Raw genomic sequence first — 72,089 nt, 5'->3', positions numbered from 1 at the left:
ACCCCTTATCATGAAAATTTCCAGTATAGGTAAACTTGAAAGGACTTTACATGGACAAAACAAACTCTAAGTTACCAGCATCTTTGTCAATGGGCACAGGCATAAAAATCGGCCCAAGATATGAGCAGCCTGGGGATTTACAAGTACCTCTTCCATTCTTGATATTTGCACATGCCAAGGGGACTTAGCAGAAAGCACCTGATTTAGTATGCAGCCATTTTCCCCATCCTTCCTAGGGTTATGGAAGATCCCTGTTACAGACAATCTGAAGTCTTTATACAAACACAGTTTCTGTGACAAATGTCTATGGTACATTCATCTTGGAGAAAAATAGAAGAATCCAGTAAAAAGTGACTTCTAGATCCTTTTATTGAAGAGTACTGAGAAGCACAGGACCACAGTTAAAGCAAATATGCAATATTACAGTTTATTCACTTGCAACAACTTTGCCTTAGAGATGCTTCTTACACAAGAAGTGTCCCTTAGCAGCAAAGCCTCTCTAAGATGTCCCTGCTCATTCCCCCACCTCTGTACTGGAATTTGTTACCCCCTCACCAGTGCTGATGCAGCTGTTTGCAGAACATCCTATAAAGCAGATCACTGGAATAATCTCAGTTAAAATAAAAACAACACCAGTTCTCTCTGAAAGGATATTTTTAACCTGCAACCCTAGAAGCAGTTGCATCAGCAAACAGGAGAGAGCAGGCACTGCAATGTGAGGAGAGTAACAAGCAGTTTGGAAATGACGGGAGAAGATCAGCAGGAACCACTCAAACTGGCTCCCTTGCCAAAAACATTCCATGCAACCAGACACCGATCTCCTCCTGGCTCACACTTAGTGGAATTCTTCAGACGAGTGAGAAATAGCCAACAGCCACATTCAGCACTTTCTGTGTATAACTTCAAGCAAACAGAAGGTGAAGAGAGACTGCACATAAGGGAAATATTGCACAGTGAAATCAAGGACCTTTTCTTTTAAGCCCAATGTATTTTTACATAAATTCTAACGAATTCTAAAAGTAATATCTTTAGAAACACAGAACTCTTTTATCAAGTCCAAGGAACAGAACGGCAACTTACATTTCCCATACTGATGTTTATACCTAATGAAATTTTGGTTTCTTTAAAGTCAGAAATATGTTTCACTTGTCCTCTAGAGGTAGGGGGCTGATCTGGAAAATCCAAAAGGCTCTTACAAGATCTTGCCCCTGATGCACCAACTGGCTCTGCAGCCTTTCCTCCTGGCCTTCCTAAGGCTTTAGTGGCAGGTACCCAGCAGCAGCTCTAAGGCAGTGCAGCTGTAACCTGGGATCAGGCTGCTAGAGAAGATTTTTGGAAGGCAGAGCTGGGAGACGCCTCAGCAGGGATCAGACGTGGTGTTCATGCTCAGTCCCTCGCCCCGGGTTCCTGCCGGAGCCATGCTGTGGGTACAGCTGTGCCCAGCCTGGCGCCTCACTGCTCCTGCCCTGCTGCCCCAGCTGCTGCCCCAGCCTTGGCCAGGTCACCTCAGTGCAGCCTCAGCAGGAATCGGGGCTCTGGGCTGCTCCAGGCTCCTCCAGCACCAGCGCAGCAGGACACCACCCTGCAGGCAGGGAATGAGGGAATGCCGGCCGCTGCCTCCGGCTCAGCTTCCCTCCCCAGCAGCCCATCCATCCCTGCAACCCCCGGCACTGTCATGTGCTGGGCTGTCCAGCAAGCACTGATCAAAGGTGACTCCCACCAGATAGAGATTTTAAAAAACTCTGGTGTTTTGCAATTGCCAGACGGAATCCATAAGGCAGCAAACACACCAGCACACTGCACAAGCTGAGGCACAGCCTTTCGCTGGGTGCAGCAGTTTCCAGAGGCACCTCTCAGGTCATGTTTCAAAGAATAGGACATTGGCTACCAACCTTGCAAGAATACACTGTGCATGAAAGAAACAGTTGTTCTGTTCAGAGCACGTTTAGTTAAGGATCCTCTGCCGTAAGAGATGCTGTTAAGGGACCTGTGGTTACCCCCTCTGCTTCACAAAACTTTTAATTTTCTTCTTTTCCAGAAAGGCATTTGCAACAGGTGGGTGAAAATGATCTTGGTTCAATATCTCCTCCCAAAGGTTCTGCCTTTCACATCAGAACAAAGCTTGTAACTTCATCGAGGGTAGCATTTTCTGTATTCTCAACCATGACATAATGAAAGATCTGTCGCCTTTTGGCACCGAGGAGGCAGAGTGCTCAACCCATGTCTTCTCTACCATGGGTTGATCACTTCTTCTCCACTTCTTCAGAAGCTGAGTGATTTCCATCAGTCTTGCATGATAACAGGGTAAGGACAACTCCTCTGCTGTGACTGTGCTCTGCCTTGGCTCAGGATGGTGGTGGAGCAGGTGACACCATGCGAAGCTGCTTCCTTCTGACAATGGATTTGAGAGAGGCTGAGATCTCTCTGTATCGAAGCCCATACAGAAAAGGGAACAAAACTTTAGGAATAATCATCAGGACATTGCAGACTGTCAGGGAGACCAAGATTCCCGTCTGCAGTTTGATGAGAACATTAACACACAAGAATGATTCCACAAAAAGGGCCAAGAGTGGAAAGAAGTAAAAAAACAACACAGTGTTGTGCATTAAGAATGTTACACTGGCTCTGGAGCAGATGCTCTCCCATATACCCGAATGTTTGGTTTTAAAATACAAAATAGCATAGCAACAAAATATTACAGACAGGCAGAGAAAGACAACCATGGCAGAAAGCCAGAAACAGAGTTTCAGAGCATCAGTCCCGTTCAGAGTTAATATTAGTATTACTGGAACCGAGCACGTTTCCAGGACACAGGGCACAAAGGTGTGGGTGCTCCATAGCACCAAGAAAAAAATCCCAGGGAAAGCTCCAGAACACATCCATAGTAAAACTATGATTTTTTTAGTTCGTGAAGGAGGCAAAATAGTGATGTAGCGCAAAGGAAACAAAATAGCTACGTATGTGTCCAAGACTATGGCAACAGCTGTGAACAATCCTCCACAGTAAGCCACTGCCAGCAGAAATAACAGGAGGACACAAGCTTCCTTTGGGAGATCTAGGTGTGCTGCATTGAGAGCAGCCGACAGGGTGTAGAACAACAGGTAGATCAGATCAGAAAGCAGAGCATTTCCCAGCAGCATGTACCTTGTTTCCTGACGGATGTTAAACCGAGAGAAGATCACGAATAAGATGGTAGGAATGATGAGGACACCTGCCATGAGGCAGATGACTGGAGAGATTAAAAACATCTTCATGTTTGTGCCTGATGGGGTGAGAGACAATTCCTCCAGCAGAAAGTACAAAGTAGTATCATCCAAACCTGAGGAACTGTTGAACTCTATCTCCCTGAGGCGGCGCACAGTTGCATTTGATCTCCTTACTGAGGCACAGCCAGAGATGTCCATTTCCTTAGGATTTAGGGATGATTGCCTGACTTGAAGAAAGCAAGATAGATCTTCTACATTGAGTCCTTAGAAAGGCAAATGAAGCAGAGGTTTCGAAAAATCCATGGAAGCAACGTGATCTCTGTAGCCAATTCTACCAGCTCTTCTCAAGGACTGAAGGCTGAAAGTTGCAACTGAATTCTGTGGTGTCAAAAGATGGTTTTGCCTAAAGTGGAGATTTTATTTTCTTTCTGCAAAATCTAATGTTTAGAGAAGAGAATGAATCTCTGGGTGGTGTAAAAAGGACTAAATCCCTCAGCTAGCTCTTTGATCAGAAATGAATGGGTTGATCATTTTCAGTAATTTGAGTTTGTTCTCATCACATTATCACTCCAATGATGCAGGTGAAATATTGGCTTGATTAAACAAATATGCAACGATGCAGATCAACATTTCACATGTACTGATGTAGGAGAGCCATAAATGTCATTGGGTGGTTTTGCACCAATTTGTAAGCAACAACACAATTGATTTGAAGGTCAATAAAAAGGCTCTCAATCCTGTTGTAAAATTGTAGCACAATGGCTCTAGTGAATGAAATTACCTTTCTTGTAGATGAAAACCATTTTTGCTTCAGTGAATCCAAATCATGTTATTCATGCACGATAAGCCTTCCCCCTGCCTTTTTTCATGCATGGTACACAAATACTGAACTCTCATCTACTGCAGACTTACGGACAACCTGAGAATTGTCTGGGATGAGAGACACACACTGTAATGTACCAGCACACCCTACAGCAGACTTGGGGTTTTCAATGTCCATTTGGAGACCAATTCCTGGCTTGCTGGCCAGGACACTGCTGCTGCACTGTGCTGCCTTTAATATCAGATCTCAGGATCAGAGCTGGGGGTGCAACGAGAGAATTGTGAGGATTTGGATTGCAGAGAAGGAACTCTTCAATTTCTTCCAGGCATGGTCTGATCAGAAGAAAAGCTTTTTTTTTATTTTTATTTTATAATAGGCAGCTCCTCACTTAACCTGGCATTATTGTATTCATTATCTGCCCAGCGCTACCAGCACATGGCAATGCAGTATCTTTCCCTCCATGGGGGTCAGGGCACAGCTCACCACACAGAAAGCTGTGCTGTGCCATGGACATGCTGGCTCAGGGCATGCCAAGCAACAGAGCAGACAGCTCATGGAACTCAGCATCAGCCATCAAATCTTGGGCACATTTCATTTCCTTACACACTGATAGTTGGCATCCACAGAACTGGATGTTAAGATAGTTGACAGGCTGCACCATATGGAACAAAGGGACAGGAGGAAAAACCAATGATAATTTTAAGCACAGCATTTCAGTTGCTATGGTGCCTGGGGTAGGCAAAACAGAAGGTGTTTGTTTTTGCTCACTCAATCCTGCATCCACTGAGAAGTATGTGAGCAATATTGATGCAATTATGCTTCAGGACCATGCCTTGCATCTATCATTGATGATGATAACATAATACCTTAAGCAGACAGTAGAACTGTTGAATTATACTGTTATTACAAAATGGAAGGGAAATGATGAAAACTCAAGTATGCAGGTCACCTCCAATTAGAATTTCAGATCTCTGTTAATGGTGGAAGTGTTTTCTGCCTCCCAGCTCATGGCACTCCAAGGATGTCCTGTCAATGGGCAGGATTGTCTCATTTCTATTTAAATTACCACTGTATTTTCCACCATCTGGTTAGGATTCAATGTGAAAAAACAAGAGTTTGTTGTCATCTCAGCTGCACACTTTTGGCTGTTAGAAAAATAAATCATAGAATGGTTTGGGTGGGAAGGGACTTTAAAGTTCATCCCATTCTAGATGAGTGACTGCAGGTTCCCTCAGCTTTAACTGTGCTCGTCCTGAAAGGAACACAGGAAGGCCTTAGTTCGACAAAAATGGACAACAGCAAATAACTGGAAGACAATTCAACCCCAGCAGATCTGGGCAGGTCCAGTCAAAGCCACTCCCCTCAGATTTCCACAGGGGTTTATAACTGTTCAGTACAGTTCTGCTAGGTTTAAAAACGTGACAGGTTTGTGTCTTGGTACACTGAAATAAATCCAGAAATAGGTGGCTCTGAGAATATCTGATTGTTGTCTCTTTTCATTTTCTTGACCTTAGGAGGCATTTCCCCATCTGGACCATTTGCAAGGGGCTGGCAGCTCTGAAGACCACTCCTGAGGATTCTGAACTTAGACAGCTCCTTGCCATTGCATCTCAGTGTTCGATATTTTGTGGTGCCAACCTGAATGTTCTCCTGTAATTTCCTGTAAACCTGGCCTTAATGCTCTAGTTATTGATTTTTTTAAATGCTTCCTGGTAAATTTACGTGGACACACTTTTTACATATCTTGCTGATGCAGACATACAGTATTAGCAGCCCCTCTTCTGGCTCAATATTGTCGGTATTGATTTTCAAACTGAACCACACACTGTTAAGTACTTTACTCATTTCTGCTTCAATAAACATCCTACTGAAAGCTTAGTTATCTTATCTGATGAGTCTGGGAGATCTCAGAAAGAATGCATCCAGCCACACTGTAAATCCAGCAAAGACTGCACTACATTATATTCTGGTACTGACTACAAACAGGTATTGCCAAACTGAACAGAAAAGGTTAGAAATATTATTGTCTTACAGTACTTGGTGTGGACTTATCTGTGTCCACACAGAGGGGAGCTTCCTACTTCACAAAGAGTTTAGCCTGACCAACTGAACAAGTCAACAAGCACCATGCAAGAAAGGGAAGCAACCTAAGATTTCCCCAGCCCTCCATCCCAAGAGACTGTGTTAGAAGGGGATACCCAGAGGAAGTGTGTGACTGCACTGCACGCTCACCTTCGCCCCTGAGGCTCCTTGAACCATCACGTCTCTGTCTCAGTGTGACCATGGAGTCTTTGACGTGGCTGCCTCCCCAGATCCCAGCCTAGAAACTGCTCCTGTGCTGAGGGTCTGCCCCAGACCCTGGGCTGCCTGGCCAGGAGTCCAAGAGCTGGGTAAAAAGGCTTCCTTGGTCTCCGCCACAGCTCCTTGAACTGTGTTTTGGAGGAGACAGTTGGGTCCAATAAATTGACATTTCCACTGGAATTTTGTTTCGTGGGGATATTCCCAGGCATGTTTAGTAACAAAGCCTTGGCCTCAGGAGCCCTCGTGTGCTGCTACAGTTTCTTCAGCTTCCCACCATGAATGCCCCCCCTTCCAGGCTTATCCAGGTTCAGAAAGCACCTCCCTTGCTGGTGAAGCTCCCCAGGCCACGAATAGCCAAGTGCCCAGGAGCAGGCCAGCTCCTCCCAGCAGGGCAGATTTCCTGCCTGTATCCATCTTCTCACTCTGGGGAAATGAGCTGCTGCTGTCAGTGAAAAAAAGTAATTAGAGCAGTTTGACTCTGCTGTTTTTCTGGTTGAGCCTTCCCTTTTCCTTCTCCTTTACACACAAAGTCAATTAAAGACAACTTTTTTCTAAACCTGTAAGCCACAGGAGAGAGGTACAACTTGCCCATGCCTCAGCTATCTGTCCCCACCTGGGTTCAGAAGGATTGTTCAGCCCTTGCTTGTTATTTGCTGTAGATAAGAGACATAAACATTGCTCTTGTAACTGTACGAAGTTCACAAATCAGGCATAGCAATTACTGAAGTTAAGGAAGTAAAGAAATGGATGTGAAAACTAAGATCAGATTACAATGCTTATAAAGGTCAAAGGAAACCTGAAACAAAAGTAAACAAGGATTAGAGAGTGCTTGTTTGAAGACATTTTGATCAGGCTCCCAAACAAAAGAGAGGACATTGGGAGAGACTGGGAGGGCTTAGCATTAAATCCCTGCATCACTTTTTCTAATTCCAAATACCATCAAGCCACTGTGATGACAAAGCCAAGGTAAATTTTGTACCAAGTCTGCCTTCAAGGTGCAGTATTAAGAATTAAGGTAGGTGTCAGAGGAACGGAATTTTGGAATATTTGACTGTAAGTCCCAGACAACACCTGCTTTCCTGCAGGTCACTGTGTGTCTCTGACTGCTGTGAGCTGCAGCCAGCAGAACTCACCCATCTCCATTCCCTGAGCCTGGCAAGGCAAAGCAAGACATTTTTCCCTCCTCTGCCACAGTAATTCTTCCGAGCTGGAAGGACCTACGTGGTTGATCCAATAACATGTTTTCTGGTGACAAGCTGCAGATGTGACCAGGGATTTATAGCAAACAACTGCTTTTCATGGTCATTTATGGACAGACTCATGGGACACCAAGAGAAGCCATCCTAGACTGTTTCTCAGATTTAATGATCTCTCCTGCCTACCTACTTTTCATAATAATGCATTTGTGAAACAGGACCAACAGCCTACTAATTAAGGCCTATTTTTAAAATATTATCTTCTTTCCTGAAGCAGTTTAATTTGTAAGGAGAAACCTTGCTTAAATTTTGAACACTGCACAACACTGGTGCTAACAGGAGTTATCTGCAGAAATCTAAGGCCTTTAGATAAAGAACAATAACATATCACTCTCATCTGAAAATTTAGCATCTATCAGAAGAGATTAAACCCATATTTAATATCACATAGAGTCATGAGCAGAACTAGAAGTACACATCTGAATTGGTGGCTTTTTGACTCCTCCTTTAAGATAGGGAGAAAGCTCCTTCTCATGAGAGAAAGCTTCTCAAATGGAGGAGCTACACCCCCCCCCCCAACCCCTTAGAACACCATTCCATCTCAGATTCTCTGTCTTTCTGGTGGTTGCTGGCACCAAAAGCTCTGTGTCTCTGTTCTGTCTCACCTGCAGTGATCTCCAGCATCACCCAGGAAGGGCTGCTGCTGGCAGGCAAAAGCAGAAGCTACCTGGCCATGTGCCCATTTTAACATGTTTTGTCTCCTGTAAAAAGCCAGGCAGTACAGGGGAGGTTTAGCATGATACTTCCTTGAAGGATGATTTGATGAGAAGGCAGACAGATGGCTGGAGAGTGCAAAGTGCAAGTTAAAATGAAATACCAAAACAGAGATGGAAGAAAAAAAGGTAGAAGAGTCAGGTTGGCATATACAGGCAGACAGACAGCAGCTTTAATGGTGATGCAGCAGACAGGAGGACCCCAGTCACAGCTGGGCACTGTCACAGTTCCTTCCTGACAGCGGGGAAGGGATCGCCTGCCCTGTACAACCTGGGGCACAAAGATAATAGAGGAATCAAGATGGAAGGAAACACTCTAGATGCGGAGTCGAGACAGAAAAGGGAGGAAAAACACAGTGTGAAAGAAAATACACATTATCTCTTCCTATTCATGCCTCTTGATGACAGGCTGTGAATGAATGCATACAATCTGTACATGGCACGGAATAGCACAAGGCACAGCATCATCCTGGAGAGGAAGGAGCCTCACTGCCAAAGTTAAGATGCTCCTTCCCAGTTCCCAGTGCTGTACTTAGGGTGGGCAGTGGTTCTCGGGTGGCAAAGACCTGAAGCAACACTGTTTGTCTGCAATGACGCTGCCCACAGGGAGACACTGACCTTATCTCACACTGATGGAGCAGGTGCCAGGCAGAGCTGCCATATGGTACAGGGATTAACTGCCAGCATGTGCTGAATAAGAGTCACAATCTCCTATTAGCCAAGCAGGAACATGCTGTGGGCCTCTGATACAGTGCCATTCACCAGCTCTCGTCCCTCCCTGCCAGCTCCTTTGTTACTTATTCAGCACAGGTGTTTAAAAATTAGATTTTCTCCACAGGAGGCCTCACTCTGCCTCGTCCTAACAGCAGCTTTGTACACTCCCACTCATTTCCATACCAATTCCCTGTTCCTTCACACTGGAGATTCAGACTTCATGGCACAAAAACAGCATTAGGGCAGGAATATGAACACAAATGCTCTGAACTTGTAAAGAAAAGAGAGGGTTTTTTTGGGGGGACAAGATGTTACTTTACCACTGTTTGGGTTATGTAAGCCCACATCAGTCTTACTCTCCAGTGACCTCCACAGGCACAAGGCAGAGGGCACATCACCCCCTGGTATGTCCAGACCTTCTCACCAGACTGGCAGAGCTACAGCTCACAACAGGAAGAGATCGAGGCACGGAGAGAACATTGCTGAAGGCAGCCAGCAAGCTAAGTTAATTTTATTTGCCAAGTTAATTTTATTTCTAGTTTAATTATTTGTTTCTTTCTTCTCCAGTCCAAATTCCAGCTCATTAAAGGATGTGCATGAGAAGCACCAGAGCAAATACATCCTCTCCTTTCCTTTATTATTGTCCTCAGCAGCACCCAGAGCCAACAACAGCTCCAAAATACCTCTGGGTAGCTCAGAGATAGCTCAGCTATCCACAGGCAAATGCCTGTCCTGTAGGAGTTCATTATAGTTACAGCTATCAGGATGACTAGAAAAAAACCTATTTTTCTAACCTATTCTCAGCATTTTCTCAGGAATTTCTAGGTTCTTTTAATTGAGCTGCTTCTTCCTCCCATGAAGCAGCAGTGTCTTGCTCCAAAGAAAACATTTCAGTGCCCACCCAGCACAAGGGATAGCAACTAAGAGGAATATAAATATGCACAAAACTACTATAGATCACAAAAGCTTCAAGACAACATATACAGGAAGAAAACTTAAATGAATTATCAGACCCTTTAAATGAGCCATTTTAACAAGCTGTGAGATGAATGAGATCAGAACTGCCCTGACCTCTCACTGAAGTCCCGCAGCGATGCTCTGGGGCAGTTCAGGGGCACACCCTCCTGTGCAGTTCCCATTCCTGGAAGCACTGGGGATGTTCTGGTGTTCACCCCAATACCAGTTGCCCCATGACCCCTTCCCCTTTCAAACACCTGGTTTCCCTGGCAAGCCCGCAATATTCTGTTCATTTTGGATCTTGCCTGAGCTCTATTCAAACCAGTGCTGTTACAGCAGTGCCAGCTCCAGCTCTATCCCAGCAGCTGTGGAATTACGTGTGCCATCCCCCAGGACGCCACCTCGACCCCTGCCACTTGTGTCTCTTCGTTTGCTGCCAGTTCCTCCTGCATCCATTTCTGAGCCAGGACTGCTTATTTCTCTTATTTCTCTCTCCTGCCTGCTATTGGAGGTTTGAAGTGACGGTGAAAATGAGACGCACAGTGTCACTTTTCATCCCCAGCTATCTGTCCTAAAAGTCTCCAAGACTATTTGTGAACCTCTTCAGTAGCTGTCAACACCCCCTGTGACTCAGTTTCTAAAATGCACCACTAATCCTCACTTTTAGTCGAAACAAACACACATCTAAGGCTGTTTGTGCTGTTGGCAGCCTGAGAAGCCGAGGAGTCAGTGTAAGGGGAAGCCCTCCTGCTCCCACAGCCTCAAATGTGTACCACCAGTATCACAGAATCGAAGAATGGTTTGGGTTGTAAGGGATCTTAAAGACCATCTCGTTCCAACCCCCCTGCCGTGGGCAGGAACACCTTCCACTAGACCAGATCGCCCAGGGCCCTGTCCTGCATACCCTTGTCCAAAATCCATCTCTCTTGTAGCTCCTTTAGGCACTGAGTCTCTCTGGAGCCCCTCTTTCAGCCTGTGTTCACTGGAGGGAGTACAGGCTTGTCACATAAGCCAAACGTTCTTGACCCCCTGCTGTCTGCCTGGCCTGACACAGGAGCTGCCTGCACGTGGTCTACATTTGGTTTCACAGTCAGTGTCTCACCTTGACACTCTGCTAAAAACATTACAGAAGCAGTGACCTCAGCCCTGAAGGGTGAGGAACGGCACATAAGGACAGAGCAGAGGAAGGTAAGGATCCTTGAGGCTACACCCCAAGCTGTTCACTGGCAAGATTCCAGGCACACTCTTCCTGTTCCCAAAATAGAGAGAAGTCTGTCTCATGATTAGCCATCAGTAAACACCAGCTTGGGGACTTTTCCCCCCACCAAGCAAAGCCTTTCAGCCTGCTGGGGAACAGCTTGCAGTAGGTTAACTCCCTTTGTCAGACTCAAAATGGGGTCCTTGGAGCCTCACAGGGTGTCTGCAGCGATATAGAATTATAAAAAGGTATTTGTTTTTGTAAATGAACTGGAAGAGGGTCAGCTCCTCCTACTCACCCTTTGTGCTGTCCTTTCTGGTTTTAGCATGCTATAAATCACCAGCTTCTCTGATAATTTATGCATAATTGGATCTGCACTGATTTCAGCAAGTGGCCTGACAAAAGCTGCTCTGAACTACTAAGTAATTTACTGGTTTTGTTTTCAATTAGTACAGTAGCCTCAGGAACAAGCAGCCTGTGCTCCTTGTCTAGGCACCAGAAGATCTCTAACCTGATAGAGCCATCCAGAGGTTAGGCAGCATCTGGTCAGCTGAACAGTGAGAAGAAACATGTTCCTACACTCATGCACCTTATTTATTTTTCAGAGAACCCCTCCTAGTCTAGAAATTTTCCTCCATTTTAATCTCCTCTGGAATTTCCTTTTTTTGCCTCCAGACAATCCCTTTCCTCTTCTCAGGGAAATACCATACCTGCTCTGATCTTTTACTTGGTTGGGTGCTGGGTATTTTTTGGGTGGAGGGGATGGTGGAGGGATTGGTTTTCCTGTACAATCCTGCCCCAGGAGCTGACCGGCCCAGGCCTCCTGCATCTTCATGTAGTCCCAATGAAAACAGCAACAAATGCAAGACAGCTGTGTACCATGCCTTGGAATTTATGCAGGAATTAAGACAAACACGATGTGCAGAGAAGGAGAGATTATGGTCATCTAATTCAGTGTGCTCTGGGCTCTCAGGCCAGGCAGAGCATGCAAAACACCTGCATCTGATCTACTTACATTTCTGCACTATGATCTCTCATGGGGACTGCACAGGAGGGGGTTATGGCTGCTGTGAGCAGCACAGAAAAGCCACTGCCACCTCACTGCTTACCATGTGCATTTGTCCCCTCCCAGGCCAGAGCACACGGGTTCTTGCTGCTGGACCCCAGCAGAGCTGTGACTGGCACCTCCAAGGTTTGGCTCCCTTGATGTGCTGAGGTGCACTTGGAACCACATCTACCTTGAAACTCTGAAAAGGATGGGCCAGACTGGCTTGGACTGGGAACAGTTTGTCTCAGGATAACTTTTTGTCAATCAGATCTGACCTGGGCTTGGCACTGCTACAGTATGAGCAGGATTACATTTATTATGATCAGCCAAGACTGTGTACAGGCACCCTTTTTCACAGAATCAACTCCCATAATTACAAAAATGTCGGGTTAACCCAAAAGCTTGCCTTTTCCTTCGCAGTTTCACACCAGTAGTGGTGCTTAAAATTATTTTCTCTGCAATTCACATGCCCACGTCTCTTCTAAGCTTCCAGCCTTGAGATTGTCCAGATTGTCCCTTTGTCCTTTTAAGACCCTGCACTAACCACACTAATCCTCAGTAAGTAATCAAATCTCCCCATCTGTGCTTTTACTATTTCCCTTGGCACCATGGTATGACTTCTCTATTTTAATTAACTCGAGCTGGATGCCTTGTCAAGACTTAGTTGCTCTGATTTCTCATTATGTTATCATAATACCATTTAGCAACACCACCCTTTTCAGCAAGAAAAACTGATTCCAGCACCTTGAAGCAGCTCAGTGAAACAAAGAGCACTCACTAGGTCCCACAGCAATATTCAGTCATTCTTGTTAACCTGCTGCGTTTCCTTCCCAGTGAACCCAGCAGTTCTGCCTACTCACAAAAGCACACTTTAAGATATGTTTTCTTACTTTGTTTTTCGAAGTCATGATCACTTAATTTGAACTTTTAACCCCTCTGGGTAGTGCCTGATGAATGGTAGCTACATGTATCTTATTAGTGACCGTTTTAATTCACTTATTACCAGCCTCAGTTGTTAGTACCCTACACCACTGTTTGCCATTTTCCTGCCAAGCAACTTATTAATTCAAATTGCCCCAAACCTATTTAATATTTTACAGCTGCTTAAGACCCAAAGTCCATGGGTCACTTCACAAAATGAGAAGGAAGACTTTCGCTTTCATGTCTTCCCAAACCTGCAACACCTTGGTCTCCTCCTCAGGCCTGTTTTCATCTCTTAAATTGTTCTCTTGGTCCTGCAGGTGCTGTGAGTTCCATTTGTGCACAAAGCACCATGTCAGCATCAGGAACCTGTTTAGCATTAACTCCTGGTCACTCTTTGGTGAAACTCCCTTTGCGAGCACCTGCACAGCAGCAGAATTACACACAGTCCATGCTACACATCCCCTCCAGGCTCACTCACCCAGCTCTGCGGGGCCGTGTGCCCCTCCTGGGCTGTGAGTCGTCCTCTGGGAATAAGCAGCACCGAAAAAGTGGTGTGTGAGAGGAGTTCACCTCCATGGAGCTCGTGGCAGGAAGATGAGACTTGTGTCAAGCATCCGGCAATTTAATGCCAGGCAGCATCAGCAAAATGGAAGGAGTACAGGAAGGTGTAATTTGGACAAACAAGCAGTGGCTTGGGGGAACAAATGCAAGGAAGTATTCTGTGCCATACTCCAAGGAAGACACCTCCAAAAAGGGCCTCCTGTTGGCTCGTGATAGGCAGAATAATCAGAGGGGATCTCTCACAAAATTCCTTGACCAAGATCAAAGCTGAGGTTGACTAATGCAATTCTTTAAATGTTAATAATGACAGTTTACATCCTCCAAAAGTTTACTTCTGTGTTTTTCTCCCCTTAGGAAGCCCTGCCAGATGCAAATATTTTAAGAAGAACAGGTGCAACAAACCAGCTGACCAGGCTATAATATCACTGCTTTCTCCCCCGTTCATGGACATGCATGACAACCTCAGCCTTAAGTCCCAGGTTTCAATTTGTTATGTGTGGATAAAAAGCACATTTAACAGCGACTTGTATAGTTCCCATAGACGAGAAGGTAGAATTTTAAGCATATGTGTTGTGGGTACAGGTTGACAGTAAAAAAAGACAAGGTATTTTAATGTAGCAAGATATTGGGCTGCTCAGTTTCTGGACTGGAGAAGCCTAGAGCTCGGCCTATGCAAATCATGGAAAAGAGGGTTTGTTGACAAACAGTGAAATAAATTCAAAGCCAAGAAATTGTTTCCGTGTTTACGTGGACACACATCCAATGCTGGATGTGCAGGGCCATCTAGTGGGGAGCCTCTTTGTGTGCAACAAAAACGGGTAGTGTTTTACAACAGCTTGAACAAAGGCACCTTTGCCTGTTACATCTCTGAAATACATTTTGTGAATGCTTCCCCGCTGAGACACTACAGCATCCCCAGGAGAGCCTTTGGAGCAAGGAATCAAGCCTGTCTCGCTGCAGGTTCCTGTGCAACAAAATTGTGCATGCCCTAAAATTAATTTCATTTGACTAATTGACTTCAGAAAGCTTTTCTCGGTTTCTGCTCTCATTAATACAAGTTCAAAAAAGGCCCAGTGACCCTCGGAGCCAGCACAGTGTGATGGAGCAGAAAGGCATTAGTATATATGTGACACTCCATCTCTGATATTGGACTGAATTAATCAGATGGTTGTGCTGGCTGGTAATCAGTAATTTTTCACAGAAATATCGAGTGTTCTGAGTGAGAATCTCTGCTCAAATGACTGTGATAGTCCAGGAAATACTGGCATCCCTTCAGAGACGCTCAGATTAATTCACCCATCTGTGCAGTGAGGAGAGTGAGAAGGAGGTTTACAGCACTTGCAGGGTTATCTGTAAACCCCACTGTGGATCTGGAAAACAGCTAGGTTTCCAAAAGCACAAGAAAATCGGTCATATTTAAGTTCTTACCATTTTCTCATATTTTATTTACTTAACAGAGGGGTTCCCCCCCACTGATTCACATATCCAGTAATATTTCAAGCACTGTAACAAAGCCTGCTTTGCTGGGATCTTGTTGATCAACTGTTTTTGCTATCTAAGATGTTTACCTGCCTGCAATGCTGCTTTTCTGATTTCTAATGAAAGCAGAGTTCCTTTTCCAGACTTTTTCTCCCCTCTGGAGGCACTTACACAGCCTGTCTCTACCTAGTGTCATGAAACCTTTAAATAAAGGTAATGTTTTCTAAGAGCTCTCTCACTATCTCAAGTTAGTCTAACCTGGCTGTTAGGTGTAGAAGTTATTAAAAGGTAGGGACAAGCAGGCAGGTACAAAGAACAAGATTTCATAAGTCTTTATGATCTGAAAATTAAAATAAAAAGAAGCTACAATACTGTTATAAATTTTCCTGTTAAAAATTCTCTGAGATTTTGCAACTAATTACTCAATTCCATGAAAGCTGACTTTCACTATTCATTTTTTCTCTGTCATGAAACAAATTAAACCACAATTATATTAAATAAGAATATGCAGTGGCTGAGAGTGTAGTTTGGACTGCTCTCTAACCAACCAGCATCTCTCTTAAAAGCATAATAATTCATATATTAATACAAATTATGCCCAATTCAACCAGCAAATTGAAAAAGCCCAAAGAATTAATGGAAACAATAAATCCTCACATTTGCCTAAACATTTTTTTCTGTCTAGAAATATTTCAAATGCTTATTAACTAAGAGCTATTCTTCCTGGATCCTTTTAACTGCACTTCCCTCCTTTTCTTCTGTTGCTTGAGTGCGCTATACAAAGATTGCCCACAACCAGGGACAGGCCCAGAGAGCTCCCAGAGCTGCTCCAGGGCCTTCTGCAGCCCTTTTCCTGCAGCCCCGGCCCCAGGAGCTCCCACACCCCACAGAGGCCCCAGCTGTAGGTGCAGGAGCTGTACCCCCTTCCCCTGCCTCCCGCCCTGGGCCGTGCCCCCAGCTCTGAATGGGGCACACACACAATAACCCATTGCTGGGGTGCTGAAATGCAGTGTCATTATGCCTGTTTGCTTCAGCAGTGGCTCTGCTATCCCTCTGCTCACAGAAAGTGCTGATAGTTGCCACAGTCTGACAGGTGTGTCATCTCCACGGAAGGCTTTTGTCCTCCTGTGAACTGCCAGAGGAGAACTCTGAAATAGAGCACACATTGCTGATCTGCTCATCTCACACCCTTGGAGACTGAAGGGATGTGACAGGCCAGCACCTCAATAATCACAACTACATCAGATATTTCACATGGAAACAGCAGCACACATCAGGTAGATCAAGCAAAAAACTCACAACTTCAAATATCTGTTCAAGTGTTCAAGAAAGATCTTTATGGGACAGAGAAAACTATTATTACGAGAGAAGCCCTGACCAAGGGGCCTTGGGAGCACCGTGCCAGGCACACAGACTCACCTGGGAGGTGCTGCTGGGAAAGCAGGTGATTCCTGCCCACCTGGCTGCCCACTCCTCCCCTCACTGGCACGGGCTGCAGCATTTGTGGGAAGAGCATCACAGCAGGTCAGAGTCAGCCTCCTCCCTGACTCATCCTTCTCTGCATATTACCTTGGCTCTTCCACTACCTAGGTATGGCAGCACCTTGTTATTTTAGGTAATTTCTAATTACTAGGGCAATGCTTCCCAATCTGGAGCAGACTAGCCTGGGTTTTATCCATGCTGGCATTAGGAAAAACATCTATGACAGGAAAGAGCCAAAGGCAGGGAAATCTGTCTCCTCCAGCCCCAGCCAGCAGCACTGGCACTCCTGTGACTGATTTGCAGGGTGAATAGCACAGACCCCCTGCCCTGCGCTGTGTGAGGGGTTGCAGCAACACTTTGGTACAGAACTTCATGCCAAAGCAACAAAGGAAGAAATCAAGGTCCCCATCTCTCTGTCATCCTCATACCATTTCTGTGACAACACATGTACCTACGTGTGAATCCAGACTTCATTCTTGACTGGGCAACTCATTTAATGAGCTGAGGAAGAAGTTAACTCATTTTGTGGCTGGCTTCTGTCCACCTCTGTCAGCTCTGAAAGGACCAGGCTCTCTGAGGCACTGCCAAGCTCCAAAGGACTATGTAGCCAAGACCATGCAGTCAGCAGCACTCCCCACTTTCATACACCTTCCTCTCAAACTCTGCAAACTCAGCAGTCTCATGCTGCTTTTTTTCCTACAGTAAAATCCCAACATATCAAGGGCTTTGAAGCACCTTAAAGTGTCTGATTTTCCAGAGAAGACTCCCTGCAAGGTGTTTAAAGCCAGGTGCCTAGAAACAAAGTTATTGGAAATACGCTAGTCCTTTCCAAAGGTGCAGGTTGTAGAAGTGCGTTTGTATGGCAAGAAATTGCCATTCCCAAGGCCAGGTTGGATGGGGCTTTGAGCAACCTGGTCTAACAGAAGGTGTCCCTGGCCAAGGCAGGGGGTTGGAACAAGACGATTTTTAAGGTCCCTTCCAGGCCAAAGCATTCTGTGATCTCTGTATTAAAGCTGAAGAATAATTTCTGAATCTCTTTTCCCAGATTAAAGTGTCCTCTTTCACAGGCTTACCATCCTCCTCAACACACAGCAACAAAGAGCAGAGCATCCACCCCATCCTAACACATCCCCGCTCTCGTGGCCCCAGCCCAGCTCATCTCCCAGTTATCCTTGAACTGTCTCCCAGCCCTGTGCTGGTACTCAGCTACTGCTTTAAAATGGCTTTTGCACGTTTGTAGGAGAGATATGTAACAGTTTAATATGCTTGAGTACTGCCTGGGCACATCAGCTGGCTCAGAAATGTTAATAACCCCTCTGAAAAATCAAACTGCTGGGAGAGATTGTTTTGTTGCAGAGTGACGGCAACAGCTGAAGCTATGAAGGGACAAAGTCCAAGGAATAGTACTCAGCAAATCACTCCTCTCTAAATAGCTACAAGACCCATAAAATATCATATTTTAAAATCTTCTTGTGTAGCTGCAAACCAAATGATGACCTTGGCACTGTCAATACTCACGATACATTAATGGAGCACTTCGTCAGACGCCGAGTTCTTTCAGGTTTACTGCTTTATTTGCTGTGACTACAAAAATATATTACTGGTCACATTTCATTACCATAAGAGCCTTGCCTGTAATGCCATACTCCTACCATAAACAACACTTAATGACTTCAAGGAACACAGAGGTTTCCCCTCCCAGCTGTGATGGCAGCTCAGGCAGCAGCAGACACGAAGCTTCTGGAGTTGGCCACTGCCACCTGAGCACGTGGGAGGCAGGAGAACAAGAGCAACAAACATGGCCAAACACAATCTCTAGGTCTGGTAACAAACTGCATTTAGAACCGTGTGTTTTAGTCTTCTCTGAGATTTACGGCTTGCCACCTCATAACGAAATCTGGCTGTGACATTGCCACTAAGAACACAAATCAAACACACAGATTTATTTCCAAAATGCATGTTGCGCTGAGTAAATCAGGCAGAACCATTTTTAACCACATTGTTACCAACTGCACTGCTGGTGGTTTCAAAGGCTTAATTTCTCACCTGTCTTCCAAATGTCCTTTTGTTTGCCTGTGTTTAGATACTGACTGGCAGACCAGTGGGATTTTATGTACAGCAAGGTGCTACTTGTTGCAGTTACAAACTGGCTGTAGTGCTCTTTTTCCTCGAGGACTGACCAACTACCCTCAACCAAGAGGTTTCTTCCCTCAGAACAGGATTTATGATTTGTCTGTAGCCTCCATACCACCCATGAGGACTCCTTTGCAAGATACTGCAACAGGTATATCTTCTGCAAGCCAGCTTCTGTGCAACACACCATTTGTGTTTTCCACTGAGATCTGAAATAAAAGCACACAAGCAGTGACAGGCGGCAGTGGCAGCACCAGCCTGTCCTGCTCTCAGCTCGATATGCCCCTGTCCCTATGTTTAGACCTGAGCCTGCTGTGCTAGTGTGCTCACCCTCACCAACTCAACTGACTACTCACTTAGCTCCTATCTAAGTCTTTTTGGTTTTAGTCCTCCTTTGATCCCAGCTGTGCCATGAGAGCCACTGAAACAGTTTCTGCCTCACTGATGGCCTGTATCTATTATGTGAAGCTGTGTATCTATGGCTACTTACACCTATATATCTTTTTTTTCAGTTTCCTCACTGAGCCTTTAACAAAGCCTTCAGAGCACTTAATTGTATGTATTCGGGCAGGGAGCAATATAAAATTAAGCAGGGAAATCAAGTCACACAAAACAGTCATAAAAAATTTCCTATAGTCTGCCCTCAAGTCATCACAATAGCAACTTCCTCAGAAGAAGCTGAGGAAACTTTGCTTATAGGTTGCACTGGGATGCCTGTGGAATAGCACATTTTGCCATCCCCACACTTTATGCTGAATAATTACTTTGCCTTTGAGATGGCAGCAGCAGAGGTATTCTTGCCTCATCTGGACAGATGTCTATGACACACAGGCATATCTGGAATGGAAAAACTTCTGAAAACGTGACCTGTATTTAAACATTTCTGTAGTCAGGTCCCCGAGGTTTTGTGTCCTTCCCAGGTGTTGTGTCTGGTTTCCAGAGCCTGGGAGTTCTTCATAATGTCATGAAACAGTTCTTTTGATGTAGTTCTTCATAGCATTTAATGCAGCACATTTTTCCACATTGATTTTTAGACAGGTATTTATTATCCAAGAGCTTTTTGTTTAAAATAGAAAGTTTAAGGGCAGCCACTACTCCAACTAAGGCAGCTGGAAAAATGTCCTCACCACTTAATTTTTTTTCTCAAAAGCCCTTTTAATTCTTTGAGGCAACAAGCAGTTCACAATCAGCCATCCATAGTCCCTGGAACAGCAATACTGAAAATGTGATCAGTCCCATTCCTGAGGCACTCCGTGCTCCTCTCTGTCCCTGAGGGCATCACTATTGGGGTGGGGAGGCCTGGCTGGAAGGCAGGACAGCCAAGCTTTTTAATACCACATTTTACTTTTGTGACCCTACCTGCTCCACCTCATCTCCTTGGCAGCAAACCTTAACATCAACGCCCCACAGGGAAACAAGCGGGAGACAGTGAGGGAAATACACTCGCAGAAATCCGCGGATAAAAATCCTCCTATTTCCATCCTAAGTACTGATGTTATTAACAGCAACTCACAATCCTAAAATTTGCAGCATAAACTAGCTCACCAAGCAACTGAGAAGAGAGTAGCAATTAACTTAATGAAAGCCCTGGGAAGCTGTCAGATAAGTCGCAAAGATTGCTCCCTTCAACCCAGGGCAGTCTTCCGGAAGCAGTCTGGAGAAAAAGCTCCATATCCATTACCAGTTCTCTTCGACATGCAAACCCAAGAAACAGTGATAAGAATCCATGAATAATTAAGTTTAACCTGATGTTAGCAGAAAGCTAAGCTGGACTGGGGATGTTAGACTCTTCATTAGTTCACTGACAGGAAACAGCTTGGGTCAAATTCATTCTGTAAGCAATTCCTTGGAAACAAATAGAGTTATCTCAGCTCTTTCTTCTGAGTTTCAGGGTAAAGAATCTGCTACATTCTTCCATGGCAGAAAATTAAAAAATAGAACAGCTTGGGTTTTTTTGTGAGTTGCTCATGCTAATAGTTGTTTGTTGCATCACTGCATGCAAACATTTTCTGCCATGGGGAGGCACAGGCTTCCAGGGTCTGGGAGGCTGGGCTGCTGCATCTAAAATCTCCCTCCCTGTGTTTCCACGCTGCCCTTTATGTGGATTTTCCTCCTCCTTTCCCCGGTCCTCCTCATACCAAAGATCTCTGCTGTCCTACTCTTCCCTCTCCAGGGACTGTACATTCCTTAGTCCTGCTTCCCTCAAGGGCCCTCTTCTTACTCCCCATGCCAAGGGCTGTGTGCATCTGCTAAACAGATGGCAGCTGTGCCATGTGCCCCTCATTTACAGGGTTTGATTTCCCTTCCCTTTTATGCCCACTGATGCCCAAAACAATTCTGGACAGACTGAATTAATCAGAATTAATCAGAGAGGATGATTAGGTTCTCCAATGGCCAACATTTTGAGCCAAGCTGATCATCAGCCACAGTGAAATAGCCTGAAACAAAGTGATAGCAGAGAAAGATGGTTCAGGGAATGACAAGTTGAGAACTGTTTAGGAAAAACACGCTGTATTGTAATGCATAAAGGCTACCATGGGTCAGCTGCTGTTCAACATACTGTGCATTTGCCATTGCATGCAACGAGACTGGTATTTAGGTCAATGTAGGCTATGGCTACGGATTGATATGGCCAAGCATAACTATAGATATCTATGGCTATAGATGGCCAATGGATTTAGGCCACTTCCCTGATGAAGCAAAATAACAGGCTCTAAAGATGGAGTTGCCTGTCCATACAAGCATCCTGAGGTAAACATCCTAAAACCTCAAGTTCTCTCATCACAGAAGCTGCTTTTGGTGAAGAATGTTATTTGGTGAAGAAATTTTTCCTAATATTTAATTTAAACCTCCCCTGGCACAACTTGAGGCCATTTCCAATACTGTCACTTGTTCCTTGGGAGAACAGCCCAACCCTCCCACCCCACTACAATCTTCTGTCAGATAGTTGTAGAGTGATAAGGTATCCCCTGAGCTTCCTTTTCTCCAGACTAAACACTCCCAGCTCCCTCAGCTGCTCTTCATCAGATTTGTGCTCCAGACCCTTCACCATCTCAGCTGTCCTTCTCTGGACCTGCTCCAGCACCTCAATGTCTTTTCTGCAGTGAGGGACCCAAAACTGAACCCAGCACTCGAGGTGTGGCCTCACCAGTGCTGAGTACAAGGGGACAGTCACTGCCCTGGTCCTGCTGGCCACACTACTGCTGATACAGGCCAGGTGCCATTGGCTTTCTTGGCCACCTGGGGCACAGGTGACAACAGTGACTCTCATGTTCATCACCATTTCTAACAAGCCTTGATTTTATTTTGAACAAAGAAGGACTGCAATGTTTTATAGGCTCCCTCATTCCAAAACAGAGTGCACAAAGTGGGGGCTCTCAAAAGCGCCATCCCTGCAGAGCAAGGATGTACTACCTGAAAACTTGGTGCCTTCACAAACCCACCATGAAGAAAGGCTTTCTCCTATATTAATACAAATATCTCATGCAGAACAAAAAACATCAAATCTATTTCTAATTAATGTATTTCCTCTCATGATTGTTTTTAATCTACTTGCCAGAGCTAGTAGGATTCACTCACAGCTTGTTCTTTCCTCCCACCAGTCTTTTGGTGAAGTCACACATGGGCTTTCTACTTGTTGCAGGTTGGACTGAACCCAGGAGTGTTTGTCCAATATGCAATTTTCCAGTTTCTACCATCGGGGCACCTGAGTGGCTTACTGGCTGACACTCAGAGCAGGAGCACCCTGTTCTGCCTGCTTTTAAGTTAACAAACTGATTTTTCAGCTTCAGAAGCTTAGACAGCACAAAAGTTCAAGCTCCTTCCCTCCCCCGTCTCCAAGGTTCAGTTCAAGCACACGGTGAAAAGGAAGAGAACAGGTAGCAGGTTAAGGTTTTTGTCTCTTTCTGCTGTGATGTGGGGACAGAAGAGATATATATACAAAGATATAACAAAGAATGATGTAATATCAGATTGTAATATCAGATGTTCCCTTCACTGCACACTGAAGAGGAAGCTGGGCTGACCTTAAGGAGAATTTGATAAATGGGGTTTGTGGTAGGCAGTATGAGGCTCACACCAGGCACTCCAGCTTTGGGCAGTAGAAATATTCACTCTTTCCCTTTACACCACTTTGCTCCCACACAAAATCCCCTCCAGCTTCAGCATTAACACAAACCATACAAAGGGTGGCACAGTCCAATAATCTGCACACCCTGCAAGTGAAGCTTCTCACTAAACTAAGACACATTAGGTTCACTTTTCCTGAATCCAGAAACAAAACAGCACATGAGAAATGAAATTAATCTGGATGTGTTTCTCCCTGTTTAATAAGCAGTCATACCGAGGGGAACCAAAATGCTGGCTCAGGACTCCAGAGCTTACCTTCTGGGCTTTTATTCCTAAAGCAGTGGAGGCATTTCCCTTATTCCAGCAGACAGCTGAAATAAGCATCTTTCCTATATCAAGCTACATGTGGAAGCTTAGAATCTATATAAGGTACAAAAAAGCTACAAGCAAGAGGAATGAGGGGGTGGGGATGAAGGAAGAAGGAGGAGGAAAAGACAGGGGGTGGAGAGTAACACTGGAGAGCAGCAGTGGTCCAGCCCCTCAGAATCTGAAAAGCATCACAGGAGCCTCTGGATAAAGACCAGCCTCAGAAGCAAGGAGACAGAGGATTTCTGTTCAGTGATAAAACATGGTGAGTAGGAATTTCGTGATCTCTCTTATTATTAGCTCTGGTGCAATGGCATTTTCTTTGCTCTGACACTCACAGCCACTCTGAGGGACTGTGATTTTGGGATGACTGCTTGTTTTTGAAGCATTGCTTTTTACTTCTTTTTCTATACGTTTGACAAGTGCGTGCCTGTGTTTATATGAATGCGCATCCTATGTCCTTTTAAAGCAATAAATTATAGAGGACAGCTAAAGCTGTCAGCATTAACACTTTGCTGTCTGGTACCAACAGGCTGCTGGCCAGGGCAAGAAAAAATGTCCTGTTTCCTTCTCAGGTACCCAGTGGAAATTTCTGCTCTGCTGCCTTCTCCCAGCAATAGTGATGATTTGACAGCTCCCTGTGCAGGAGTTGATGCTGCCCTTTTTCATGGCATAATTTAAGCAGTTACGTTTCTTTCACTCTCAGGTAGAGAAGAAAACTGAATGAGGGGTGCAGAGGTTTTGTCAGAGAAGGAGCCTCCTTTTGTCATGGTCTCAGCCTCCTTCTGTCATGCTGTACACCCCATGGGGCTGGGGGGAGCAGCTGGGTGCCCCATATGGGCAGGACTGAGGGGAGCAGTGCGTGCCCCACGTGGGGCTGAGGGGAGCAGTGGGTGCTGCTGTGCCCCCAGGGATCCCTCCTGTCAGCACACAGCAGGACAGTGTGCTGAGAGTAGAAACGTAGTTAATTTTACTATGAAAAATCCTGAGCTCCACAAAACAGTTGTCAGGGCTTAAAGGAAGGTTCAGACTCCCCTATAGCACATTGCTAATAAGATTAAGCATTTAAAGACACATCTTTCTAGTATTCTGCTGGGGCAGTGTAAGATTTTACTTTGTGTGCTCATTGGAACTACGACTGAAGAAAAAGACCCACCAATGTGCTTTTTGCTGGTTCTTCATGGAAAGCCATTACCTGACCTAAATGTATATGCAAGGAATTAGGCATCATGAATTAGCCAAGAGAGACAAATGGTTAAGGGGAATGATAAGATACAGGCACTAAGGATGACGAGAGTACTCCTCCCGAGGAGAGGCATGATCTCAATGCAGGTTTGTGTGTCACACAGCCGCCTTTAAAAATAAACATTCTGCTGTTTCCTGACTGATGACTGCCCCTGATTACATCCTCCATCCTTCCCACCCTCTTCTTTTTGCTTTATAATGGAGATGAGATAGTGGCAGAGTAATCAGTTTAAGGGAGAAGATGAGCCCTGCTTTAAAATCCTCTTTGGTTTTTACCAGAAGAACAGTTACATTTATTTGCTTACTAGAAAACAGTGTTACAATAACTGCAGGGAGGGTATCACTACCCTCGAGCAAGAAGGCATTTTTTCTGCTTTGCAATTAAAAATCAAATTAATAGAATGGAATATATGTTCATTATTATTAGCAAGTATTTCCACTATTAACTTTTATCTTCTGAGATAGACAGTTAATGTTTTTGACTGTAAGTAAACAGTCTTATTCAAAAAATATCCCCCCCACACACTTTACTGGGAGCACCAGCTGTTCTTTATGCATTGCTGATTAGATCCTAGGCATTAAAAATTAGTATTGTCCACTGACTTTGAAAGTAGCTGTGGCTTTCACCACCTCAAGCTTGATTGGTTTTGCATTTTAGGACTTCCAACTGGTGCACAGCAAAAATCCTCCCAATGTTAACTGGGCATAGGAGGGGAGAGCCTCCCAGAGTACTCCATTCTTTTTGCCTTTCCCATCACACAATTTCTCAGGAAATATTTTAAAAAAAACTTTTCATCTTAAAATGCATTCATTTTAAGCATAATTCGTGTCCAAATGCCCAAATAAGATAAATGTTTTCAGGAAATTTAATTATGCTGCTGCTTCTGAGGGGAAAGCAGGGTAACATTTTCAAAGGTACCTCTGATACTCAGCATCTTAAGTCTGATTGATATGAAGCCACTTGTGGAAAAGGGATTTTGGACTCACTCCAAACTTGTATCCTGAAATATAAAAACAATCCAAAGAGAGGTTTTCCTTCTTTTTAAATTAAAAAGCCTAAAAGAGTATTCAAAGTTTATAAACTCTTTCATTTAATGAAAGGAACATGCTTGGAGGGAGGTGAAATTCAGATGCTAAGTGATGCAGAATTCTGCTTCACAAGAGACAGCAAGGCACCAACTACACCACCTGCTTGATCTAAATGTAAAGAAAGAGCACTCCTATCTCCCCTGCAAAAACACTGCATTCTGAATTTTACTTATTTCTATCTCCAATAGAGACAGTTGCATGTAAACTGCACATCAAACAAACAAGAGTATCCAAGCCAGACACTTGATAAGATTTTGGAATAAATGAACCTTAATTATATTTTTTCCTACTTAAGCAAAATTATTTTTGAGCCAAACCTGCTGAAGCCAGAGAGTTCATCTAAATTTCCTCTTTGAAACACTATTGTTTCTATCCCTGCAATCACACTGAAGCAGATACTTCTGCTTTCCCAGTTGGATGATCTTCCTAGTGCTACATGCAAGAGGACTGATATTCTACCTTTTCTTAGAAGATAACCTAAACAAAACTGTCCAGCTAGTAAGATATAAGATATCAATTTTGACACCAGCTCAAAACCCAAAGCAAGGCTTCCCCCATTCCAGCACAGAAGGAAACTTGTAAACAGCTGAGCCTGGCAAACAGCTGTGGGGACCATGGACAGAGGCAAATGGGACCCCTCTCTTTGACCCACATGGCAAGAGGCAATATTTGGACAGTTTGAATCCTGCTTCCACCCATTTTCCTAAGGAATATCTGGTTCCATTGCACTCCTCTTTGGCCCTTGCTTGTTGACCTGGACTTAGGTAGAATTTAGGCCATCTGAATACGGCTCTTATTAACCAGAACAGTTACCTAATTCAGTCTTGTTCAGGTCCTCATAACCCAGAACCATAAGCAATTGCTTTGACTGTCCTAAAACCAAGTTTCCTCAGCCCACAGGAATGTGTTCATCTTTCCATTCTAAAACTGTAATTTACTTCCAGATGAATCACAGATACAGTAAAACCTTCAGAGTTTATGCAAAGGTTGTCACACACCCTGCGCAGATGGTGTATGTTTGCACATGAAGTATCTCTGTGTTTTATGAGCAATATTATCCAAATTTAAAACAAAACCTTATTTCCATTACAGTATAAACCCAAAATCAAGATCTAATTGCCGGTTTAGACACCTGTGAAATCCTAAAAGTGAGAAGCTGGTATGATCAAGCCAGATAAAAGTACTGTTTACTGTGGATGGGAAGTCTCAATGCTGCTGCACCTAACATTGTTGTAAATGACAACTAAACTGTAGCCCAGTACAAGATTCAACAATGTCCTCTATTTAAACCCATGTATTTTGGACAAGTAATTTCACAGACACTAAAAAAGAGGTCAAGTTTCATTACCAAAGAAAACATCCAGAATCTGTTCAAAACAGTATAACATAGTCTCAGTAGACTGACTGCTGGTTTCCACAGGTTTCTGTTTTTCACAGTGATTTTAATTGCAAATTGTATTTCCTTTACAAAGGTGGAAATCAGTCCCTCATATGTCTTTTATCCCCGTGGAAGAACAGATATACTGCAAGTTAAGTCCAAGGGAAGAATAATTAAAAAGGAACACACAGGCAATAGTGTAGCTGAGTGTAAGGGTCAAGAAATCCCAGAGAAAATGTACCATTTTTTAGATGCCTAGAATAATTTTTCATGGAATTTTGATTAGCTTTATATAAGTACTGGAGGGTAACTTTCCCTTACAGCACTTTAATCTGTTTGTGACTTCACTGGTACAGCTTCTGGGGTTAGAGATATAACTTGTGTCCCTGCAAAGACAAAAAATAGATATCATGGTGTAGTCCATTACAATAAAAAGGGCTAAAATACAGATTATTGATATATATGTCTATATCTAAGATATAGAAAGAGAGTAACATCACATAAACATTTGTTCTGTATTTGGGAAGAAGCTCATTGATAATTTATGTCATATGAGGATGAAGAGGAACTCATCGTATGGGAAGTTACAAATGTTTTAAAAAGTCTGCAGACTCTGGTGGTCTGTCCTGAAGAGCCCTCAAAGAATTGACTGAGGGGGTCTTCCTTTTGTTGGTGTTCATTCATAATAACATTTTTAATGTGGAAGATTCCCGAAGATGAGACAGTCTTAAAACAGAATAAGCAGGATGACACAATGAACTAGATACTAAGTCTGGCATGAATCCTGTGGGAATATTAGGGAAAAGAATATATGGGATTAAATAGAGACATGAAATAATCAGAATACAAAGTTGGTGGCTAAATATATAGTACATATTAAAAAGCCCAAACCAAACAAAAATCCCACAAAATCTAAATGACATCTAACGCCTTTTTCCCTCATCAGAGGAAACTGAAAAGGTAGCACAGGCTACCATCAGTGTATCTTACATTATTATACTACATATATTCTCAGTACAGATGTTATTCAGGCCATTTGGGCTTTCATGTTAAAACTATTCATCTAATCTATTATAAAAAAAAAAAGAACAAGCCCTAAAGTGTCTAGACCCAGTTGTCAGACTGGTTATCCACTGTGTTTCTTATAAGGGAGATACAATTCAGATCAAACATTACTTTATTACAAAGATTATCTAATAATATCCTGAATTCTTAGCTTTACTAAATGTCATAGTTGACAATAAATAAATCCACCTCTAAAAGCCTTTTTAATCCATCTACAGATAAAGTTCCTAAGTATGCAATATCCTACAAAAGTGACCCTTGCTTAATACTCAGAATGGGCAGAAACAGCTGCAGGACTTGAAGGAGTTCTACAGAACATTGTTATAAGGCTGGCATTTGCCATGTCACAGACCTCTAAGGAGCTTCTCAGCAGCACCAGGAGCTTCCCACAGGGACACAGTACCTACTTCTATACTTGCAAAGGACTGAGATGTCAGGCACTTCATTTTTGGGATATTAATAACTGGTCTTGCATCAGCCGTTTCTGATTGTTTTCACGACTCTGTTGGAGTTCTACACACTGAATCTCTTGTCGATCACACCTTGCTTTTCAGGAGGAGTGTAATCCTGTCCCAGTGACCTATTTCTAAATATGCAAAACAAGTTTCCCGCAGCATCAGTGAACTCCAAATACCTGACAGTGTAGTAAAATGTTTACTGGCTTCCATTAAGAATGCTCTGCAACACTCACACGCAGCCCCAAGCACAAATAAATGTGCCAACATGTCAGTCATACTGACAGACACCCATCTATCACCCCCCACCGTGTCTTCCAGAGCATGTCAAATATTCACACTCTACCCTTACGTTTTCTGCCTTTTATCACTGACCTACATTTAGTTGTAAATATTGCTAATCACCTGCTAGTTTGCAGCTTCTGTGAGCAATGGGCTCTCACTGATCTGCCTGCTGGAGCAGAGCTGTGGGTGACAATTCTCAGATCTGCATCTTATGAGGTGCTGATCAGAGTGTGGACATTCCCAGCAAGCCCTGGCGACTGGAAAGCCTCTGGAGGCTACAGACAGCTGCTGTAGTTCCAGGTAGACTGAAGACCACTTTAAGTTGTACTTAGGAGTACAAAGGCTTGGCTTGGTGCTGAATTTAAAATCTCCCATTCAGTGTCTCCAATTGTTTAGTTATGTCTAAACAATTCAAAACAAGATAAATCATTAACTGAGATTTCACTAAGGAAAGATCCAAGCATGTTCTTTCAAGAAAAGGGCTTGGAATTACTGTCCTGCTTCCCATCCAGTAAAAATCTGTTCTTTCTAACAGCTTTTAGAAAGTGTTTGCTTCTTCCCTGACCTACCTTTATGTAACTCCACTGACTTACTCAATATTCAAGTTGATACAAGACAGAAAAGGATCAGGTGTGTCTATGAAATAACTGCTGGAAAGCTGAAAGCAACATGGCTAAAATAATGAATGACTAAAAAGATTTATGAAAACATAAAACAGGTTCAAAACTAAACCATATAGGCAGAGCCTGAAACTGCCATTGATACAGGTACTAGAGTATTTTTAGAAATAGCTAATCAATGCACAGTGCAGATTGAACGTGCCAATGCCTCTGTGTGCTACACTGTTCTTTGTGAATCGGAGATGACTCTTCTGTCATAATTAACAGTGATTTTTCAGTATGGCATTTTTGACTTTTGACAATAAAAGTAGTAGTGCAGAAAATGTTCCATTATGTTCAGGAGGAAGCGAAGCAAACCCAGTAATTCAGTTTCAGCTCATTTCCAGGGTAGTACCAAGGTTTATGGATTTTCTATTCACAGGTAAGGATTATTTTATTATAAAATGAGTATCATGTGTCAAATGTTTGATCCATTTTCTCAGGAGATTTCCCACATTGAGCTCTCTGTCCTCCTCACACACACAGATTTATGAGCTGCTGCCTCCCTGATGCACACATTTGCATGGTAAAGTTTCTCAGGAGTTGTTTTTCATTGATGCCTCTTCTACTTTCAGAACAGGACCTCTATCTTGTTAAAAGCCATACTGAAGTCATAATCCTCAATCCAACCCCCCTTATTTCTAACATACAAACTGTTCTCTGACCCTCAGCTACCAGTCCATAATGTGTACTGTCTTCTCCTCGCTGGATCTTCCAGCCAACACACCTTCAGCTTCACTCAATCTGTTTGTCACGCAGTACCAGGACTCAGTGATGGAAATGTCCAGTGACAGACAAACCCAATTCCATAATGCTTCAAATCCCTCCCTTTGTTCTCCAGTTGCTTTCCAAATTTACAAGTGCTAGCCACCAACCTCACAGTAGTTGTGTTCTGCTGTTTTCCTTCCAGAAACAGATGTGAGGAAGCAGCATGGAGCTCAAGAGAGGAAAGACCTTCATAAAATCCAGTGTGCAACATGAGAAAGTGCCACCAGGGCATACAGCTCCTACCAACAAAGATGAGATGGGGAAAGACAAAAAGGCAGCTGCAGAGGGAAACCAAAGTGTGGCCGAAGTCCAGCTGGCATGTTTGGCCACACACAAGAGCTACAGATTTTCTACCAGAGCAACAAAGAATGGAGCTGGTGACCACAGCCTGGAAAAATCATCTGGGTCCTCCTACAAACTTGTAAGGAAGAGTAAAACCCACGAGTGCGTTGCTGAGGCAGACAAAGCAGGGCACTGCAGCCCCAGCAGCAGGGCGTGTGAGGAGGGGTTTTCTGGAAAGGGTAAGGGCAGACTTGTCAACAGCATCAGCTTTTCAGGGATGTCCAGCTCCAGCAGTAAGAAGGAGTGTGTGGTCAGCCCCAGCCAGTCTGCCTGCAGCAGTCAGATGATTGATTATAGGAACTTTGTGCCACAGATGCCTTTTGTACCAGCTGTCGCAAAAACCATTCCCAGGAAGAGGATTTCCCTCAAGAGATCTAAGAAAGGGCTCAGAGATATATTTCATATAAGAAAAAATAAGCCAGACAGCCTCACATTTCTGGTTGAGAAGGACAAGAACCTGTCCTCGCCAGGTTGCAAGAGTGAGTTGCCTGGGCGTCTTGCAAAGTATCTTTTCAAAACTGGAGAAACATTTGCAGCTGATTGTTTGTCACAGGACTGCTCAGACAGTGAACTGCAGTCTGACTCCTCCTATGACTGCTGCAATGCCCTGTGTGAAGATGTTGCCTCCCTGAAGAGCTTTGACTCCCTCACCGGCTGTGGGGAAATCTTTGCTGATGAGAGCTCTGCTCACCTGGAGCTGGAGAACAGCAAAGACCTTCTGCTGAGGCGAAGCAAGCACAAAGACAGCCCTGTCATGGGCTCTTTCCAAGGGGGGGTGGAGCAGCTGGCCTCTCCTGGCCAGAATGAGACTGTGGAATTTGCAAAGTTTTGGGACAACATCAACAAATCAGTACGGCTACATCAGAGTGCTCTGTTTGAAAAGAAGCTGCTGAAGATACCTGGTTCTGACACAGAAAAGATTAAAAGTCAGGCTGCCATACTGGTGACAAGCCCCCAGGTGTCACCTGATAAAGAAGGAGACAATTCCAAAGACAGCTCCACAGAAACAGAAACACCGAAAAGTGAAAACCAGGAATCCACATCCACAAGCGATGAAGGCTACTATGATTCCTTCTCTCCTGGACAAGATGATGAACTGAAGGAAGCTCAGACCCCTGGTGTCCCAGGTAGATTTCCAAGAGACAGCTACAGTGGAGATGCCCTTTATGAGCTATTCTATGACCCAAATGAAGTCAAAACAAACCCAGTCCTTGATGATGACTTGTGCACATCAGAAACTGTTTCAGAGCAAGCCATTGAGATCCCTCTGTCCATTTACAGCTTTCACGTTGGAGCTGAGGAGAACATGGCTTCCCAACCAACTCTAGACATTATCAGCCAGGGGTTTTTCCACAGCTCGTGGAAAGGCAAAGAATGCTTGCTAAAGCTCTGTGATACTGAGCTCTCACTGACTATGGGGATTATAAACTGGCTGCGAAAACACTCAGGACTCATGTCCTCCCCTGACTCTCTTCAGAGTCCTCAATCACAGCCAGAAAAGTCCAATGATTCATCAGTCCTGCCCAGTCCCAGTCCAGAGCAGGAACTGAGCACAGAAGCTCAGCAGGAGAAACCAAGCAAGGAAGATTCTAATGCATTTAATGTATGTGTGTCTTTGGATGAAAGCAAATACACAGCCCAGGCCTCTTCAGTAAACACTGCTGAAAGAGGCCACAGCCTGGACTCCTGCCCAAACACATCTAACCTGGATTTCCAAGGAAGAGAAGGGAGTCACCACAAGGATTTTTCTACAGTGCCTGGGACTGTGGAAACCACCAGATCATCAAGTTATGCACCACAATCACAGGCTAACGGAGGCAACCTGCAGACATCTTCAACTGACAACGAGAAGGTGGCAATTTCATTGGGATGTGAGACATCTGGAGCTAAAAACCCACTGCCAGAAAAGCTGAACAGAGAGAATGGCTCCCAGAGCTCTGAAAATCCTTCATTAGATGATAATCACGAAGTAGAATCATGTTACTCCTACAAGACTGCTGCAACCTCACTCCTAGATCCCCTTGAGAGGGAGGACAGAAACAAGCCAGTGTATCACTCTCTCTCTATTTCCTGTGACAAACCACCGCAGCCTCTCACCCTCAGACACTTCCAGAGCTACATTAGCCCCACACCAACAGAGAGCAGCACTAACATAGTGCAGCTCTTAGAGCACTGTGTAACACAGGTGGCATCATTAAAAATCAGCTATGAAAACAAGCAGCTGGAGGACAAATACATCGGGAATGAAATGAACAGTATCATTCATAAGATGTCTCGGTACAAAAACAAGTTATTGTTGCAAAATGAATGCAGCTGCAGTGCTCAAAATCCAGAATACACCAGTATTCCTAGCACAAACCAATATAACTACGAGACCAGTTTACAATCCAGCAGTCTGTATTTGAAGCAAAATGGGGAGCAAATTTGCTCTGAAGATCAGAAAAGTAAAGCAAAAATCCTCGATGAGGTCACTGGAAGCAAGATAAATTTTGAATATGCCCAGCTAGATAATCAAGCACTCTCCTATTTAAAGGACTTCAGTCTCAGCCCAAGTGACTCTGCCCCTGCGACATCTCTTAGCAGACCAACGTTTTTACCTCTCTTTAGCTCTGTCTGCTCAGACATACCTGCCACGTTCTCAGGCAGCACTGCTGTCTCTGTAGCTGACTCGCTGCAGCTCCAGGAGGCCAAGCAGTGCAGCTCAGGGCCCTGGGCTTACACAGAGACCCCCTGCCAGGGCCTGGCTGGAAGAAGCGTTCTGTCCCCTCTCCTAGAGGCAGCGGCCCCGGATGCAGCAGTGACAGCAAGGAGCCATCAGTAACACACCTGCATGGAGAAGGTGAGTGCTCCCAGGAAGTGCCATATTAAATGTGAAATGAGTAACATCTGTTCCCTTTCCACTGAGAGACACTTACAGCAGCTGTCTGACGTATTCGAGGTCTCTCAGCTACGCAAGGGTCACACAAGAAAGCCAGGGATCTTGCAATCTTCAGGAAGAGCTGAAGCCAAGGCATGCTCCACATGCAAGGCTTGACAGGCTTCTCAAGAGAAGGATTATAGGGGCTGTGCTGCACTCAAGCATTTGAAAATCCTTGAACCACACTTCCACAGCATAGGGAGATCCAGAATTTGTCCTCTGGCATAGAGTAAGAAACAGCAGATGAAGCACTCAGCCATTGTGCCAGTTCAGGTTTGGCTGTCACGTGAGGCTTTGGGCCAGAGCAGGTACCCTCTGTACACACTGTTCTAACTCTGTGCCAGTAGAGAACTCCTCTGTCCTCCAGCTGCTGAGAGGAATTCTTGTAGAAGTACAAAACTTGTGGAAATCCTCTATCGTGTGCCCTGCCCAATCTGACAGATTGGCTGGACTCTGCCCAGCCCTGGCACTCTGAGAAGATCTCTCTGGAGGTGGTGGAAGAGGGGAGGAGGCTGCAGCAAAGACCAGGATAGAGAATTAAGGAACAGCTCATTATTGAACAGAGGGACACAGGGAACATAACACTTCTCTGGCTCTTGTTGCTCACAGTAGTGTGTCTGCTTCTGGTCATCTCTAAAGGCTTCCTAAGCAGCACAAACTAAAAAGGACAGTGTTTCTCTCTGCATGAGGCAAGAACATCCTTACATTTTCAAGTCCGTGGAGGTTCAGCCACCCACTTGGCTATTTATATCATTGTGGAAGTGACCTTGCCCACTAACAAGTCTCCCATTGCAGGGAGCAACATTTTTTAGGGTCTGCATGAAGTTAAGGGCCACAGACTGTCAGTTTTCCATACCCTTTATTAACACATCATTCAGTTATAATCTGTTCATCAGTGAATTAGGTCTTCCTCTCCTGAAAGAAGTGATTCTAGTTTTTTTTCCATTTTTGTTGCAAGCAATGCTGCATTTGTGAAGTTTCTGCTGACTAGCAAGTCACCTACTTATGTCACCGGATTTTTTAGCAGAACTTGTCATTCAAGAACACATCACTATCGTTAGAACTACTCGCCTCTTTTAGATATTTCTGAAATTAAAAACTGAGTAACAGGCATGGCAAGGTTTGTGCTAACAGCTAGTATATGTAAGAAACCAGGGCTAGGCACAGCTTTTTTAGGTTAGAAGAATAGATCAACATATGCATGGCCTGATATTTTTAAGTTGTTGGGAATATTAATCCACAGGGTACTGCTAAGAATATCCCTGCCTTCGCAGGCTAGGAATGCAAAGGGATTCTAATTTTGAGGAGCTGCTTTCTGGTAGAAACAGAGAAGGGAGTCAGAGCTGTGTGACTGTCAGGAGTGGTAACAGACTGTATCTTTACACTGAACAAGACATAACACGAGCAGACATTCCTGGGCTGGGGGCACTTTCTTTGCATTGTATTAAGTGGCAGCTGCTGTGTGACACCACGTGCCAGCACTGACAATACCTGCCAGGGCAGGGATGTGACACAGGTCACAGATGCAGCATCACCTGAGTCTCAGAGAGAAGGCAATTCAAGTTTTTTCCAAAAGGGAACTGTTGGTTTTTGATAGAGGTTTATCTAACAGTAAAAGGAATGGCACTTCAGAATAGAGATGGAATTTGCCTTTTTGTAAGGTGACTTTAAGGACTGGGCTCATTTCAAGGAATCATTTTACTGCAGCCTTGATGTTTGTTACAATTTCTTACAGAAAAAAAATTAGACAATAATTAAAATGGCTTTTAACATGGTTAAAAGAACTGGCTCTAGTGACAGATATAAACACCGCCATGTGACTGAGTTTTCCTACGCAGTATCTCTTGCCTGCCCACATTCCCAGATGGCCCACGGGTTTGCCGGAAACTTTAAATCTTTGTGAAGATGACTCAGGATCTTTGCCTTGATCACGGGGGTGGCAGTGTAAGAGAGGCAATACACAACATGGTGTCACCCCTGAATCCATGGAGACAGACATCATCGAGAAACACTCCTACGCTGGACATGACTGTGCAAACCCCAAGAGCTTGTACGTAAAGAATGCTTTAAAATGCCTCGCTCGGCAGCTGTGAGAGAAGTGACGGATACAGAGGTGGCTCCTGCTTTGTTCCTCAGAACAAATGCAGCCCCTGCTCCTGCCATGGACTCCCAGATCTGACCTGAAGGAGGTGGGAAGAAGAAGGTCAACTTTCTTGCCGTTTGTCACGGGGCACAGGAAAAGCTCATATCAAAAGCCATTAAAATCTCCAGGTTTCACCAGTCCATCTTCACATGTCCCAGTGCCCACAGTAACAGATGAGCCCATCCTCTCTGCTCCAACTGGTGTGCAGGGTTCCCCTGAGCCATGCCTGGTCTCTGGGGCTTCGCTACCCTGTGATTAAGAGTGGTACAAGAAATGCCAGTCACAGCTTCTCCTCCATCTCTCCCTTCCCTGGCATTTTAGATAGAAAGCTGCAAATGTCTTATGTCTGAGCTCACCAGGAATTTGAACCCTGGCAGTAAAGGAATCCCAGGGGCAAATGGCATCCTTACGTGGGAATATAGAAGGCTTATGTAGAAGGTGGGAATTACCAGCAGAAAGTGCAATGAAAGGTATAATTTTCATTCTTCAGCACCTAAAGGCTAGGATTTAGTGAATGCAGTCCAACTCCTGAATACAGAGAGGATTTTTAGATCTATACATTCATGGATCATAGAAAACAAGCTGCAGAAGTCTGTGCTTTTTGATCAGATGTTTTTCAGCAGAAACTTCATCTTCAACAAGGAAACAGTCCTCAAGCAGTGCATTGGGATATCTTTCCCAGCTCTAAAGTCTCTGGAACTAACCAAACAGACAACACCGCATATCATAGCAACTGGACACAGCTAGAACAAAACACTCTCTGCAAACAACACCATTTCAGACCACTGAGCTATTTCTACAACGTAATGGGGTTTGAACTGCATCTTCCATTAACTGTTAGATGTGGCAAAGCAATAAAACCCATGTGTGCCCCCAATAATACGTGCTCACTTCATTGAAATGCCGAACTGCCACATTATGCTCCAGTTGAAGACTTTGGACGTGTTTCAGTGATAGCCCTGAAAGGAGTGCATTGCAATATGCTTGCCCTCAGGTCAGCAAAAAATACATAACTGTCAATCAAAGAGGGATTGCTATAATAGATAGGGCAGCTGTAGATGAAAGGAGACAGTATTGCATGTGTGATTGCTGTTATCAAGGAACTGAGATTCAGAAGCAGATGAAATACAGCCCAGGCACTGCAAGGTGACAGAATAATGTGTATGTGATACTTACCAACCGAAGGGCTACCCACAGTTTAGGCAATTCCTGTAATGCTCTTTATTCCCTGCTCGTTCAATTTTATTACTTCCTGGTTCAACTTCATTCCCGTTCTCTTAAATAAAGTCGCATTTCTTCCAGACAGATAATTTCTCAATCTGTCAGGCATAGGGAAGGCAAACTGCAATATTTGGATTTGATAAAAAGGAAAAGCAGAGTGGAGCCTCATCTGCATATAGGCAATTGTCTGATAAACTACAATATTAATTTTCAAAATGCCCAGAGATACCTTAATAGGTGAAAAATAAAGGCAGAATCCCCGTGCACACAGGAGGAAAGTGCATGGTAACATTCAAAGTCTGGTGTAAGAAATCCTCGTGTTTCCATGCTCTCTCTATGGCACAGCAAAGGGGTCATCTCTCAAGTCTCACATGATAAATTTTATAAACAACAAAGTGCAGAGACAGACAGCACATTTTCTGCATTGGAAGTGCCTCTGGCTCTGAAACATACACCTGCAGAAAGTCAGATGCCCAGATGAGGTTGCAGTGAACTCGATATTGAACTCATCTGACAGTCCAGCAGCCACACACACACACAGAGTCACATCCACACACACACTGCTGGTCAGAGAAATGCACCACCAGGTACAAATGTACTGTCTGTCACACGTGGTGCTGTGCAAGCAAAGAGCAGGGAGACAGAGGTGACAGGTCACTGCCTCTGCTAATACATTTGAGTGTTAGTCACCATGTGCCCAGATACTTGGGTTAAATGCTAAATTAAACGATTTTCTCCTTCATTAAACACTGTTGCTTGTGGACTTGGCTCTGTCTCGCTGTACTGTCTCCATGGTACTTTGTCATCAATGCTCACTCTACCCAAAATCAGAATTCTATCAGGAGGAAGAAATGGTCTTGCCAGCTTACTTTCTAGAGAAGGGGTTTTCCACACAGTTATCAGCACAGATAATCCCTCAAGTGGCAGATGCACTATAATGTGTTTCATTTTAAAACTGAAGAAATTGATTTGCTGCTTTACTCGTTACTGCAGCAGGATGGTTTCCATGGATACAGCCTTATAGGGGACTCTATTTTTCCCCTGTTGACAACAGTACAGAAAGCTAAATTCTCATCTTCATTGCACCAGCATAAATTTGAAGCCAGGGAAATGATTACGAGATTTAACCTTGAGAGCAGCAATTGGCTCTCAGTCTCCTTCAGCCTCAAATTTGAGATTTTCAGGGGGATGGCAATGAAGGGAAAAAATAAAGGAAAAACAGCTTCTGTGGACAGCAGCATGGGCTGAGGGACAGGAAACAAACACAATGCCTCTGTGTGAGAAATGGGGAGCAGTCAAGGCAGAATGCAAACACTTTAACTGCTTATTCAGAGGTTTAATGTGTTCTCATTTAACTGCAAAAATACAAGTCAAGTTTGGGCTATATAAGTTTGACTATAGAAGACCTTAGAATTATCTGCATGGCATTGAGCCTGTTGTTTAAAAGAATCAGTTGTTACCATTCTGCAGAAGACCTTCTTCACTTCAGTTTTGCTGAGATGGTCAGGAAGGCATAAGGGTTGGGAAGAAGGGGGAAGTGAGACTTGTGTCCAGTTACGGAGGCCTCCAAACAACTCTGCATCCCACCTCTGCCAATGGGCTGCAGTAGGTGCTTGGACAAGGAGTGTCAGAACCACAGCAAATGGAGAATTTTGAAACCTGAAGTAACCAGCCTCCAATATTCTGCTAATCAGCACTCTCTGAGCTGGACAGTGGCTCCTCCTGTATGTCTGGGTTTAGTGCTCCCTTTCCCTTTCCCTCACTTAAGCACAGGAACTTCAAAGGTTTCTAATTCGTGTTATGAACCTTGTGTTGTTTAATGTCTTTAAGGCACCTCTTAAAACCTGATGTCTATTGTGCTGTACATACCAGTTTTGCTTTGTAAAACTTCCAAAATATTCCTTTTGAATTTCCTCCTTTTCTGACATCTATTTGTCCCTAAAACAGACATTGTCCCATCTTGTGGCCTAGCAACACTCAGGAAATTACAGATCACACACTGGTGTGATTTAGGGCAGAGGGGCCTCTGTGTAAACAAAGTCTGAGATTACAGGGAGATGGAAAGAACAGAAATCCCCAGCACCAGTAAATTTTTCTAAAAAAACCCACAAAACCAAAACCACCCCCCCCAAAAAAAAAGCAACCAACAACAAAAAAACACCCCAAAACACAAAAAAGCCCCAACCAAAAACCTCCACCCAAACCCAAAATTGACCATCCAGTGAAAGGTATGAAGGACTGTTGTCATGAGCACAGTAGCACTGTGAGCCTGCACTCTTTTAAGGAAATGTCCAAAATACAGTTCCCCATCAGGTCTTACAGAAGGCTGTTCTGTTTTAAGCAAACTCTCCTTGTCAGTTCTTCCAGAAAGACTAGACTGCACACATCTGCTGTGGCAAGTTTCTTATGTCACTCAAACCATGGGGACTGCATCTCTTTTACATTTGAAGGTGAGAAAGATATTCACAGTTCTTGGACAGTAACAGAGCTCAGAAAAGAGAGAGAAAGGCTTTCTTCTGTGAGAAGGAAGTACTGTGTGTTAGGTTTTCCCTATGGAGCAAGGCAACAATCTGAGCCTCTCTCTACATGCCCTGTGTCAGGCTATTCAGGGAAAGCTTAAGAGATCTTGTGGCACTTAATAATAGTGGCAGCCAGTGATGAGAACTGCACAAATGATACCAAGATACTGCAGCCAGCAAGTTTCTCTCTTCCCACAATCAGCTGTCCTCCACTTTAAAGTGATTATATCACCCAAGGGGAGACTGTTAGTCTGCAGGTCGAGATACAGGAAAGACTACTGGAGACCCAAGAAAAAGGAAGGTCCACTTTGTCCTTATAGAGAAAAGGAAGTCAAATGCAGATTGTATTGCCCCATCTCCTCTTCACAAGTCTTCTCCCATTGTGATACTTTCCTTTCCAAAACTACTTCTTTTTCCTTTCATGATAACTTTCCCTTTAACTTGCCCCAAACGGGCTCAACTCTTCCCTCTCACATGCTGTACATTCCTTCTGCTGCCTCTCACAGACCAAATCTGCTTCAAAAACCTTTTTCCTTTCCCGCATGGCTGCCAAGCAGACACCTCACAAACAGTTCTCCCCACCCTCTTCAGGAAGGTAGCCTCTTCCCCAGACTCATAAGACCCCTAAATCCCCATCTCACTGGCTGAGTCTGAAGCAGTGGGGAACAGCTGGGAAAGGAATTTCACACAAAGGAAGAAAAGCCATAATTTAGAACTGGCCCTTTCCTATCACTCGTCTCCCTGTTTCATTCTGCAAAGGAAATGTGCAGACTCTACAGAATCCAAACCTGCAGCATGTTGTAATTGATTATGCACAAATTGAAAATGTGCTCAGCACACAGAGCACAGAGGCTTCCCCAGCACCCACAGTGCCAGGCCTGCAAAAGCTTTCAAGCTCTGTTTAACTCCACAGAGCTAAGCCTTGGGTTCTGTGCTTTGCTCACACTACAGATGGGGACTGAAGGACATGGGAGAATCACAACCCAAGGTTAGGCAGGATTAAGGATTTTTTGCCACCCCCCCATCACTTCTTTGTTATGTTTCTCCACCTCACAGCCAACAGAGGGGGAAAAAAAATCAAGTCAGGGTGGTTTCTGGGCTGTGATACACAAACAGGGAGCTGCCTGCTGAGAAATCAATGGCAAGACAAATTCCGTCTGACTTCAGCATGGATGGAGAGGGAGCCTGATGTACAGCAGGAGATATTAGGCAAACCACTGCATGGGAAATTCTCACAGCTCCAGCTTTTCAAAGACACTGTGCCCTCTGCTTTCAGCTGCACTTTTAGGAAATGCTTGATTGGGTGTTAGCCTTAATTAACCCTGATGCAGTTGCAATTTTGAAATACGGGAAGGGTGTATTTTACACGAACATCAAATGGTGCTTGTCAGCAGCAGGAAAAACGTTGAGGAAACGAGCGGCTCTTCCGCCTGTGTCCTTTAAATAGAGGATGCTGCAATTTGTGGCTCTTGCAGAAATACCAGCTCAATCTCCCTTCCTTATCTATTCTGTCTTCCCTCAAACATACAGGCAAGTTGGGTTTTGCTCTGACAAAAAGCGCTAAGTAGACTGTTGCTATAGCAACCAACTCCCTGAAACCCATTTATAATTAAGATGGTGGTCTAACCACCCAAAAAATACATCCTGCAAAACCCCTGGGTTTGCAGCTTCCTAGGTAAAAACTGTGTGCTTTTACAGTGAGTCCCTCTGACCAGGGCAAGGTTGGTTAGGATGGATTGCAAGAGTGGGTAGGTCTTTGGAAGTAGTTTGCTACTGAGATAGCAAAAAGACGTCAGGAAACAACAGGGTTGCAATGTAAGGCTTTTTTTTTTTTTCTGCTAGGTTTCTTAAAGCTTCAATAAAAAACAAGATCATACTTGAATCATCTCAGCTCTCAAAAGTACTCTTCAACCGTAACCTGTAAAATTTTGGAACACCTAATGAATCATACTTACAAATTTTGAAACGCCCTTAGCTTTTTTTTTTCCTTCACAATTCAAAAGCTGTTTTAAAATCATGCAATAAAAGTAATTAATAATTTAAGAATTATTTAAAATTATTAATTTAATTAATAATTTTTAGAAAAAGGTATGTTAGTTTTCCCTTTAGTGTTTACTAAAGGAGATGACAACTAGATTGAATGACTTAATGTGATCCTTGAAACACAAATTAAGAATGGATGAGGTTCTTTTAAAAATGGCATTTATTGCTGATTGAGGGCTGTATGATGTGAATGACAGAAAATGAAGGCTTTATGTCATGAGATTTTATAGTGATAAACATATGTACAGACACTTAAAAGGAAGATGTCTCTCTTGCTCTTTTGACCTCTGAAATTTACAGGTTTTATATTATTAAAGATAACGTACCCATCAGTCTATGTAAAAATTGTAATGCCTTCCACCCACAGTGGCTTGATCAAATAGCCATCAAACTATAAAAATAGAAAATGCTGGGGCAGCTTATTGTTTCTCAAGTTAGATTATACTCTATTATAATGTGTTTCAGACCCGCTTAATAAAGGGCCATTTAGGCTTTCAAGTATTAAAAAAATCCAAATATGAAGTGGGCTTTTAAAAGAAATCCAGAGACCAAGCACCCTTCATTTAACTGAATAGAGTTTACTCTAAATATTGATTGTTCATACTTTACTTCCATTTTTCTACTTTTTGTTTGTTTTCTTGGAAAAATGTATGTTTTCTCTTTATTTCTTCAATTTCTTAGTAACCGTGTTCTAACATTTTATAGACTAGTAGTAACCTCAGAACCACAAACTGCAAACTGCTGCTCTGCAGTGAAGATCTGAGCTCTCCAAACATTCTAAATCTCATGATCAGAAAAGAAAGGTTCCACTTTCTAGTCACTTTCCTTCTTTCTAGCTTGGTCCTACCCCTTGTCATTCACCAATGTCTGTCACGACACTGGGTCCTGTTCTGCTGCTCCTGTCTATGCCTTAACTGTGCTTTTGGGAAGCTGTGTTTTTGTAAGGCCAAATCCTGTAGCTCATTTTCAGCCTAACAAACAGTAAACACAATCAGGAATTTTTATTGATTTAAACTGATAGGATACTGCTCTTAATACCTGTGGGATTTCCTCAGAAATCAATATCAGTAATTACCACCATCAGTATGCTCATGTGACCATACTGTGTTCTGTTTCCCCACATGAGCAGGGTAGCATTCTTCCCTGAGCTGAATTATGACCTATGACAGGAGGTATTCTGTCTCCAATTAATAAAGAAAAAATGAAAAAGTCTATAATGACAACTATTATTGGATACTAACTATTATTGGCTTAATCAGCCATATTTTGGATTTTCTACAGGTAAATGATTGAAACTCCCAGTTGCCCACACTGGCAAAAAACCAAACAACCCAAAACAAACACCAAACAAACAAACAAAACCCACAAAAACCTCCTCACTGCAGTTTCTCTATTTCTTTATCTAACATTATACCTTTAAAATCAAAAGGAATGGAATATGAGGCAATTCAAATGAATGTACATAAATCATCTGACTTCATATTGACTGTAATTATGATTTTTCCTCTAGGAAATATAAAAATCTTTATGCTGGAAGTCAACAGTGAATAATAACTCTTTACATTTACCCATGTTCTATACTTCAAGTTTTGGAGACAAATTCTGTAAGGTACAACCAGTCTTGTGGAGGAATACACTCTAAAAGTGCAAACTTTACTACTGTCCCCCAGAACAGGCCTGGGGTATAAGGGCAGGAGAGAACCAGAACACACAGCTGGGTCACTCTTCACCTGAGCTGAGAACCAGGCAAGCCAGCAGTGAGCAATCAGCAAAGGGAGGAGCACAATCCTCTGCAAGCCAGCACCACTTGGCTTGGGCAGGGGGCACCAGATGGCCCTTTTGGCAATTCAGGGAGCCACTGACAGGATTCCGAAGTGGACGTGGTCACCAGGCCTGCACTGAGCTGCAGTTACTGTAGATGAGCTGATGAGGAAGGAAGCTAAAGGAACATTGCAACATGCATAATCTTAAAGAAGGCAATGAAAATTTTTATGAAGTACTGGTAGCTGTGAAATCTAGAAGTGAAACATTGGCAACAACCTAAGCAACACAATTTAGGCATCCTATAGGCACTTCTTTTATTAGACTTCTCAAGGTCACACTCCTCTTTCCTGCACGTGCCCAGGATACACAGGCAGTGTACAAGAGAGCTGGTCCTCCCCAGTCAACACAACATCTGTTCCTGCGTTCCTGTGAGGCACAGGTTTCTTCAAGTTCTGACAGCTCTCTGTGATTTGGGCTTTTCAGTGGGCTGGGAACACCTGGATAGTGGAAAAACCAAAGATAATATGGGCTTTGGGGAGGGCACTGCAGTGGGACCAAATATTTTTCTGCATGGCAGAGCTTCCATCTGGCCTGGCCTGCTAGAGCAGCCAGAACCACAGACAAGCCAAGGTTCTGGGAGAGCAGAACAGCAGACACAGCACGTTCCCACACATTTACACTGCGAGACACCTCAGCCCTGTGTGCACAGCCTGCTCCATCCCCAATCCACGGATCACGGAGCATTCACTGTAATTGCAGACCCACCGGTCCCCTCTGACTCCACTCAGCGGTTTGCCAAGAAGCATTGTTCCCTCCAGAGCACAGGGCATGCACTAGCCTTTCACATTCCCTCTTCACAGTCTGCTTCACTGCCAGCCATCCCATGGTTTCTCCATGCCCGTGGGACACAGTGGGCACAGACTTTGGCCCAAGAATTGCAGTGCTCAAACCAGCCAAACAGTTTCGTCATCGGGGCCGGTTCTATTAATAAATGGCCCATTAGTCACTGTGGTTTCTGATGGGATGCTACATGTGTTAAAAGAGTGAATGCTTCACGTAGCTTCCAATTAGCTGGGAAATGTTTTCTGGTTCTTTGCCTAGAAGGACTTAGACAACAGTAGCATTGTTAGCAATGAACTGCCACCTCCTAATGTTGAGTTACAAGATTTAGTGGGTTACTAAACTACTACTGACCTTCTTTGATTTTTTTTTCTTAATTACTCAGGAAGCTTTTGAAAGATGCTATAAAACAGATATTTCAAATTAACAGAAATTGGGACAGTATGTATTTACAGTAGATGAGTTTATTTGCAACTCTGTGGCACCAAACTATCGTTCAGAAAAAAACCCGTGAGACAGGATTCCTAAATATGTTTTAGACTGGCTTCCAAACCAATTCAGCAAAACCAGTCTTATTTAAAGAAAATTGCCTTTAGGCAACTGTAGACCCTGAACATTCTCCATTAGGATGTGGGATCAAATTTTCTTACTACTAAACAACCTCTTTGCAGTTCTGTGCTACTGCCCTGCTTCTGCCTCCTCCTTCACCTCTCTTAGCTCTGATTCCTTTCTGCAGCAGGGGGGGAGGTGCAGACCTGAAGCCTCTTTCCTGCCACCAGGAAAAAGGATACAGAGAGAACAGTTTGTTGTCTACCTCCCTGTTTTTCCTTGTATATTGTTTGGACACTTCAGGAAGGTCTTCCAGGAAGGAACCTCCGGAAGGAACCTCCAGACCCTCTCCTGCTCCTACTGGTGCATCTGCACTCCTCTTAACTGTGTCTCTTTGCCTTGAAGCAGAGAGAGCCTCTCACCCTCAACCTGACCTGCTGGCATTGTAGTTTCAGTCCTCATTGTATTTATCAGCTCAGGAAATCTATAGAAAGTATTCTGTTACCTAATGAGAATGTCATATGGCAATCACCCGCAACATACAGATCAATAAACTTCCCCTAAAGGCAGTTGTATCTCACAGCAATCCACTGAGTGTTAGAATTGAAGGCACAAAAATTTAAAGTGAGCACAATACAATGATGAATAATGGCCCAGTACAAACTTTTTTTCCTAGTGGAACAAAATCCTACCACTGAGAGAGCTTTCTCTAGCATCCAGGAAGAAAATCCTTAAGTCAGTTAAGACATAACTACTACACAGCTCAGCGTAAGGAACATTGAAAACCTTGTTTTACTATGATTCCTGACCTTCTACAGGAACTAGTCACTTAGTTCCTTTGACATAAATCTATAGTAACATAAATACCCAAAGCAGCATAATCAATTGAAAAATCTACTAAGTTATTAATTGACACACAGAATACTTCTTTGTGGTTTTGAGGCATACCTTAAAAATCCATCTCAGTGAGAATAAAAACGTGTTTTCATCCAAAAACATCAGAAAAGTTCATTTCTGTAACTTTAACTCATTATTGGAACAATTTGCCAATATTTCAGCTATGCTTTCACATTTCCCTTCCAACTAGTTGGCAGAACTAGTCATTTACCCAAGTTTAACTGAAGATTAGAGATTTCTCCCTTAGGTTATTTATTGGGCAGCGGTGCTACTTCTGCTTCTTTCAGAAAACTCAGTTCTACTTTCCTGTGACCACTGTTTGATCCCTCTTCTTGCAGGTTTCCACATTTAAAGTTGCTCCTGGTAATAGGCTAAACTCTCTTCTACTGAACCGTCCCAGTGTTAGGGACAAGCACAAATCAATCAATGCTGGCTAGCAATGGGTCTGATTTTCCTTAAAAGTCAGGCTTTTCTTCAAATACAGTCTCTGAAGATGGGAAGGGGCCACCTGTGGGACTGATCTCTGGTTTGCACACCACTGTCAAATACCTTCCAAACTGGAAACCTTGAATCAATTTATAACTTGGCATTAACTGCATTTCCATGAACATAAATACCTAAGAGTATGAAGTACAGTGATTTCTGGAAATCTTGTGTGTTTTATGCCTTGGGAGCTAGCTGAAAACACTCACAAAATCTTTGCCTTTTTATCAAAATCCCAAATTTGGAAAACCTCTGCTCACCTCATCCATGGTATCAATGAGGTTCATTCAAAGAACAGCAAAGAATGAAGGCTTAGACTCAATTTGTAGGGAAAAAAATTTTAACAGAAATGACAAGATTCTGGAATTTCTTCATAGTAATTCACAAGGCTGAACTTAGGCCTTCCATAATTCAAGAGTACTTCTGAGTAATTCTCTCCTCATAAAAGAGACAGGAGGAGAAAGAGAGTTATGATCAGTTATGATAGACAGAAATAGATTGCTGTCAGGCAGTTGCAGAGAGCGAGAACATCCCCCCTGAGCCTTCTTTCCTCCAACCTTAACACTCCCAGCTCCCTCAGCTGCTCCTCATCAGACTTGTGCTCCAGCCCCTTCCCCAGCTCCATTGCCCTTCCCTGGACACACTCCAGGGAATGCCTTTTGTGTTGTGAGGAGCTCAAAACCGAACACAGGATTTGAGGAGCCTCACCAGTGCCCAGCCCTGGCTTTATCAGCCACACTTTTGCTGACACACCAAGGCATAGCAGCAAGCTATGTACCATTGGAACTGAAGTGTCATTGAAATCACTTTCTAGTCTTTCTTCTCCAAGTTTTCGTTAGACATTTGAGCCATAAAATACAGAAAACTTAATTCTGCTCACTGTGTCCTTCCAACCTTTTAAGTGACTTTCTGAAGAGGATGCAAATGGAAACATGAAATGCAACACATTATTCAGTTATGATGCCTAAGTAGCCACTTTGCATCTTTTAAATAAAACAGGATGTTCCCATGCTGTGTGGAGATGCTTTTACAATGTAGGGGCCTTTTAACTGATGCATCTGCAAGAATACAAATGCTTACAAAACACAAATTTTAACTGTGTAAGTCCCCCGCCTTTATCAGGTAGAGTTCCCCTCCCCAGAAGGTCAGGAGCAAGAAGAATGCCATGTTCAGCTAACTGTGTTGCAGTTGGGCACCCTTGGACTTATTTTCCCAGATACTCCGACCCATTCTATGTTCACATCATTTAATGGACATGCAAGTTTACAATAGAATGTGTCCTAATTTTTGGACATGGGGGGAAGGGCTACAAAAGAGCCTTTGCTGGGTTATGAGAAGTAAACAGGTCAGTGATTCAACATTTTCTGACAAAGTGCTGAGTTAAGTTAAGCAAACTTAACAGGCAGTCAAGATGATGCTAAATCACAGGACAGATTCTTAGGATTGACTAAGCACCATAAATCCAGTGAATTCCCTTTCCAAAGTCTGACTGCATGGAAAGGGAATACTTGGATGGTTAAGAAAAAGCATTCAACACTATTATAAAAAACTGTCAAATTGCTGGGTCACATTCATACTGGCCAATTTCCAGCTGGAAGAGCAACTCTATAGGGTTGGAAATACAACAGCATAGAGCATCCTACAACAATGACTGGAAAAAAGGAATGCAAAGATGACACGGAAATACTGTCTTCTCCATTCAGCGCAGCTCAAGTGTTACTGCAGAAAACTCAGCTACACTTGTAGTACCTTGCACGTTTTCCATCCTTATCCAAGCTGATCTGCCCAGATACAAGATCTATGGCTCACAACACCAGACTCCTGGTAATAACTGTTAACAAAAAGACCTGCTAAACTTCACACAGAAGTGGTGTGTTTAACATTGAGCATTAGAAAAAACTCACAGTGTCTCAAAAGAAGTATGTGAAACCACAGAAGGGTTTGCAGAATAACTAACTTAACATCCAAGGATGCCTTAAGTTGTGTAGCACTCAGGGCTCCAGGAGTCTGTAGTCTTGTAGTCCCTTCAAGACGAAGGGAAATGAGGTCATCCCTCAGCACAAAATCTGCCCCACAGTCCACAGCCCTTGTGATCTGTTGTACCCCATCACTGGCAATGCCAGAGATTTAATCTGGCAGGAACCAAGAAGTTACAAAGCCCAAAGGAAGTAATTTGGGCATTTGCCCTTTGCCTGCCCCGAGGTGTTTACCAGGGCATGTCCTAGACTGACTCACAACTTTTCCTTCCTTTTTTTTTCCAAGAGACTGCTGTTAAGTCAAACCAATGTAGCCATACAATCAGTTCTAAATAAGAGGGTCATAAAACTTACAGAACTTACTACAGCCCAGCCCAGTTGCTGTTTTTATGTCGTGAGCATTGCTAAACATAGCACAGGAAGACTTCTTTCTCCTTCCTCCCCACCCCACGCATGGCTGACAGCATGACATTTACCACATTCACAGCCCTCACTGTTAAAAAAAAGAAGTTATCTTCCAAAATTAAAATCACCTCCTTCAGCAAAGTGAACAGAGTCACTCATACTAGTTAAGATGTAATTTATATTCAACTCTCTAGTTATCTGTATGACATATACTGAACCTAAAAGCAAGTTTTTAAAATAGATCTTTTTAAAATACACTAAAAATATAACATTCTTAGAATAAATTCTTTGTTTTATTTGGATCACCATTTGCCACTGTAGCTTGTCAGAAGCAACTGAGTTTCTTTAACAAAGAAAAGCCTGATTTATTGCTGGAGTTTGACTAACAGTATAAAAAAAGCAAAAATACAATGCTGATATTTTAGAATCCTGTAGAAACTGTCCTTTTAAAACACACTACTAAAATGGATCAATTCTAAACTGCAAGCTGAAAGCACAAGATTTTATCATCATCAGTGCTTTTCCTTATAGACCTTATCACACCATGCAGATTAAAATTCACGGTCTTGTGTGTCTAAATTTAGGTTTTAAAAGCAGACCCAAAATTCTGACTCAGCCTATATATTTCAGCTGTACATATTCCATTGGGTCAGGCTATCTGGATGTAAAACAGGGAAATTCTAATTATATGAAGAAAAGAAATGAGGAATAGTTGAAATCATCCTGCTATTGAGCTAACTGCAGGCAACAAGGAGGGCATTAAGCGGATCAGTTCATCAATAATGGAATATGGAGACTTTCAACACTAAGTAGGTCAGTGGTACATATTTCTGTTTTACCCTTGGATAGTCACTCAGCAGCCTACTCACAGTGAACTCATGCTGCCTCCTTTCTCTTCTTACCACACAGTCTTCAGCACCACAACATTTAGCAAATCCTCCCACCCCTGTTGAGAACTTGTGACCTGAAAACGCATGGGGACTGAGGCTGGAGAGTTGAGGCTGTCCAGGAAGGTTGTGCTGAGAAGTGCATTGATATTATTTGTTCTCTATCAGCTAGGGGTGTGTAAGGGAACAAGCTTGTGTGGCTGCTGAAAGGCACAATCGTGCAGAAATCTACCCCTGAATTGTTGTATTAAATGGCATGCCTCCCATCAACAGACATTGTCACAAATCCAGGGAGATTCTTCCAGAGATTTGAGTGGGTTCTAAATCAATACCCAACATGACTAAACCATAACGTTTTGTGGTACTTCTATGAAGCAATACTGATAGCTGTGTCACTTTTGGTTCTTTTGCTAAGAAAATACCAATAGAAGAATGGAAATGCACTATTTTGGAAGTCCCACTTTTCCTTAGAGGCTGTAACAAATTATTTTTAATTATTTCAGTTAAAGGAAATTTGCTCTTTCTTCCTCTTTTTCAAGTTATTGCCACAGGGATATAAGTGGAAAGCTGCCCAGTCAGCCTACCAGATACTTGCTGAGTCTCTGCTGAGAAAATTTCAAAGCTGATAGAAGAGGAGCTGTCCAGTTCAAAGTCATCATCATCCAGCCCTGCAGGAGAGTAGCACAAGTGGAAATGCAGAAGCAACTGCCTATTCAAAATTGAGGGCAACCGTGACATCCAATACCTTCCGTAAGAAGGCTCTTGATTGACTAACAGAAATGTGCAGCAGGATCCTTGCTGGGCACAGTCATAACCAGCCAGGAGATCTGGGAGCCAAAGGCAGTGTAAAAAACCAAAAAGATTATTGGTCACTGAAAAGATTTAATAGGCATTATTTTTACTGCAGCCAAACTAAATGGAAAAAGCAAAATCAAAGAGAGATATTATTTCTCTAGGACTACACATATGGGGATATCTCAGGGTGGCATACCACACACAGGAAGGCTGAGGGATTCCACAATATAATAATTGAAAAGATCAGATATTCTGTCTGGTAATTTCAACTGTTAAACATCTCTCTTTTGGGTTAGCAAGGGCACCAGCTAATACAGAACACAGTAGTTGTTCTGTATTGATAAATGTATCATAGTTGCAGTCAGAGAGAATAAAGTCTATCCCAATCTCCTAAGTGATATAAAATATTCCTTATTACTTCTGTTAAATCAAAACATTTATTCAAAAGTGCATCTAAAATTAATAAATACTCTAGAACATAAAAATTTTATGTCTAATGTATTTGCCACTCCTGGGTGCTTTTCATTCGTTCTCCTCACTCTTCTTAACTGAACAAGTAATTTACGTGAGTAATGAAAATAATCTGTGCAGCTTTTAATCTATTATTCAATAGCTAAAAGGAAAGTAAAAATCACCCTTTCTATCAATAATTCAGCCTTGGTGCTAATGCAGCCACTGAGCTGCCCCCCTTACCAGGGCCTCATGCATTTTTAATGCTTCGGGTCTTTGTTAGGAGGTCAAAGATGTGAATTGTGGTGAGAAACAGTTTCCAGGTGTGGGAAGGTCAACTAAAGAAAATTTTCCTATTGCCAACGAACAAATTCAACTGGCAGGACTGTAAAGGAAAACTGCACAGTTGGGTTCTCTGTGCCTGACTTTGCTGAAGATCAAAAAGATAAAGTCGAACTGCCAAGGCTGCCCTGACAGCCCTGGCTCGAAAAGAACCTGGAACTCTTGGCAGCCCCAGTGAAGCACTGGACAAACTTCAGCCAGCTTGGTCACAGTTCATTAGCCTACCTGGATCCAAACCCACATGCTGGGACAGGTGCTCTCTCCAGAGAACCATAGGCACAGGTCAAGGATCTGATTGCAGCAGTGCTTCCCTCACAGCCACATTTTTACTGGTTTGGATGGGACTGCAATTGGGATACCTGTCACTAAACTTCAAACCTGGACTGCTTGGACCAGACCTCAGCATCTAACGAGTATACCTGGCCTCTGTAGCTCTACTTCCAGTGATGCATTTTTAGAGAATTGCTCTTTAAACACCTCAACAGTTTTTAGAGCCCCAGAGGTATGAATGGCTTCCTTGTCTATCTTGCAAAGTGCGAGCTGAGCACTTGCAAGAAAAAGAGCTTAGTTATCGAGGCTTTTTTTGTCTGCTAATAACCCCCTCTGAGAGTGTAATTTTCTCTAATAGTACAGTTGTCTTCTTCAGGAAAGATTAGCATGTCAAGTAGTCTCTTCAGGAGGGCTCCACAACCTCTGAGCTCAGACAGGCACCATCTCCTGTTAAGGGTGGCACAGAAAACTCCTCTGAGTTGACATCAGAGAGACTGATGAACTTTCAGACCCCTCCCATGAAGTGGTGCAGGTGAACATGCCACCAAGGAGCTGCTGGTGTCTTTGCATGCCTTCCCATTCTGTCACACAGAGCGGTTCTGGTACAGAGATGAGATCCTGCCCACGTATTCCTGGAATAAAACACTCCTGCCCCAGCATGAGAAGCTGCCCCAGTCAATCTGCTCTGCTGAAGGGCTGACAAATTAGCTGAGGTTCTGCACTGGAAATGGTCCCATTTTATTTTTACCTCTTTAAACTCTACATGACCCAGCACTTTTTAAGACAGGAAAAGTGAAGGATTTGCCTTATTTCATCATGGCTCAAAATGAAGCCAATCAATTTGTATGTAACACTTCGCAATTTCTCTCCAGCTCTATTTATTGCTGTCAGGCCTTCTTCAGTAAGAGGAAGTGATATTAATCTGGACCTGAGAGTGGAAGCATCCATTTTACATCTGGAATTGTTCCAGAGGGAAAATTAAGCTTGTTCCTCTGTGTGTCACATCACTGCTTCATGTAGATTTGCATTCCAGTGAAGCTTAGAAAACTTATATAGATCTATGTATTGGTTACTTACTACCAAAACAGTATCACAACAATTGGCCTTATAAATACACTAAGGAGGTAAAAATGAACAGGATTTTGTAAGCTCTAGCACAAAGGTCAGTGATCACAAAAATATTCAGGCAAAAGCCAATTTCAATTTCAGCTTTGCAAGAGCAAAAAATAAAGATCATGTAACCATTTCTGTTGCTGCCATGACCACATATTCCAGGCCTGGATGTCTGATTTCCTTCCCATTTACCCTCCTTCACTCCCTACATTAAGTGCTGTATAAACAAAGGCCACCTTTTGGGTCTGTACTCCTAAGGGCTGGAAATGATGTCTAGGGATGACACTGGAAAGCAAACACCCATAGATGGATACAGACAGATGGAAAAGGACAAGGAAAAGGAGAGTACCAGTCTCCTTTGGTAGTGAGAAGTGCCATCTAGTGTTTTCATACTTTTAGGGGTGGACTTCCACACACAAGAAGCTCCATAGAACAAAACATTAAATTTCTTCTGTGGAAGCATAACAAGAAGACAGTGCAGACTCCTATTGTTGACTAATCATAAACACGAATCAGTATTTAGGTAGGCTAGGATACAACTCACAGGATAGAGATTGGCCTTCAGAAGCCTTGGAAGGGGGGGTCAACCACCAAATGATGGATGTTATGGAGTAAGATAGATGAGGGGAAATACAAAAAGCAACAAGTGTTTGGCTTCAAATAGACAGAAAAATACTATTTTTAAATTACAACACTGAGTGGATATGAACAGGCAAGACTGTGCTGTTTAAGGCCAGAGGCAAGGGAAATTTTGATTAGAAATTTTAAAACTAATACAAACATGACATAAATTACAGCCTTAGATAGATGGATAAAAGGATTTCAGGCACAGAATAAACCAGATGCAGACACAGTCTGGATGTGAGAACAGAGAGAGAATTTTGAGTCAAAGGCAGTGCAGTGACTTGCAGGATAGTGAGCTGCACCCAGCAAAAGAAAAGGAGTTGGCTCAGGAAAATTAATTGCAAACATACTTCCGACCAGTTTGCTGCTTACTGTTGGTTGCTGGGGGCTTGTTTGCTGACCTTAACTTCAGCAAGTCAGCAAATATACCACAGATGTGCAACACAAAGATGACACAGGATTCACTGCAATCCAGACTGACTGTGCCCTGCAGACACAGCCAGTTTGTACATGGCAATCAATGAGCCAGATGCAATTGTAACTCTGCTAACTGCCTGGAAATGATGCATTTTTTAAAAACTGAACAATTTGAGAGACTGTATCGCATTCATTACCATTTCAATCAACAGCAGCACAATGGAGCACTGACAAGATTTAAATGACTGCCCAATATAAATAATCTGAAAGGCTCACGATAACTGGGGAAGAGATTATTTACAGACTATTTTATTATAGGCTTCCTATTTGGCTAAGATATTGTACATGTGAACTTCTGCGTCAGCCATAGCTGTGCAGGCAGCTCTTTCAGAGAGAGAGATAAGAAAAGAAATAAGGTTGGGGAAGGCGTAATGGAGGCATGGAAAATTGATTTTCAGACTGACGGTGACCTTGACTGAGAGGTTGAACATGAGCTGTGAAGCAAACAATGAGGATGGGAACAAGCTGCAGACAGCAAAACTGCAAAGTTTGTTTGGAATCAGGGATCACAGACAAATTCTGACAGCCTGCCCCTGCCCCCATAATCAAGTGCACTAAGCATGTGATGATTTTTTAACTTGCAGGGACTTTTTTAACTTGCAGGTATTTATGAAAGCACTACAGAGCTCAGACACTATTTCTCTCAGAGACAGCATTCCAGAAGGATGTTACTCAAGTCACTTGTGATGAAAAAAAAAAAGAGAAATTTCTATATAATGTTATCAGTTATTTTATCACATTGTGATAATTCCATTTGCTCACATACTCACAAAATATTTAATCTAAATCATTTTCTGCTATGAAATTTTTTAGAATGGGTCTGCAGACATGAAAAGATTCACAGAAAGAATGCAGTCACAAAGGAGGGAAAAAGCACTGCACATGATGCAGTTAAGAAAGGCGGGGAAGAGTGGCTGCCTGACCTTTGAAGTTTGTCATGGAGTTATGGTGTCAGATACAAACTGCTCTGAACAGTTTGTTCAGAAGTGCAGAACAACCAGGGACCATGTTACTCCTAAATTACTGTTTCTCCAGCAAGAAGCAGTTAAAGAGGCTCTGCCTTTATTTTCTTTCTGTGCCTTTTCTATTGTGTAGTTTGGGGAAAGGAGGGACTGACAAGTTAGGTGATGTCTGCACTCAGAATGCCCTGTCAGCACAGGTATTATGTATTATAATATTATGCATATACCATGCTGGCACAGCATTCCAAGGCAGATGCAGCTTACAACAGCAAAAAAAGATTTTTACAGTATAACTTCTCGATTACCTGTGAATGACAAGATGTTTTTTATGCACAAGTGACTTCAGGTTACACCCCAGGTGCTGATCTGTGCATAATTGCCTCATCACAAAATCAGTAGTACAGTCCTGGCCTTTGAGCTATGGAGGAACCTCTATTCTACCTAGAAAACACTGCTTTGGTTTCTTAAGATCTCTAGAGTGGCATATAAAGGCTGGAGAAGGACAGAGAATATGTGCTGGATTTCTTCCCTGTCTAAAGCTCATTCTGAATGAGAATTTGAGGTCTACAAGCAAGGAAAACTGTACAGTGTTCAGAGATGTAATATTACAGCATCGAGGTCCTTTGGCCCCTGCACAGAGATCCTCTGAACTCACAGGGCACCAGCACAGCTGCAGTGCATATGGGTGGTCAGCCTTCAGCAGGGCTGAAATCCAACCCACTATCGCCAGTAGTATTGGAATTTCCTACAAAATGTGTTTCTGAATAGAAATCACGGTACTTATTTTTGTTAGTGTGCTCAAGGCTCTGTTCTGAAACGATACATGCCCTGAAACAGAGGTGACTGGGAAATGAAAACCCTCCAGTTTTTAAAAAATCAGGCCAATTCACGATTACAGTTTTTTAAAACTAAGGTTTGTCAGGGAAAGGGAGTTTCTGAATATCCCAGACCACTGAGGTGGATTATCTGCCCGTTCTGTGCTTGCTGCTTATGATCAATTCAGTTCTACTGTCCAATACTCTAGGTAGTGAGGTGGTTTTCTTATTTTTCTGGAAGCATTTTTTTTATTGTTTCAATAAAACTGAATTTTCACAAGTAATATTTAAACTTTTGAAAAGTAGTGTATTCTCCATTTGAAAATCATTCCTTCAGAAAATTCCCAGCTAACTTCCAACCTACACAGCAGCTGGAGCAATTAGCTCTGTGTGATAGCAGAGCTAATAAATAACCTTGGTATCAAGGTTATTATAAGCAGTTCAATTGCCAGGCTAGACAAAGAATGCTTCAGGGCATTCCCTCATGGTAGAAACAGCTCCTGCAAAAAGCTTGTCTCAATTTCCCATTTCCAGTGTCTACTTAAATTAAGCTAATCAGCTTTCTTTTTTTGTTGTTTTTTTAGGGGCTTGGGGGGGCAGGTATAGAGGTCTATTGATCTCTTAACTGATAGTGTTAATAAGCTTCCATACCAGACTTCCTTGACTTGGAATCTCCTCCTGCTGTTCCCTTTCAACTGCAATCAGAGGGGTTTTCTCTTAGCTTGGAGAGTCCATATTAGGCCAATCTTCCATCAGATACATGGTCAGCTTCACTCATCTAATCACTCTCAATTCTGAGGCTGAGATAACAGGCATATCTTTGTCCCAGATGAAAGAAGGAGAAACCTTATAATGCAGGATCCTTCATCGCAGGCCCTTAAGGGGACAGTGGCCCTACATTCTAACTTGCTCCTGACATTAATAACTCCCCAGACACTCTTCTCTCTAGCAAAAGCTACATCAAATATTTTTTTAATAGATTTCCTTAGGCACATGAGCCTTGCAAAACATCCCCTCTGGCCTTAAAGGGCCAGTGTTCTGCTGCAGCCAACAAAAGATTGAAATATGTTCTTTAGGTATGATGAAAAATAACTGAAAAATTCAAGCGTTTACAACAAGGGTTAGCAATTCAACTGATAAAAGAAAAAGTTACACCACAAAAAAAAAAAAAAAGAAAAATCATCAGACCTGATTGTAGGAGGAAGGAACTGAGAACTGGGACATCACTGAGTCTATTCCACAGTTTTAATTTGCAGGTAGAGCTGAGATATCATGAAAACTGCATTGCAAAAGGGGAGCTGCTCAGGAACTGAGTAATTAAATAATGCCACTATAAATTCCAGGAAATCTGCAGATGAAATGACTGAGCTGCTGCCTAGGAAATTCTAAAATGTCAGATATTCTACAAAGGAACTGGACTTAGCAAGGATTACGGCTTCAGGAATGACAGGCTGCAGAGCCCTCTGGCAGTGCCGGGCACACCGTGAGGACCCCAAAATCCCGCTCCCAGACCCCCCTCTCAGCCCGCCGCCCTCCTGCTGCTCGGCTGCGCCGCCTCCTGCTCGCCGGCTCCAGCACAGGCTGCTGCGGGAACGAGCCACCGGCGCAAGGAATACAGCGCTGAAGAACTTCCCCGCACTGCCTGAGGCCAGGCCGGGGACACGGCAGCCCGTGCCTGGTGACACAGCTGTGAACAGGATGCGTGAATACTGGAACGCCGCACTGTCTACATCCTTTCTGGACCCTTGGGAGGGCCGACGTGCTCACAGGTGTTTTCAGATTTTGGTTACAGGCACAGTTTAGGGTTCACGGCAATTCAGATCATCAGGTTAGATCTGCACCATGGACATTTCTCACAATTGCTACCAGAGCCACTGTCCTTGTCCTCTGGGCTGTCAAACAGCAAGTTCCAGGGCCCAGAGCAGGAAACACACATTAAAAACTTCCCTGTCCTGTTGCCAACTCTGATGCTGACATGGAGTGTTTTGAATAAGCACATCACCACCCTGAGTCTTTTACTTACCTCACTGTAAACTGGATAGAACATTTATTTCTCCAGGGTGACAGGGCTTGGGTGTAACTTTTCACCGCAGATGGGGCCTTAGAGAACTGCAAACTATGTTACTTCAAAAAACTGACAGAAACACCTCTCTGAGGACGGCACAGACTGGGAGCTTGCAGTGTACATTCAACAGAAAGAAGCACAGCAATCCAAACAATTCCATAAGACCTTTACACTGAGCAGCTTTTCATATAATTTTTTTCCAGACACATTCTAAACCTCTTTGTTTTTTTTCCAGGAACTGCCAACATTCAGGTTACATGGTGATTTTCAGGTGCCAAAACTCTCATTTTTGCCAAGCATCCTGAATGACTTGGGCATAGCAAAGAAACTGAGCTTCTTAGCAAAAAGCTTAGGCACGACACAACTTGGGAGTCAACTTGATAAACTCCTCACTGCAGGCGACCTGGCCTCATCAACCCTGGCTACAAAGCCCAACTACAAAATACATCTATTATGTAAAAATTCTGCAGCTTGGACCCCGAAGCCTGAGGCTGCTCCAGCAGAGCCACAGAGGGGACGTACCCAGGGCCCAGAGCTGGAGCTCGGCCGCGAGGTGTCAGCGCTCCCCCGGCAGTGCTGGGCTTGGGCTCCGCGGGGAAAATCCCTGGAGCGTCAGAAAGGGACACGATCCACAGCTCCTGACAGCACTGCACAGTGCAGGAGGTCCAAACCGGTCCATCGGTCCCTTCTAACCCCTGGAAAAACCTCCAGATCAAGGAAAATAAACTGTAGCAAGTTCATGAATATCACAAATTCCTGTGCTGACCTGCCAAATACTGCTGCAGTATTTGTGTTTGGGATTCTCAGAGGATTAGGCCTCCTCCCTGATTGGGAAGCATGCCTGGGTCGGTGGAGCAGGCAGGAATGCAGATATTCCCAGCAGCTGGATCATGAGCACAAACTAGGGAGCCATTTCTGCTACTGCCTAGGGACACTGACAGGCTGGTTGTGTATAGGAGACCCAAAGCATCAGTGTCTGAGTAACAAAAACCACTCGAGTATTGCAGGAGTGCAGAGGTGTCTTCTACTTACATTTCCACTTACATGAAATGTAAATAGAAATAGTAAGAGGGCATTAACAATTTTTTACTTAAGTAAGCCATCCATAAGCACATTTGAAGATTTTTCTGGTTTTATCTTTTACTTCTTAAAAGTCACTTTCAAGTGACTTTTATCACTTGAATTTCTAAGCCTTGTTGCACATCCTTTCTTCAGAGCTTTCACTGAGAACAGGGTAAGAGTGAGATCCTGCTGATACCCAAGTGGCTTTGGTGACCAAGTCCCCTCCCGGGGATCCCCTGTCCCATCCATCAGTGTGCCGCCCTCCTCTGCCTGCCCAGTCACAGCCCTGTTGCCTGCTCCTCACAATGGGCAGAGGTTACCAGCTGGCACGAGGGAATCGAGAGTGCAGCAAAAGCCACACTCTGAATTGCATCTACAAGAACCTGTAAGTCTCAATACACCAGAGAGGTCCATCTCAGCTGATCTGATAACACTTTTTAAGAGTACCTAAGGCAGGTCCTCAGCAAGAACTGTCTGGGGGAAAAGTAGGCATATTCTTTCTTCTACTACTTCCCTCAACATCTAATCCTGCACTTCTTTACATTAGTGCCTTCCAACCCATGAAGTGAGTCACTTAGATGAGCTCTAGGAAAGGACTTTGCACAGAAGAGGACACATAAATGACATCAGAGGGAAATAGATTGATCTGTCCAAATCTATTTGCTATGTTTTAGTGACATCGCTGTCTGAGCCAGCAGCAGAGACAGAGATGCCACAGGAAGGGAACAGGACAGCAACAAAGAAAGGGAATTGTAGGAGGTCTGGGCTGGCTAGGGGGGACAATGGGAAAGCTGCAGTTGCTAGGGGAATACTAAAGCCAAACAGAACTGATTGCAGATCTCCACCTTCAATTCCTGAAGGTGAGGTTCCTCTGCAAAAAGTCTGGGAAACCATTGTGCTGCATCACTGGAAAGAATTGTGAAAAAAATACAACTACATTTTTAGGAGTGGTGAGGGCTCTGAGGATTGCTTGACTTATCTCATGGAAATTCAGAAGCTTAATGACAAAACTCCTGCTAAAAAGACACTTGCAGGTAGATGGAATATGGGACAAAGTTAACAAGGTACCCTAGACTTGTTTGTCCTCACCAGCACAGAAGGCGCATTTTCTCTTCCATGAAGAGCCACTGCATGCAGCTTAGAAGGCTGCAGTGCAACTACATTGGGGCTTGTGAGCTGAACTTTGAGAACAGGACAAAATGAGAGTGAGAGCATCTGGCTGAGGAGAGGGGCACTCCTTTAATTTCTTGTGCCACAACACAAGGCCATGACAGCAAATGTTCACAGCGTTTGCACTCACTGCTCTCTGAGAGTATTCTCAGTATGTGCTACAGCAGTAGGTATTTAATGAGCATTAAGGTAATAGATTTACTGGAGCTCCAAGAAGAGATGGATTTTGATGCTAAGCACTGCAGTGTTTTTTGACTGAAACACTGTTTACTTTGAATCTACAAAACAGGAAATTCTTATGTCATTGCTAATCTGACCCTGGTTGCATTCTGGTGGCAGCCAGTTTTTATTTCTAGTTTTAGTTATTTTCCCTCATTCACTCAGCAACGTATTTTAAATAAAAACCTGAAATAAATAGATGAACACATAAGATGCTTTTGTTTATATTGCAGGTACAACACTGAAGAATTAATTTGTAGATATGGACGTCCCCCCAACACACAATACAGCATGACACAGTTCCAGGATGCTCTGCCGAGATCAGAATCAACAAGGATTTCTCTCTAGAGATCTCACCAGAGGTGTTGCAGCAGAAAATCATGCTAGTCTGTCTAACTGACAAACAATTAGGAGTTCCTGACAACCATGCACACCCCTGAAGCCATGCTTGCAGATGGCTGGTAACTAATACTCTTTTTTAAAAAAGACAACCAACTTCAGTAGGATTTTGTAAAAAGCCATGGCATGGCAAGGTTTAAGAGCAAAAGACAGCATATTTCTGTCACATTGTGCCACACAACTGAAAATACCACTATATTTTTAAAACACAGGTATGTGCAGAATGAGCTTTCACTTGGGAAGCTGTTATGAAGAGGTAAAATTGTTTTTCATTGTACTAATTTTTCTTTAATTTTAGAGAAAAGCTCTATATATTTTATGACAACTGTTTAACCATCTTAAAGCAACAAGGTTCTAGACTGCAGATTATATTGGTATGGCAAGATTTACTGCCTGGGGATAGGTATTTTTTAAACAAACAAAAATATCAGGAAGCAGATACAGTATGCCCTGTATTGTCCAAAGACATGTATTTATCATAGCAGAAACTGTGAATAATGAGTTATACCTGCAAATCACCATCAAAAAGATAACTTCTTTGATTCTGTTTTAAATGAAAGCATGTTGTTTATATCCATGATAATGGCTGCACTCAATCTTACACAAAGTTGTCTTCTTCTAATTTAAATACCAGTGTCAAAGGACTAGACGAGATACATTGTTAACTCAGTTTTCAGATTTTTATGGCATCCTTGGAGTCAGTTTAACAGAACAGTCGTTGTTTTCATGCCCCAGTTTGAATCTGGTCTTGGCTGTCTCTTACTCTGAGAATAAGCTGAAAAAAACCAACAACTGTGGTTTGTAAACGGGACCCGATGATCCAATGGTCCCATGTGGCCATGGTATGTTTAAAGAGATCTTAATAACCTCATCCAGTATCCTGCCTCAGACAGGATTTACAGGCAGTATCTTTGCCCTGAGGTTTGCTATCATGGGGAAAAGTAGAAGAACCTATGAGGCTGGGACTGCAGCAAGGGAAAAACAGATTAGATTAGATGCCTGAATTTTGATGTCTCAAGATCATTTCTACCTTCAATCATCTATAATGTAAAGAATATATAACTACAGTATTTAAGAGATGCCTGCATTTGGAAGAATTTGGATTTAAAAATGCACGATGCTCCAAGACTGGTGTTTTTAAATGAAATCACATCCCCTAGATAGAGAACTTTCTCAGTATTACTCTACACTTAACGAGAGGAGAGCTTCTCTCTCCAACACCCCAGGACTGCCAATACAAATCAACTTTCAGAATGCAGTCAATTTACCACAAGTATCTCCTGAAAATATAGATAATAGGTATTTAAGACCCGCTTCCATGGTACAAAACTACATCTCCGAAGACTGCTCAGAATTTGCCATTTAACCTTTAAAAGCCTGCAATGCCAAGCAGTTCCTCATGTAGTCATTCTTTCCAGAAACACTAAATGACGTATTAGATTTGGGCTAATAAAATGATAATAAACATTGGGCTTAAAATTCCAGCCCAGAGCCTTGAGGGAGCAGAGGCAGAATTTCCCATCCTTGTGGCATCCCGCACATCTCTTCCCTGGAGTTCAGGTTGAGTAAACAACATCACAGAGGAAAAGAAGGGCAACAGAAAGAGAAAAGCGACTTTGCTGCCACATGGTAAAGGAGACTATTTCAAAGGAGTCTATTATTTCTCCTGCCTTACAGGCACAGAGTAACAAATGATTTGTCCAACATTATTTATCTCCCAAACTGGTGTCTTCTTTCTCCTGCTGCTGCTCTTCTCCCTGTAAGTCCTGCTCATGTGTTAGAGCTACCCAGTCCCTGCTGCTGCCTGCACTAAAAGTGTTCAGAGCTCCTCTCTTGTAGTCTCTGCCCTTCACACCGGGAGGAGCCAACAGCTTCCCACTGGAACAGGACTTGTGCTGCTCTGCTCACTGCCTCTAAAGCTGGGCTCTCTGGATGTACAGTGGCTCCCTACGATACAATCCAGAGGCAATGAGCACAGACAAGGAAGACGGGCTTTTACTCCTCTTGTGCAGGCCCAGCATTCACACAGAGCCTGTCAGGTCCCTCCGGATGGCATCCCTTCCCTCAAGCATGGGAACCACACCGTGCAGCTCAGTGCCCTCAGCCCCACTGTCCATGGCACCGACAGAGCTGTTAAACAGCACCAGTCCCAAATCCAACTCCTGAGGAACATCATTTGTCAAAAAATATTTTTTTTCCTCATCTCATGGTTCACTAAAATGAACAAAAATGTTCTGGAAAAATTATTTTTAAAAAAACTATATTCTCCTAAAGACATCCATTCTTGATATTCCTTCTTTTAATGCAGAGTCCACTGGAGTTTCAGTGGTATTTTTGGAACTCCCAGCACAAAGACCAGTACCTGAGTATCCTTAACAAACTCCCACTTACTGCTATGAATAGAGAAAGCATTCATCATTTTATAAAAATTGAGTGGAAATAATCTCATACTAGTAAAAATGTCTGAAAAAAGTACAGAGAGAAATATCAGACCCACATGAACTGTCAAGTAAATGTTCCTTCCAAAAGCAAAGCATTAAAATGGCATTCTGGTATTCCAGTCAAATGTTAGTGATGTGAACTTACAAGTCCTAGAATAATACTTTGCTTCACTCACAATATTTCATTGTCCTAAGTAAGCTGGTGCGTTTGGTGGCAGGATGTTTTACATGTTTACACTTTACAGCAAATGCACAGGACACACAATATAGTTGCAGGTAAAATGAGGGATATTTAAGAGAGAACAGTGTTACATATTCTGACTTCTACTTAATGAAAGGATAAAACTCCTGGATGAACAATGTACATGCATGGTACATATAAATATATATATATATCTACATATGCATAATGAGTGTGTACACACACCTAAAAAGAGGCTTTGTGCAAACTTGTTAAGTTCAAGAATAGGAAAGAAATCTGAAGCAAGTACCTTTAAAATCTGAGTAGCAGATTAATAAAATTTCAGTACATACATGGTTTATTATGTAACTAAGATGCATGCATTTATATGCTATTTAACATATTTTGTTAACTATTTTTCATATATGTCATATCTGATGTACATATGCTTTATGTATTATATTTTAGTTACCATATTCTACATTACATATTAAAGTCACTTGGATTCAATGTTATGTTTGGTCTCTAATCAACATCACTTTATTATTTTGTATGGCGTTAGTGAATTTACTATTTTCCAGCACTGCAAATTCATTGTTCAGCAAAAAACCCTCCTACTGTTTATGAATGATTTATTTTCTTTAAATCCCCAGCCTATATCAAAGGCTTATAGATGCAAAATTCGCTGCTTCTCTAATTCTTCTCCTTGTGTAGGAGAACCCGGCTTATAAGTCAATGAGCACTGGGAGAATCAGAATATTGAGAAGTTAGTAGATTATCAAGTGTATGTAATTTAGAAAGTGGATTAGTTTCTAAACATAGGCACTTACTGCTTTGAGAAGTGCCAGCCACGTTTAGGAAGGGAAGTTCTGGTCTCTATGAGGAATTTGTCCTGATCTAACTACCTTTTTCCACATGCCTTATAAATTAGCTGATTGACTCCTTGAAGAAAGCACTAACTTTCAGGTGCATCTGAAAGTGTCCCACTTTCAAAAGTCTTGACTGGCTGAAGAAATAAAGAAATTGAGTTAGATCTGGCATAACAGAGCACAGACTGGAGTTTGAAGTAACTAAGTAGGTATGCACAGCAAATTTGCCTTGTCTTTCTAACTGTGGGAAGACATATAAGTAACATGATATTTACAAATACTTTAAAACTTCAGCAAGATAAAGATGCATCATTTTTGAAGTTGAAAAAACACACTTCTCAATTTTTTCTGTAGCCATTCTAAATAAAACTACATAGCTCCCCATTTTATAAATACTATAATAAAATACTAATATCAATAGAAAACTGTTACACTACTATAAAATTATTGTTCATCTGTATTTTACCATAGTTGCAGATTAATTTACATCCAGACATACAGGGCAAGTGCCACCTGAATTACTGCAGCATTATAATATATTTTCTAACCTGCGAACTCCAAACTAACTCTCTGTGGTGCCAATCACCATTTCCACTTGAAAGTCAAGGAGTACTCAGGATGCTAAGCAGGTTCCTGAATAGTAACTTTAGTCTTATATTGAGTTTTTAAACGGATTCAGTCATAAGCATCTGTCATTCAATTACAAGGACTTTTCAAAGCAACAATTTGCCTAATGTTAGCATAATTGTATCCATGCATTAATGCTCTTAAGTAGAAAATTGCAGAAGGGGAAGGAAGAAGAACAATTTTTCCATGATGGAACATGAATAGACTGAAAGCTGGCACAATCTGAAATGCAATAGTAATCACTCCAATGCAAGGAAGTACTAACTCACACATTCCTATCAGGGGACTTTAGAAGGTGCTGAGAACCCTCATCATCTTGAACAATGAGGAAGGTAATGACAGGCATGGAAACAAAAATGAAAGGGACATGATTCAGCTGGTAATACATTAAGAAGGAGCACCTTAATCACCAAATATTCTGAGCTGGAAGGGACCCACAAGGCTCACTGAGTCCAACTCTTAAGTGAATGGCCCATATGGGGATCAGACCCACAACTTCAGAATTATTAGCACCGTGCTCCAACCAACTTTCTTAATACAAATGGAACAAGGAAAGGCATGTTGCTGTGATTACAGAAATAAGCAAAACACCAGGAAACACGCAGGGGGTGATGCACCAGGGGTGTGCCAGATAACAACCCACGGTGCTCTGAGGTACCTTCTGGCTCTGAGGTACCTTCTGGCTGGCTACAGGTGCTGAGGCAGCGGGGCACGGGCAGAGCAGGCCGAGGGGCCGCGCAGGGGTGGCTGCTGGGGTCTCACGCGGCGGCTGCAGACCCCTGCTCTGATCTCCAGCGTGTGGGTTCCTGGGGGTCCTCGCCTGACTCCAGCCCACGGAGCACTCACCCGATACACAACAGCTTCAAGCCCCATCACACAGTTCCCACAAACGGCCTCAACTATTTCCAACTATTTCGCGCCTCAGATTCCAGCTTTTGTCACAGCACCCATTCGCCGGTCAGCAGGAAACGCACACCTTGAACCCGCGTGGTTTGATCACAGCGACTGAAGGCTCACCCCTGACCGCTCACCACCCTGCCCCCGGGATGCCCCTCCATGGCAGCCCCCACATCCTCGGGGCTCCCAGCACCTCCTCGAGCCAACTCACCGGGGGCCGTCCCAGGCCTGGGGATTTCCCTGCGTGGCACCTGTGCCCGCTCGCCCCTCAGGCCCTCCCCGGCAGCTCCCCCCGCCTCACGCCGCGCAGCTCCCAGGCCCGGGGCAGCGGGGCGGGCTGTGGGGAGCAGGCAGCGCTGTGCCCGGCCGGTGGGGCTGGGAAGGGCCCAGCCCTCCATGGCGGCGGCGGCCGCAGCCGCGAGGGAGAACCTCCAACCTCCCGCCGCGCTGTGGGGACGCAGCTCCTGCCCAGCGCAGAGACAGTGTCGCAGGGACAGGACTCGGCTCTTCGATCTGCTGCAGGGTAGGAAGGCTCTGCAGAGGGATCTGGACAGGCTGGATCAATGGGCCGAGGCCAGTTTTGCGGGGTTCAACCAGGCCAAGTGCCGGGTTCTGTACTTTGGCCACAACAACCCCCTGCAGTTCTACAGGCTGGGGGATGAGTGGCTGGAAAGTGGCCCAGTGGGAAAGGACTTGGAAGTGCTGGTTGACAGTGTCTGAACATGTGCCAGCGTGTGCCCATCAGTTCAGGAAGGATATTGAGGTGCTGGAGTGGGTTCAGAGAAAGGAACAGAGCTGGGTCTGGAGCACAGGTCCTATGAGGAGTAGCTGAGGGAGCTGGGGGTGTTTAGCGTGGAGAAGAGGCTCAGGGGCGACCTTATCACTCTCTACAACTGCCTGAAAAGAGGTTGTAGTGAGGTGGGGGTTGATCTCTTCTCCCGGGCAACCAGCGACAGGACAAGAGGACAGAGTCTTAAACTGCACCAGGGGAGGTCTAGGTTGGACACTAAGGAAGAAATTCTTCATGGAAAGGGTGATTAGACGTTGGAATAGACTGTGCAGGAAGGTGGTAGAGGCACCGGCCCTGGAGGTGTTTCAGGAAAGGCTGGACGTGGCACTCAGTGCCACGGTGTAGTGACATGGTGGTGTTCGGTCATGGGCTGGACTCGATGATCTTGGAGGTCTTTTCCAACCTAATTGATTCTGTGATTCCCTGGGCATCATCAGAGAGCGAATTCACCCCCGGGCCCCTCTGGAAGGCAGAGCAGGGACACCTTGTGAAGACAGAGCGGGATTGTTCTGGAATGCCCTGTGAGGGGCACAGTGCTGCACTGGGACAAGGCGCTCACGGTGCTGGCAGCAGCTGTGAGGGCACGTCTTTTTCAGAGATACCTGGGGATTTGCCAGCAAATTTCAAGGTCTTGCTCCAGTTGGGGCATGAGGGCTGTGTGATGTAGCTCGGGGTGCAGCAGGCTTGGAGACCCTGAGGTAAAATGGCGTGAGGCTCTCAGGCAGAGCCTCAGCAGTGAGGCTGTGAAAACCTGCTCCCTTTCGCCCTCTCTCCTGGTGTGTGTAGCAAAGATTCAAGGCTGTCTTAAATAGTGAACAAAACATGTATTTACTGCCACTCCTCCTCATCAAATCCCAGGGCACTTGTAATGAGCTCGGAGCAAGGATGAACGCTCGAGCAGGTGGTCAGAGGTCTCCCAAAGAAGATTAATGCTCACCCAGGGTGTTTACATCCTGCTAGGAACTAGAATAGTCTCTTTCATGCCAAACCACAAAGCTGCTGGTTGAAACCTGAGCTGAACTTCCTTGACGATCAGAGAAGCCTGGTTATGTTTCAGCACAGCCAGTTTTTGTTTTCACACCTCTCCAAACTTGCTGGGACAAGAACCGAATGTACAAGAATACAGTGAACTCCTATTCTTGGGACGTTGCTGACCCAATCCCAAGCAGCATGTGTCAGAGTATACTAAAAAAAGGTTGCTTTCTCTCAAAAGACTTCCCGATTTGACTTTTTTTGAGGCTTATGTGGTGTGTGTTGTTCACATAAACTCTACATTTTTGGCCATCTGCATTTAGCTAACCCATAGTTAACTCATAGAGGCTGTCATTTAAGAAAGCCTCATATCTTTAATGTGATCCAGTTTTCTCCCTTAATTTAAGGCAAATGCTGCCTCAGCACACGCAGAGGCTGCCCATTTCCCAGAACACAGTGTGCAGAGATCTGCCCATCATAGCTTTTCACCCACTGATGTTGGTGACACATCTGTCTACCAGATTAATTCCAAAGCTCCTCAGTGGGTTTGGCACCATGGGTTTTTGGGCTGTAGCTTTCCTACTATTGGCAGGCACAGTAGTTAACCAGCAGTAGATTGGGTGCTCTTACATGTCACACCTTCAGTTCCAGTGCAGACAGATGTCTGCTGCTTATATCCCAGTGGAGGTTTTAATGGATGGCCATCCAGCAATGACTAAGTCATGCAAGAAATAGCTCTAAAGACTGCTGTGCATTTGTGAGTAAGTGTAAAGTGCTACAAAGCTCAGAGCAGTATGCTGTGAAATAGTCCAGCCAGCTGGAAACAGTCCACCAAATACCACAAGGAGGCCGGTTGCTTACAGTGCATCTCTTCACTGTGCAGATTAGGGAGGCTTTTCTGCCTTCTCAGATGCTGAATAAATCTAAGCACTACTGCAGGATATTGCCAGTAGGTTCAAAATAATCAGAAGTATCACATATCCTCCACTATTTTGGGGGATTGCTCAGACAGTTGAAGAATTCTGCTCGGGGCTCCCCTGTAGCTCCTTTTAGGATTTCTGGTAGCCAAAATGCTATTTGTAGGGCTAAAGGCACTGGAGTTTTGAGTAAAAAAACGCAACAAATGAAAACTCTTTAAGCAAAAGGCAGTGAGAAAGGCAGGGAAGACAGCAGCTTTCCAGTAGGTTAACTCCATCCTGTTTCTTTAAGCCATGTAAAGTTTTGTTAATGAAAGGGGACTAGGGCAAGGCTGGAGGATGACAGGTCCTGGAATCTCAAGAGAGTCATGAGATAGTACTCCCTAGCTACAGAAATGCTGGAATGAATATGGAGGACCAGCGCTGCTCGTGATAAAACTCGTATCTCTAAACAATTTTATCTGTCTTAATGCCTCCCTATCCATAATCAAGCAATTAATGAGGAGTCAGAGCTCTCATTTTAAACAGTCCTGTAGGAAATCTTGGGAGTAAACACAGAATGCTCTGAAATACAGTTTCAAGAGACTCTTTCGTGGCGGTAGGAGGGGAAATGTTACCCTCCCAGTTCTTGACTTGTGGTCACTGGGAACTTGGGGCTGGTCGCTCACTGTGAGCAGGAAAGGGCAATGCCCTGGCAGCTAACAAAGAAGTGAGTTCTCATCAGGAAGAGACAAGTTCACATTCTGTTTCGGGTCCTGAGCTCTCTCATCCTGGAAGGATTTATTCCAGTCTGCCCCCTGTATCTAGACCATAACAATGAAAGCAAAAGATTCTTCCAGTTAAAAAAAAAAAAAGGAAACAAGTAGAAAAATGCCCATTATGCTAATGATAGAATAACTTGCAGTGAGAGGTGGCATGGTTTAGAATTATTTTTTGCAAATATTCTAGGCTCCATTTACATTAGTGCCAGATTAAAAGTGTCTGATGGCTACTGTTGTTACAAGAGCTAAGTCTGACAAAAAGAGTACCTAGTCATGATAGGACTGAAATGGGCTACACCTTGTTTGAAGAGTTTATTTATATAGATTCTAAGCAGTTTACAGGAGTTTAAAATACTGTTTATTGCCATTTCAGTGTGCCATTTGACTGAGCATTAGTGGAGCCTGCGATCATCAATTACTCACCTAAAATCTGTTTATGTCAGCTACATACACATGGTGAGTAGTGTAAATATATATCGAGTATGTATATATAAGCTCAAATCACACTCTATATGCAACTAGATATTTACTATAAACCATTCTGAACTGGAACTTTACTATGATACACAACCACAAGATATCCTTTTTAACTGTACAAACCTGCTGGGGGAACATGAGGGTTGAGCAGTCATCTGGGTAAAGTCAAGGTTAACTGCATTCCCAGGGCTCCAAGATTTAATTAAGTAACATTGCTGGAGCCTTTGAAAGTGGAAATTGTAATGTCAATGCTGTGTTCTCTTCCCCACTTCAAAAACATATCACTCTAGAAGCTGGCAAGCAAAGCATAAGGTTTAAACAACTTACTTCACTCAGTGTGTGTTGTGAGTTTACCTCATCACCTAATTTAAGAAGTCATCTCAGTACTGTTATCGATTTGTCCTTCATAACTGGAACAGCTTCTCAACTGCATTATGTCATGTTCCCTTGTGTCTGCAAAATCTGTTAACTTACATTTCAATTCATTAGCTTTTAGCAGCTTGCCCTTCAAAAATCCCGTTCTTCTGAAATTTCTTGGCTTCCCTTCTACAGCCTCTAGTTGTTAAGATGGAGTTGTGACAATTTCGATGGCAACTCTCTTAAATACCTCAGACTGCAGCTACTGAATGCTACAGTAATACTGAGGATATTAACAGGTCAGTGCTAAGAGTGCCCAAGGATGGCAACAAAAACACTGACTTGAACAATTGAAAGTTACTTTCTGAAGTTCATTTTCAGAAAACTTTCTTACAATATGCTAAGAAACACATTGGGACCATGAGGTGGAGGTGAGGGTAATAGGAATAAAAACTGTGGGGTGCTTTGGGTTTTTTGTTGGGTTAGGTTGATTTTTTGTGGGAAGGGGAGGGTTGGTTGTTTTAAAATCTTGGGATGGGGAAGCACAGTCCTATCTAGAGCTCTCGTAAGTAGCTTTTTTCCAGGCTGGGCAGAACGGAATAGGGAACTGGGTATGGATTGCCAGGAGCTTACACACATGCTCCTCTGGAGTGTAACATCATGCTTCTGCTATGAATCATTTTGAATTTAAAATAGCAAAACAGAAAAGCTGAACCCTTTATTTTATGAAAACAAGCAAACCCAGTATCTGGGCCCTGTATGCAGGCTGCTTTTTGATTCACCTTCTAAAATCATTCTGATTTTGGTTTATGTTGGAGGTTCCCAAAAAGGTGTTGTAGGTAAAAGAGCTGTGTGAGAACTCCAGATCAAGGACCTTTAAGACTTGGTTCAAGTCTATATGATTTATTTTCTTACAATTGCTGAGCCCTGCTATGATGGTGTCTGCTCAGAACAGAAATGCTGGGAATATTGACTATATGAAGGGTGTAAGTGGATCTTATTTTAACTATTGTTTCACTTGCACTTAATTGGGACCAGAAAATAGGTTAGGCAGACTTGTCTCTGTTGGTTCATATGTCATTATTCACATCATAAATGGTAGGGATTAGGGAAAAAATACTAGGGTTGAAAATATCTCATGTAGCAACTTCTTAGTGGTCAGAATCAAAGAACTGGGAGGCAATGGAAAGATGAAAATAATACAACTTTGCCAGTGTGTGGCAATGTCATGTCCTTCTGGGAACAAACTAAGAGACAGTAATTTAGTAATAGATGCAGTTTTCATCTGCCTCCACCCTTGTAATTTTCTCAGCTGACAGTGTTCTACAAGTTTATAAGCTGGCTCAGTCGTCTGCTTCTTGACATTTCTTTGGTTTGACTTCTCCTTCCCTGTCATTTTCTATGTCAAGTGTTCTTTAACTGTGTTTAAAATTGGCAGCAACAGTGAGCAGGCTTTTGGCATGGCCACAGTTGCTTTCAAAGATAGTAGTCTCCTCACCTCAAGGGACCAGAGAGCAGGGGAGAGTTGTGAAACTTTCCTCCCCACGAACTCGTTTGCTTTCATACTCAGGGTCAGGAGTTCTGGCTTGTCCCTGTGCAGAGCAGGCTGCTGCACAGGGGCTGTGGTCCCTGCCTGCTGACATTTGAAGGTCCAGGAGTGGTCCCCTGATCAGCTACAAGTGGGAAAACATAGAGGCTGCTGCTGATTGCTCAAAAGGTGTGTTATGTCAGAGCAAGCATCGTGTGGGAATTGCAGGCACATGTTGACTGCAGGGGATATGACAGGAGGAGTGAGCACTGGGATGCAATCCAGCTCCTTTACAGTTGCTAGAGCCAACTTGCCTTCAACATCTGTACTCAGGATTGCCTGCAGGAATAGAAATTATGTTCCACTTTATTCCAGTGAGCCATCACAGGAAGGTTTGGCTCTCTAATTCATTGTATTTTCTCTTTCTCAAATTTGTATGAACGTGAAAAGAAAGGGAAATAGTGGCAGCTGTACCCATCGGGAACCAGGTGAGCCAGACACCTTGTAAAATGTATCAGACTAAAGAAATGTGTATGTTTTCTGCATTTCATTTGCTGTTTCTTATGGACAGACTGTATATGGGTGTGAAGGAATTTTGTTTTTACCTTTTGTATCCTGAAACACCCTTTCTAACAATAAAATGTATAACTTACAGGTAGCCCTATAAAAATCATTCAAGGTGGTATTTAATATGGTTAATGATCATAAAATTGGATGGCAAGCATTTACTCGCTGCCGTGTCTGGTGCTTGAAGGTAGTTCAAGAGGATGGAATCTTTGGATATTAGATATGTTAAAAGATACTGAAGCTCTTGATTAATTCTTCATCAAACCACAGCGTTCTCTTCCTTTACTCAAATATCCTCTCTGTGGTGGGGAAGATAATTTGAAGACAGCATAAATTTCTGGATGAAGTCACCAATAAAGTTAATCTTATTGATTAAAATTATGCCTTTTAGTTGTCAATGCTGTTGAATTCTCATAATTGATACAATTAAACCTAAGAGGTCCTTAAAAAGGTCCTTAAAATTGTTCTTAATGTACAAGTTTGAACTGTCACAAGGCACAGATGAGCTGCTTAATGTTTAGCTAAAAATTACTTAGTTAATCTCTTGCATATTTTCTTCATATTTTGGCCTATGAAGGACTGTTCGTTATTTGAGAATGTCTTGGCTCCATCTGCAAGACCTCATTTATTCTTTTGAAATTTGTAGCCTTCCCAAGCTTGGCATCTGTGATATCACAGACAATGAATTACTGTGGCTGGAAGTCTCTGGAATTAAAAAACCCTCCTCCGTAAGAACATAATTTTTTTTTTTATGGATTTGGGGTTTGTTCTGAGGAAACACAG

At 43.3% G+C, this 72,089-nt stretch overlaps 2 protein-coding genes across 5 annotated transcripts; one reads left to right on the top strand and one right to left on the bottom strand.

Moving 5' to 3' along the window:
* Nucleotides 1-2,339: 2,339 nt before the first annotated feature.
* Nucleotides 2,340-3,404, bottom strand: GPR148 (G protein-coupled receptor 148). Its single transcript, XM_027741226.2, has one exon. It carries the CDS (start codon nucleotides 3,402-3,404, stop codon nucleotides 2,346-2,348), a length of 1,059 nt encoding a protein of 352 aa, XP_027597027.1. The 3' UTR covers nucleotides 2,340-2,345.
* Nucleotides 3,405-23,389: 19,985 nt separating this feature from the next.
* On the top strand, nucleotides 23,390-63,059 carry AMER3 (APC membrane recruitment protein 3). 4 transcript variants are annotated; one of them, XM_039380136.1, is made up of 3 exons: nucleotides 23,390-23,494; nucleotides 30,316-33,349; nucleotides 59,755-63,059. In XM_039380136.1, exon 2 carries the CDS (start codon nucleotides 30,337-30,339, stop codon nucleotides 33,334-33,336), a length of 3,000 nt encoding a protein of 999 aa, XP_039236070.1. In that variant the 5' UTR covers nucleotides 23,390-23,494; nucleotides 30,316-30,336; the 3' UTR covers nucleotides 33,337-33,349; nucleotides 59,755-63,059. The 4 variants fall into 4 exon arrangements, with proteins under 4 accessions (XP_039236070.1, XP_039236069.1, XP_039236072.1 ...); XM_039380135.1 differs by having other exon boundaries at nucleotides 30,316-33,354; nucleotides 59,757-63,059; XM_039380138.1 differs by lacking the exon at nucleotides 59,755-63,059 and adding an exon at nucleotides 56,351-59,733 and having other exon boundaries at nucleotides 30,316-33,354.
* The last annotated feature ends 9,030 nt before the right edge of the window (nucleotides 63,060-72,089 follow it).

The sequence above is a fragment of the Pipra filicauda genome, unplaced genomic scaffold (genome assembly GCF_003945595.2).
Source record: "Pipra filicauda isolate LSUMZ 115617 unplaced genomic scaffold, ASM394559v2 scaffold186_size1760508_pilon, whole genome shotgun sequence".
Classification (NCBI taxonomy): domain Eukaryota; kingdom Metazoa; phylum Chordata; class Aves; order Passeriformes; family Pipridae; genus Pipra; species Pipra filicauda.
Note: the sequence above shows the minus strand (reverse complement) of the source record. Positions and strands in the feature narration are given on the sequence as shown.

Excerpts from the sequence above, each read along its gene's own strand:
- AMER3 (XM_039380136.1), top strand. The coding sequence starts at position 30,337 with ATGGAGCTCAAGAGAGGAAAGACCTTCATAAAATCCAGTGTGCAACAT.
- GPR148 (XM_027741226.2), bottom strand. The coding sequence starts at position 3,404 with ATGGACATCTCTGGCTGTGCCTCAGTAAGGAGATCAAATGCAACTGTG.